Source organism: Bison bison, unplaced genomic scaffold (assembly GCF_000754665.1).
Source record: "Bison bison bison isolate TAMUID 2011002044 unplaced genomic scaffold, Bison_UMD1.0 scf7180017864519, whole genome shotgun sequence".
Classification (NCBI taxonomy): Eukaryota; Metazoa; Chordata; class Mammalia; order Artiodactyla; family Bovidae; genus Bison; species Bison bison.
Genome location: NW_011495072.1, coordinates 17047631 through 17099209, shown reverse-complemented (window position 1 = coordinate 17099209; position 51579 = coordinate 17047631). Strand labels below are relative to the sequence as shown.

The 51579-nt window shown below is 35.6% G+C and overlaps 1 protein-coding gene across 1 annotated transcript; it reads left to right on the top strand.

Annotated features, from left to right (window-relative positions):
• The first annotated feature begins 4628 nt into the window (after positions 1 to 4628).
• On the top strand, positions 4629 to 18755 carry LOC104981710 (alpha-amylase 2B). Its single transcript, XM_010830954.1, has 10 exons — positions 4629 to 4796; positions 5152 to 5298; positions 9913 to 10110; positions 10491 to 10721; positions 11504 to 11637; positions 12449 to 12571; positions 12666 to 12765; positions 16130 to 16248; positions 16691 to 16816; positions 18566 to 18755. The coding sequence occupies exons 1-10, from the start codon at positions 4629 to 4631 to the stop codon at positions 18753 to 18755; spliced, it is 1536 nt and encodes a 511-aa protein (XP_010829256.1).
• Positions 18756 to 51579: the final 32824 nt, after the last annotated feature.

Here is a 51579-nt window from a genome sequence, read left to right as displayed (position 1 = left end):
TCATGGCTTCTGGTCCCATCACTTCATGGGAAATAGATGGGGAAACATTGGAAACAGTGTCAGACTTTATTTTTTGGGGCTCCAAAATCACTGCAGATGGTGACTGCAGCCATGAAATTAAAAGACGCTTACTCCTTGGAAGGAAAGTTATGACCAACCTGGATAGCATATTCAAAAGCAGAGACATTGCTTTGCCAACAAAGGGCCCATCTAGTCAAGGCTATGGTTTTTCCTGTGGTCATGTATGGATGTGAGAGTTGGACTGTGAAGAAGGCTGAGTGCTGAAGAATTGATACTTTGAACTGTGGTGTTGGAGACTCTTAAGAGTCCCTTGGACTGCAAGGAGATCCAACCAGTTCATTCTAAAGGAGATCAGCCCTGGGTGTTCTTTGGAAGGAATAATGCTACAGCTGAAACTCTAATACTTTGGCCACCTCATGTGAAGAGTTGACTCATTGGAAAAGTCTCTCATGCTGGGAGGGATTGGGGGTAGGAGGAAAAGGGAATGACAGAGGATGAGATGGCTGGAATGCATCAATGACTCGATGGACGTGAGTTTGAGTGAACTCCAGTAGATGGTGATGGACAGGGAGGCCTGGCGTGCTGCGATTCATGGGGTTGCAAAGAGTCGGACACGACTGAGCGACTGAACTGAACTGAACTGATGAATCATTAGCATAGTTATTTTGTTATTTTTAGCTATTTACATGTGGATTTAATTAGTGTATATATAAACAAATTACCTTTAGGAGTAAGGGGAAAATTTGTTATTTTCTATTTAAGATGATTTTGTAGTCAAGTAGGCTACAAATTTGTTTTTTAATTTATCAGGAGAATCTCCTCACTCTGCCCTTTTTAAAATTAAAACATTATGTGAAATACCAAAAGAAAAATATAGTAATGAGGCTACTCTGTATGGAGTTGCAAAGGGATGTTTAGGGGCTGGATTGCCTGTCCTCACATTCTCCCTCCTTGTCCTTGGCAGCTTGAAAACATCTATAGGAGCATGATATGTTGCTTTTAAACTTAAGCACAGGAAGAACCCTTTAAAATATTATATTTTGATGTTTAATTTCAATATTTTACATGGGAAATTTTTTTGGAGAGGGTGTGTGTTAGTCACTCAGTCATGTCCAACTCTCTGCAACCCCATGGACTGTAGCCTGCCAGGCTCCTCAGTCCATGAAATTCTCCAGGCAAGAATACTGGAGTGGATTGCAATTTCCCTCTACAGGGGATCTTCCTGGCACAGGGATCAAACCTGGGTCTCCTGCATGCAAGCAAATGCTTTACCCTCTGAGCTACTGCTACTACTAAGTCACTTCAGTCATGTCCGACTATGTGCGACCCCATAGACGGTAGCCCACCAGGCTCCCCCATCCCTGGGATTCTCCAGGCAAGAACACTGGAGTGGGTTGCCATTTCCTTCTCCAATGCATGAAAGTGGAAAGTGAAAGTGAAGTTGCTCAGTCGTGTCCGACTCTTAGCGACCCCGTGGACTGCAGCCTACCAGGCTCCTCTGCCCATGGGATTTTCCAGGGTGGGAAATTCCAGGGATTTTCTGAGCTACTAGGGAAGCCCAAAGTGAAAGTGACTCAGTTGTGTCTGACTGTTTGCGACCCCATGGACTGCATAGTCCATGGAATTCTTCAGGCCAGAATACTGGAGTGGGTAGTTGTTCCCTTCTCCAGGGGATCTTCCCAATCCAGGGATTGAACCCAGGTCTCCCTCATTGCAGACAGACTCTTTATGAACTGAGCCACAAGGGAAGGCCATTTTTGAGAGGTTTAACAGTTAAATTTTTGTAAAGTCATTTATGAAATGTATGTATGTGTGCTCAGTCATGTCTAGGTCTTTGTAGCTCCATGGAGTCTGCCAGGCTCCTCTGTCCATGGGATTTCTCAAACAAGAATATTGGCGCAGTTGCCATTTCCTACTCCAGGGGATCTTCCAGACCCAGGGATCTAACCCTTGTCTCTTGCATATCAGCATTTGCATGTGGATTCTTTACCACTAGCTCCACCTGGGAAGTCTGTATTATGAAATAATCTGTAATATGTCAAAATCTTCTTACTATTTTTTATAGCACTATTTTTATACAGCAACGTATAATGTTGAAAATAAGTAGAATGTAACTCACAAATAGTATAAAAAGTTGAATAGTTTTCAGTTTTAATAATGCTGCATAATCAATAAACTCAAAATCTCAGGCAGTTAAAACAACAAATGCTTATATTTCTTGCTCTGAGGTCTGCAGGTTGAGATATCTCTGCTTCATGCTGCAGTTTACCTGGACTTGACTTCAGGCTGTCAATTAAAGTCACATCTGATCCATTTTCTTCAATCAGTGGCTACACAAGGTATATTCTTTTTATGGTTCAAGGCAGAAATAGAGGGACCAAGTCTAATCAGGAAAGGACACATAAAGCCTTTGCTTGCTTCAGTGTGAAAATATTCCATTGATTAAAGGAAGACATGTGGATCAGCCTAAGAGCTATATTTAGTGGCTTTGAGGATAATGTCATTTGCGTAAGAAAATATACTCTATATACTTTAATAGGAAGAATCTCAAAGTTATATGGAAAATACCTTCAGAATTTGTAATAATAATATAGGACAAAAATAACAAAGGCAAGTATATATATGAAATATCAAACAAAAACCAAACTCAGCTTTTATCATAGACACCAATGTATTAGCATACTTACATGTGCATGATACTTTCCATTACCATAATTCTGATTATATAGCTTCCATAGTTAGCAATGACTTTTAGTGATAATATCTTCTAGGATATTATACACATGAACCAGAAGATTTCAACATGTGAAATGTGATGAGTATTTATCCCTGTCAAGCATCTTCTCCTCCTTTATTGGTAACAGCACATAGCTTTCCTGTAATCACACAGAGACCATATTTCACCCATTCTGTTAAGGCATGAAAGTGAAAGTGTTAGTCACTCAGTCGTGTCTGACTCTTTGCGACCCCATAGACTGTAGCCCACCAGACTCCTCTGTCCATGGAATTCTCCAGGCAAGAATCCTGGAGTGGGTTGCCATTCCCTTCTCCAGGGGATCTTCTCGACCCAGGAATCAAAGCCAGGTCTCCTGAATCACAGGCAGATTCTTTATTGTCTGAGCCACCAGGGAAGCCCTGTCTGTTAATGCATAGTTAGCCTTATTTCTCACCTGCAGTGGTAGGCATATGATCTAGGATAGGACAATCAAGACAATCCATTTCCTTGTCACAATATTCTGTTCAGGGATGGGTTTATAAACCAAGTCAGAAACCAATTAAGAATCAGTCTTGAGTCTTTGGCTTAAACTGTTGAGAAAGAGGTGCTTATTTTTTTCCCTGAGTTTGCCAGACTGGTGGGAAGTAAACTTTGCATTTGAACAGTTTTGCCACTGTGCGGCAAAAGCCTGCCTGAGAATTAAGCCAAGAAAGACATAGAAATGCAGAGCCAAGAGATAGAGACAAAAAATGTCTTGAGGTTTTTTGAGTTTTTAATTCTAGTCCAAAGCTATCTGTATCCCTTACTTCCTAGTCACAAAACTAATATATTTTACTTGATTTTTTAAATCACTTCAAATCCAAAGCATTCCTGTTATTTCTTATGCTTCTTTTTGCTCTACAGTATCTCTCCAAAATTCTCTTTTCTGGACTCACTTGTCATATCACTTTGCTGGCATACATATAACCCCTCATTTTAAGGGTGTTCTACTCCATGTGATCTTAATTTTTCACTATATCCTAGACTCAAAATTAATTCATTTGTTATTTTCCCTGACAGTGCAAATTTGCTGAATAAAAATGGATTCTTTAACCAATATCTTTGTTTGCTCAGTTAGGTATTCATATCAACACTCTGGTCTCAGTGAAGATGTGTCCAAAGATTCACGTGTTTCATGCTATGTCTCAAGCTCTATCTATTTACTCCTGGAGTGAATAAGCCTAAAGATCTTATACTTGGTCAAACTTGAGTCCTGTGATGATGTCCTAATTGAAAAGAAGCCATAGAATTAACTTCTCTTTATTTAATCTCTTGATATATCTGATATTCTATGACTGTATGTATAATTAATATCTATTATTAACCTCACAATAAAATGTCATATTGAAACTTAATTTCTTAATGCAGAAACTTCAATAATCAAAAATTTTGGTTGGGGGTAAAACCAAAACTGAACTGAATATTTTGTTCATTTTGAAATTGAAACCCTGCAAATGTTTGCAATAGATAGTTAGGGAAATATTTTGACTGTGAGTTCAGGTGACTCTAATTGTTATTTTCCTTCTGTTAGTGAAGGACTTTAGATATAAGATCTAATCCTACTTAAATAATACATGATTACACACTTTATAAATATTTAATACCAGATGTTTAAAAGGTTAATATTCCCACGATAAGGAAAGCATTGTTATTAAAGCTCATTTAGATGGTATTCTTGGGAGATTTTATGGATGTTCTTCATCTGTTTAAATTATTATCAATATTTCTTTTCAGATTATGAATAAACAGTTTGTGCTCAAGTGTTTGCTCATTTAACATTTATTTTGTAATATATACTTCTTATAGGAATATAAATAGTTGCTGGAAAGAACACTGACAACTTCAAAGCAAAATGAAGTTTTTCCTGTTGCTTTCAGCAATTGGGTTCTGCTGGGCTCAGTATGACCCACACGTCAAATCTGGACGGACCTCCATTGTTCATCTGTTTGAGTGGCGCTGGGTCGATATTGCTCTTGAATGTGAGCGATACTTAGCTCCTAAAGGATTTGGAGGGGTTCAGGTGAGTATTGTTCATTGTATAAGTTGCAGAAATTGCTGTGCTGAGAATAAGTAGTAGTATCCTCTGTGTCTGAAAGCTGGGACAACATTTTACTTCACAATTAAAGTACTCTAAGTAAAACAGTTTTCTGAGGAAGAAAAAAATTTGAAATTGTCAGTGACTTTACGTTTTATTTCCAAGATAATTTTTTTCAGCAGGATATTTCCAATGCAATGTTAATATTTTCAAACAATTGTAAAGAAATGCAGTTACCAAAGATTCAGAAATAATTTTAGACTATTGATTAGTTTATAGACTATTCAGTGGTATAAAGTGAGTCATAAATTGATACTTATTAACATTGTTTTATTTGTAGGTCTCCCCACCCAGTGAAAATGCTGTGATTACTGACCCTTCACGACCTTGGTGGGAAAGATACCAACCAGTTAGTTACAAGTTATGTACAAGATCAGGAAATGAAAATGAATTCAAAGACATGGTGACTAGATGTAACAACGTTGGTGTAAGTGACTTAAAGTTTCCTTTAAACACATGATACAGAAAAATAATTTATCTCTCTTGTCTCTTGTTCCTTTTAAGAAGAACAATTTTCATGCATATAAAAGTTACCTCATGCTTTAGCTATAAATTAAAATGTAATTGTTACCTTATGTTTAATTATAACTATTTTTATATGTACCATTTATCCACTAAAGAAGATGTAATTAAAAGTTTAAGGCCACAGACTTCAACTAATGTAAGTTTAAGTTTTATTTTATAAAGCAGAACATCAACTTTCAACCTTTATGGCTGTACACATTTTGGGGGAACACTTTTCCAGTTAGCAATTAGAAGTTCCACTTACAACATTTGCTGTTTCTTCTATGTGAATTGTATGGCCATCCATAATTCTTGGATATTCCTTCCCGCAAGTACTATGATCGTCTGTAATTATTTTCTCTTTGATGAAGAGCATAATGAGAGGCAATTGTTGTTGTTCAGTCACTAAGTTTTGTCTGATTGTTTGTGACCCCAAGAACTGCAGCACACCATGCTTCTTTGTCCTTCACTATCTCCTGTAATTTGCTCAAGTTCATGTCCACTGAGTCAGTGGTGCTATCTAACCATCTCATCCTCTTCTGTCCTCTTCTTTTGCCTTCAATCTTCCCCACATCGTGGTCTTTTCCAGTGAGTCGGCTCTTCGTATCACATGACCAAAGTATTGGAGCTTCAGCTTCAGCATCAGTCCTTCCAGTGAATATTCAGGGTTGATTTCCTTTAGGATTGACTGCTTTGATCTCCGTGCAGTCCAAGGGACCGTCAAGAATCTTTTCCAGCACCACAGATTGAAAGCATCAGTGCTTTGGCACTCAGCCTTCTTTATGGTCCAACTCTCACATCCATACATGACTACTGAAAAAAAAACATAACTTTGACTATACTGACTTTTGTAAGCAAAGTGATGTCTTTGCTTTTTAATACACTGTCTAGATTTGTCACAGCTTTCCTTCCAAGCATTTTTTTTGGTCATTGATGCCTTACTGACAGGTGTCACCATCTCTTTTACAATGGAATGCACAAGGCAATATCTACAAACACCAAGGAAAGTTAAGTATTGCATCTCTATTTCATTTGGAAAAGAGAAGATTCCCAAATCAAGCTGGTTTTGATTCTTGAGAGGAAAGGTGGTAGAGATAATTCATGGCAACATATTGATGGACAAAATCCTCAGTAAGAATGCAGTATGGTTGTGTCTACTTTGAAAGAAAGGATTAGATGCTTCAAACTAAAGCGTCAGTTGCATGACTCTTAGGTGTTTGAATATGGCCATGTACCACACTGAGTTCTAATTTGCATGGGGTATGAGCAAGAAACTTAAATAGACAAGATAGTTTTACAGATCCTGTATACAAAATTTATTTGTTTGTTTTATCCATTCATGAAACTTAAAAAAAGTTAAATGTGAAGCCAAAACATACATTTTTCTTTAATATTAACTGTCTTTCCTGGTCCTCCTTCAAATCTGTTTACATTTGCTGTGTATGTAATGTTCTAGAACAAGTATATTGAGAGAAGATTGAATCCCAGGCAATGAGATAATTTTAGAGGAATAAGTGACCAGATACACAGTTTCTTTCTTTCTTTTTTTTAAAGCAGCCACACTAATATTTCTGGAGTGTTGCAGGGACCTCAGAACCAATCATTCATCAAAGAAGCATCTTTTAATTTCATTGTTGTAGTCACCATCCACAGTGATTTTGGAGCCCAAGAAAATAAAATCTGTCACTGCTTCTACTTTTTCCCTACTATTTGAAATGAAGTGATGAGACCAGATACCATGATCTTAGTTTTTTGAATGTTGAGATTTAAGCCAGCTTTTTCATGCTCCTCTTTCACTTTCATCAACAGGTTCTTTAGTTCCTTTTCACTTTCTGCCATTAGAGTGGTATCATCTGCATATCTGAGATTATTGATATTTCTCTAGGGATCCTTGAATACAGCTTTTGACTCATCCAGCCCAGTATTTCGCATGATATAATCTGCATAGATGTTGAATAAACAGAGTGACCATATACAGCCTTGTCTTACTCCATTCCCCATTTTGAACCATTCATTGGTTCCATGTAAGATTCTAACTGTTGCTTCTTGACCCGCACTTAGTTTTCTCAGAAGACAGGTTAGGTGGTCTGTTAGTCCCATCTCTCTAAGCATTTTCCACAGTTTGTTATGATCCACACAGTCAAAGGCTTTGGCATAGTCAATGAAGCAGATGTTTTTCTGAAATTTCCTTGCTTTCTCTGTGATCTAATGAGAGTTGGCAATTTTATCTCTGGTTTCTCTGCCTTTTCTAAAATCCAGGTTTTACATCTGGAAGTTCTTGGTTCACATACCGCTGAAGCCTAGCTTGAAGGATTTGAACATAACCTTGTTAGCATGTAAAATGAGAGCAATTGTACTGTAGTCTTAGCATTCTTTGGCACTGCTCTTCTTTAGGGTTGGGATGAAACTTGACCTTTTCCAGTCTTGTGTCCACTGCTGAGTTTTCAAAATTTGCTGACACATTGAGTGCAGCACTTTAATAGCATCATCTTTTAGGATTTTAAATAAATCAACTGCAATTTCAACACCTCCACTAGCTTTCTTTGTAGTAATACTTCTGAAAGCCCACTTGATTTCACACTCAGGGATGTCTGGCTCTAGGTGAGTGACCACACCATCCTGGTTATCTGGGTCATTAAGACCTTTTTATATATATATATATATAGTTTTTCTGTGTATTCTTGCCTCCTCTTCTTAATCTCTTCTGCCTCTGTTAAATCCTTACCATTTCTGTCCTTTGTCAAGCCCATCTGTGCATGAACTGTTTGCTTGGTATCTCCAGTTTTCTCGAAGAGTACTGTTTTCCTCTCCTTTTTTGCATTGTCCATTTTAGAAGGCCTTCTAATCTCCTTGCTGTTCTCTGGAACTCAGCATTCAGTTGGATATATCTTTCCCTTTCTCCCTTGCTTTTTGCTTCTTTTCTTTCCTCAACTATTTCTAAAGTCTGCTCAGACAGCTACGCTGCCTTCTTGCATCTTTTTGGTTTTTTTTGTTTTTCCCCTTTGGGATGGTTTTGGTCACTGCCTCCTAAACAATGATACAAACCTCTGTCCATAGTTCTTCAGGCATTCTGTCTATCAGATCTAATTCCTTGAATCTATTCATTACCTCTACTGTATAATCATAAGGAATTTGATTTAGGTCATACCTGAATGGCCAAGTAGTTTTTCCTACTTTTGTTAATTTAAGCATGAATTTTGCAATAAGGACCTCATGTCAGCCACAGTCAGCTCCAGGTCTTGTTTTTGCTGGCTATATGGAGCTTTTCCATCTTCAGTTACAACGAATCTATAGCCATCTTGCCTGGTACTCAGGATATCTCTTGACTTCCTACCTTTGCATTTTAATCCCATATGAAAATGATATCATTTTTTGGTGTTAGTTCTAGAAGGTCTTGTAGGTCTTTGTAGAACCTGTCAAGTTTAGGTCCTTCGGCTTCAGTGGCTGAGCCATAGACTAGATTACTGTGATGTTGAATTTTTTGCCTTGGAAACAAACTGAGATTATTCTGTTGTTTTTCAGATTGATCCAAGTCATGCATTTCAGACTCTTTTCTTGACTATGAGCGCTAGGGATTCCTGCCCACAGTAGTAGATGTAATGGTCATCTGAATTAAATTTGCACATTCCCGTCCATTTTAATTCACTGATGCCTTAGATGTTGATGTTTACTCTTGCTATCTCCTGCTTGACCACGTCCAGTTTACCTTGATTCATTGATCTAACTTTCCAGGTTCCTATGCAATATTGTGCTTTACAGCATCGGACCTTACTTTCACCACCAGACACATCCACAACTGAGCATCATTCCACTTTGGCACAGCTGCTGCATTCTTTTGGAGCAATTAGTAATTGCCCTCCACTCTTCCCAGTGGCATATTGGACACTTCTGACCTGGGGTCCTCATATTCCGGTGCTACATCTTTTTGCCTCTTTGTGTTGTTCATGGAGTTCTTGCAGCAAGAACACTGGAGTGGTTTTCCGTTCCCTCCTCCAGTGGGCCACATTTTGTTGGAACTTCTCACTATGACCCATCCATCTTGGGTGGCCCTTCATGACATCACTCATAGCTTCACTGAGTTACACAAGACCCTTTTTGCCACAACATGGCTGTGATCCATGAAGGAGATGAGAGACAATACCTACCTTTATTCTTCTGATCCTAAATAGATAGTAGAGTCTGGCTTCTTGTTTCTTAGGATGACCTATGGAAACTTCAAAAACTAATAATCTCTCTTGCCTCAACTGATTCCAGATACTCCAAAAAAAAAGTCTCTTTGTATTTTTTCACAGTTCTATTAGTTTGGGGTTCTCTTAATTTATTATATGTATAAGCATCTTCCAAGTGCCTAGAATGCTTATAGGGCTTCAATTCACAATGATTTCTTTTCACACTTGACTGTTTTCTTGTAAGATAAGTTATAAAATAACAAAGAAGTATTTTGGAATGTTATCAATGTGCTGTACAATCTAATTAATAATACTATAAATTTCTATCTCTCTGTAAGTCAAACTGAAATGGAAATTTTGCCTTTCAGGTCCGTATTTATGTGGATGCTGTAATTAATCATATGACTGGAAGTGGTGTGAGTGCGGGAACAGGCAGTACTTGTGGAAGTTATTTCAACCCTGGAAGTGAGGATTTTCCAGCAGTCCCATACTCTGGTTGGGATTTTAATGATGGAAAATGTAAAACTGGAAGTGGAGATATTGAGAGCTATAATGATGCTTATCAGGTAATTAGCAAAATATCTATCTACACCTTTTATTATCCATATGTAGCTCACTGATCTCCATTTTAAATGTTAGTTTAGAGTGTTTAGGAAAACAGCATTCCAAGTCTGACTTCAGAATCTCATATCAACATTCAAATAATTTTCCCCAATTTAATTTTTCAAAATGAAAAAACTCCTCTACTTTTTCTCCATTTTTTTCATTTTTACAATGAAAAATATTTCAAAGGTATGTCAGTACTAGAATGTCAATATCTCCAGAGACTGGTGCAAAGAAATCACTATTGAAATATCTGTTAGTGAATAAATGAATGAATAATTGAATGGATTCTCAAGTGAAGGTGATGTTTTATGTATCAATCACAAAATTTTTTTCTCCATAGGTCCGGGATTGTCGTCTCGTTAGTCTTCTTGATCTTGCACTGGAGAAAGATTATGTGCGCTCCACGATTGCTAACTATCTAAACCATCTCATTGACATTGGTGTAGCAGGGTTCCGAATTGATGCTTCTAAGCATATGTGGCCTGGAGACATAAAGGCAGTTTTGGATAAACTGCATAATCTAAACACAAAGTGGTTTCCTTCAGGAAGTAAACCTTTCATTTACCAGGAGGTATGTCAATATACACGTGTATCCATATAAAATATGACCATTTATTATTCTTAGAAAATAATTCCTCATCAATAACTCATCAGAAAATAAGTGACAGATTTTATTTAAAATGCAGTTTCTTTAGCTTAATGGCTGAATCATTTACATAGAAGAATGTTCCTTAACCTCCTTTTATTCAGAAGACAGTACATCTAACTCTATATCAAGAGGTTTGTTATCCAAATGACAAAAATTTATTTAGGCTGCAAAAATCTCCATGTCATGTATAATTTCCCCAGAGGCCGTGATAGAAGACAGATAATAATATAGTTGTCTTAAGACAGGATATCTGACTCTAAATTTTGGCTAGATCACCATTAGGTGTGTTTGGTTAGGCTGATTCATTAACCTCTCTGTGCAACAATTTTTTCAGAAGTTATCGAAAGGAATAATGATAATGGTTATATCTTTGTTTTCTTTGGAGATTTGAAGAGGTAATATTTATCAAGTAGCAAGAAATATTACCAGCTGGATATTAAGTGCTATACAAGTATGAACTAGTCTTATCATTTATGTGCAAGTCTAAATTAGGTCAGCATTCTCACAGGACAAGTTACTTTGTCATGTTACTTTTACTATTGTTGGATAGATATAGTCTAGCAAAGAAAAATGAGAATCTTGATATAAGGAAAACCATTTGGGGTATTTCATATAATATAAAATAGTATAAAGCTATTTTTTATATAAGTTTAACTTAGTTAAATTCTTATTTAAATTGTTGTTTTCTTCTTCATTTCTACAAGGTAATTGATCTGGGTGGTGAGGCAATTACAAGCAGTGAGTACTTTGGAAATGGCCGTGTGACAGAATTTAAATATGGTGCAAAACTAGGAACAGTTATTCGCAAGTGGAGTGGAGAGAAGATGGCTTACTTAAAGTAAATAAAATATGCTTTATCCTTTGAATTATTTCACAGATTTTTTTGTGATGATACCTCAACATGAGTTTTCTTCATAATGCCTTCTTATTTAGACAAATTTCAAGGATTCATTTACTAATAACAAGTGCTGTATATCCCCACATTCCAAGTGATCATCTTTATTATTTAGAATATCAATCACAAGGAAGCTTTTTAGGGACTCAACACCAATCTAGAGATTGTAATTTATACATTATATGACTGTACTAGATTTAATTAATGTTTGCACATAATTTGTGAAAGCCAGGTTCTTACTAAAGTGATTCTATAATTTATGAAGTTCCTACAATGTGGCCATTCTATAGACTTTACATATATTAGTTAATTTCAAATATTAAAATGTTTATAACAATATACTGTTGAAACTTAATCTAATTTGCAATTCTGTATAAAATGGTATGTATGTTGGCCCTTCTGAAGTCTATCTAAATTATAATACACTAAAACTTCTAATATAAATTTTATAGCAAAATTCTTATAACATGAATGTAATTCAAGTAATTTCTACATATATACATACATGGAATGTATTTGTAGATAATATATATATATATATAGTTTGTAATTTTCAAAAGCTCAGTTTATTCTACAATTAAAATAAATTAATTTTAAAAATTAAAAAATTTTAAAACCCTACAGAATAATCATTTAACTAGAGAGAGAATTTCATTGAAGAGTGCAATACTGAAAGAAATGCACATTTTGATTATTCTAAAGTTATTGTAAAAGAATACATATATATATTCTTAAGATTTTCTTTTTTTAATAGGAACTGGGGAGAAGGCTGGGGTTTCATGCCTTCTAACAGGGCACTTGTCTTTGTTGATAACCATGACAATCAGCGAGGGCATGGAGCTGGGGGAGCATCTATTCTTACATTCTGGGATGCTAGGTAAGAAACAAAGTTCCCCATTTTTAAACCTACCATTTTAATGATGTTAAAAATATTATTTTCTTTTATAATAAGATAATTTTGTGCCTTTTAGACTGTACAAAATGGGAGTCGGATTTATGCTCGCTCATCCCTATGGATTTACACGAGTAATGTCAAGCTACCGTTGGACAAGACATTTTGTGAATGGAAAAGTAAGTTTTGGTGTTGTACAAAATATCTTCTTCTCAAGAAAAAGAAGTTAATTTTGTTATAATTTCACATATTGCTATAACATTCACTATTTATTTTATCAAATATTTATTAAGTGAAAACCTGACACAGGGTTCTTGTAACAATGCAGTGGATATTTTTAAAAAATTAAAATGGCACAAAGACAGAAATATTGATCAATGGAATAAAATAGAAAGCCCAGAGATAAATCCACGCACATATGGACACCTTATCTTTGACAAAGGAGGCAAGAATATACAATGGATTAAAGACAATCTCTTTAACAAGTGGTGCTGGGAAAACTGGTCAACCACTTGTAAAAGAATGAAACTAGAACACTTTCTAACACCATACACAAAAATAAACTCAAAATGGATTAAAGATCTAAACGTAAGACCAGAAACTATAAAACTCCTAGAGGAGAACATAGGCAAAACACTCTCCGACATACATCACAGCAGGATCCTCTATGACCCACCTCCCAGAATATTGGACATAAAAGCAAAAATAAACAAATGGGACCTAATTAACCTTAAAAGCTTCTGCACATCAAAGGAAACTATTAGCAAGGTGAAAAGACAGCCTTCAGAATGGGAGAAAATAATAGCAAATGAAGCAACCGACAAACAACTAATCTCAAAAATATACAAGCAACTCCTACAGCTCAACTCCAGAAAAATAAACGACCCAATCAAAAAATGGGCCAAAGAACTAAATAGACATTTCTCCAAAAAAGACATACAGATGGCTAACAAACACATGAAAAGATGCTCAACATCACTCATTATCAGAGAAATGCAAATCAAAACCACTATGAGGTACCATTTCACACCAGTCAGAATGGCTGCGATCCAAAAGTCTACAAGCAATAAATGCTGGAGAGGGTGTGGAGAAAAGGGAACCCTTTTACACTGTTGGTGGGAATGCAAACTAGTACAGCCACTATGGAGAACAGTGTGGAGATTCCTTAAAAAACTGGAAATAGAACTGCCTTATGATCCAGCAATCCCACTGCTGGGCATACACACTGAGGAAACCAGAAGGGAAAGAGACACGTGTACCCCAATGTTCATCGCAGCACTGTTTATAATAGCCAAGACATGGAAGCAACCTAGATGTCCATCAGCAGATGAATGGATAAGAAAGCTGTGTACATATACACCATGGAGTATTACTCAGCCATTAAAAAGAATACATTTGAATCAGTTCTGATGAGGTGGATAAAACTGGAGCCTATTATACAGAGTGAAGTAAGCCAGAAGGAAAAACATAAATACAGTATACTAACGCATATATATGGAATTTAGAAAGATGGTAATGATAACCCTGTAAGCAAGACAGCAAAAGAGACAGAGATGTATAGAACAGTCTTTTGGACTCTGTGGGAGAGGGAGAGGGTGGGATGATTTGGGAGAATGGCATTGAATCATGTATAGTATCATATATGAAATGAATCGCCAGTCCAGGTTTGATGCATGATACAGGATACTTGGGGCTGGTGCACTGGGATGACCCAGAGGGATGGTATAGGGAGGGAGGAGGATGGGAGGTTCAGGATGGGGAACACGTGTATACCTGTGGTGGATTCAGGTTGATGTATGGCAAATCCAGTACAATATTGTAAAGTAATTAACCTCCAATTAAAATAAATAAATTTATATTAAAAAAATAAAACAAAGACCACAAAAAAATATATAAATAAAGCCAACCAGAAGAAAGAAGAGATGATGAATGGGAAGAAAATAAGTAACCTAATGGCATCCATTTATCCAAAATGTAACTCTATTCCCTATACTTTTCAGTTATGTGGACCAATAAGTCCATTTTAATGTAATAAATAAATAAAAGCAGACTTTAGATATAAAAAAATAAAAAATTAAAATGAATGATCTCTGTTGATAAAGAGTATGTAAGCTATTTCAAAGTATGAGAAATATACCCTCTTGCCCACCCACTTTAAAAAATACCACTTAAAAATAAGGATACAATGAATAAAATGTGTACTTGTAAGTACCTGCTTCATACAGTTGATATGAGGATTACAAATTAACACTTCAAGGAAATTTAAAACAGTACCTGCTCATGGTATAAGCAATATAAGTATTTGTTAAATACTTTTTTAAAGAAAGTTTTGTGGAATGCAAAGGCATTATCTAGTTGAGCCGAAGTTCAGTAGGGAAAGTATAGCAGGAAGGAAAATACATTAAAGAGAAATTTGCTAACTATTCTGAAAATGTTAAAAATCAGAAAAATGTGAGCAGTATGGTAAAGACATTAATCTAAGTAAATATTTTTAAAAGAAACTGAGAAATAAGAACTTAAGTTATTTGGAAAGTTAGTGGGAAGTTTCAAATCCAGCATCATACAGCAACTTCATACCTGACGTAGAAAATTCTCTTCACTCTGAACCAGATAGATATTCCTCTAGTTTCTAGTAGGTTCTTTACAAATTGAGAAGTCCACTACTACTTTGTACAACAACTCATTCTGTTCTTAGATAGCCTTAGATATCCTAAATATTTAGGATATTTCCCTTTATATTGAATCAATTTCTTATAATTTCCACTAATTAGTCTTATTTCTGATGGCAGGAGTTATGGCATATGTTCATTTCCCCCTTTCCCATAAAGTCTTCTCCATGACTTCTGCATGCTAACAACTCTTAGCTTGTCCATCATTTATCATACCATATGATTTAAGACAGATATTGATAACCTTCCTAGACATAATCTATTTTTTCCTATGATTACCTTGAAAGTACCAATTAGAAAAGCACAGTAATAAAATTTGGTCAATTTAGTGAAGAGTATTTTGATATTTTGATTAGAACTTTTATTGAAAAAAGATGAACGAAACAGTCATTTATTAGCAATTATCATGTATAAAGATTTTTACATACCTTATTTAATTTTTATAGTAACTTATAATATCATCATTTTACAGAAGAGGAAAATGAGGCATAGAAGTTATGTATATTAACTAAGTCTTTGAGCTAGTAGTAATGGAACCTATCTTTTAGTCCTGCATTTTATAACACTAAAGTCCTTGCCATTTCAATAACATCACACTGCCTATAGTGATATTAAGAAGTGATTACAATTCCTTGGAAAACAATGAGAGACTAAAAAAATCATACTCTTGTTTGAAATATGGCACTAGGGAATGAGAAGTTAGGGAGAAGATATACTTAGTAAAAATCCTGAACAAGTTGAATTCTAAGTGAAGCCACTACAAAAACACAAATAGGACAGATTGGGTTTGATGTCCTAAATAAGGACACATGTAATGTTAAAAATGTGAGCTTTTAAAATTGATTATTATTTTTTTTTTTTTTTACTAATTGAGGATGTTAATGATTGGATGGGGCCACCAAATAAAAATGGAGTAATTAAAGAAGTTACTATTAATCCAGATACTACTTGTGGCAATGACTGGGTCTGTGAACATCGATGGCGTCAAATAAGGTAGGAAACCTTATTTGGACACATTCTCTGATAATAAACTTTCTTAGCATTTTTAAAATGCCTTTATTTATTTACTGGTTTTTGACTGAGCTGGGTCTTTGTTGCTGTGCAGGCTTTTCTCTCCTTGTAGTGGGCCGGGCTCCTCTTTGTGGTGGTGTGGGAGTTTCTCGCTGAGGTGGCTTTTCTTGTTGTGGAGCATGGGCTTTAGGGGATTTGCAGGCTCAGTGGTTGCAGTTCCCAAGGTCTAGAACACAGGTCCAGCATTTGTGGCACATGGGCTTAGTTGCTCCGTGGCATGTGGGATCTTCCTGGATCAGGGATCAGACCCATTTCTCCTGCTTTGGTAGGCAGATACTCCACTACTGAGCCACCAGGGAAGTCCATTGTTTCGTTTTAAATTGTTGAAGTATCAACAGCATTTCACATGCTCTTTTGTTTTTAGGAACATGGTTATGTTCCGTAATGTAGTTGATGGTCAACCTTTTACAAACTGGTGGGACAATGGCAGCAACCAAGTAGCTTTTGGAAGAGGAAACAAAGGATTCATTGTCTTTAACAATGATGACAGGTAAGTAGATCAATTAGAAATAATATTTTATGCTAATATGTTCTTGGTTTATTCTTTTCCTGCTCATTTACTTTTTTCACATCTGAAAAATTCTTTAGATGGCAGATTAAGAAAACATAACGATTAGAAAAGGGTCAGAAGAAAAATGATGATGACTGATTTTCTTTTATCTCCTCTGTTTATAATGGTTTTCTTTTCTAAGTGGAGTCATTTTTTGTGCACTCTTCACATCATGGACAGATGTGATGCATGTGTACTGCTTACATATACACCTCACATAAAATATACACATGTTAGTCACTCAGTCATGTCTAACTCTTTGTGACCCCATGGACTGTAGCCCACCAGGCTCCTCTGTCCATTTAATTCTCCAGGCAAGAATACTGGAGTGGGTAGCCATTTCCTCCTCTAGGAGATCTTCCTGACCCAGGGGTTGGACCCAGGTTTCCTGCACTGCAGGCAGATTCTTTACTTTCTGAGCCACCAGAGAAGCCCCCAAAATATACAAAGTCGTTAATATAAAAGGTCACGAAATCCATAGAAAAATGTCTTATAAAACTTTTTAAATCAATAATGGAAAAATACTGCCTCAGATCTGAAATGTCTTTTTTCCTCTCTTTTTTTCACCTACTTTAGTACGTAGTTCTTTAGTCTTGTTTTGCACATTCCCATCTCTCTGTGACAAATAATACTTTTTAAAGCATATATATATTTATAATGAATATGTATATTATGGTCATTGATTCACCTCAGGGGACTTATTACTTTTAGTTCTGAGACATCTCGTTACTGGCTTTTCATTTGTGAGACTTATATTCTTTGCCTCCATTATACTGTTTCCCTCACATACGGAATTATAGCTCAGAAGGCATCTTTGCAAGCACTTGTAATGTTAGTCCAAACTAGATTCCACCCATGTTTAGCTCACTCTTTGCCCAAATGATATTTTACTGGCAAAAAATAATAATAACAAATAAAAAAGTATATACTTGTCTTCCCCAAGAATCCATTACTAGTCCTTTTTTTCCCTGTCTTTTGTCATATGTGTATGCGTGCAAGGTCCTGTCTGACTCTGCAACCCTATGGATGGTAGCATGCCAACCTTCTCTGTCCATGAGATTTTACAGGCAAGAATACCAGAGTGGATTGCCATTTTCTTGTCCAGGCGATCTTCCTGACCCAGGCCTCAAACCTGTGTCTCCCACATCTTCTGCACTGTGGGCAGATTCTTTATCAATTGAGCTATCAGGGAGAGGGAAGAAACATATTTATGAGACAGCATTATATTTTAAAATTATATATTTCTTTATAGAAATGCAAGATTATTTTTATCTCCAGCCCAAATTTATTTTAACCTCTTGAAAAAAGGAGATTTTTGAGGAAATAACCAAATTTAAGTTTTTGAAAATAATCAGTATTTTCTTAAGTTCAGATGAGGATACATTTAAAGTAATTTAAAATTATTTTCTCTAAGTGAAGCAGGTCATTCAAATCTTCACTGATACTCTTCAACTTTATTTTTTTGTATAATATTTACTATTGACTAGGAAATTTCTATATTTTCTATAAGAATTTTGTTGACCCTGAGAAAACCAACCACTGCAGAAATCTTTATGTTTGAATTTTATTTTCATTGAGACCTTGACTGCTTAAAGTTCTATAGCACACAGTTACACTATTTTAGAGAGTCTGTATTCTTGCTTTTAATTGTGTTAAATTCATATTAAATCTTAAATTTTATTTTTACAGTACACTATCTGCAACTTTGCAAACTGGTCTTCCTGCTGGTACATATTGTGATGTTATTTCTGGAGATAAAAGTGGTAACAGTTGTACAGGGATTCAAATCAGTGTTTCCAGTAATGGCAAAGCTCATTTTTCTATTAGTAACTCTGCTGAAGATCCATTTATTGCAATTCATGCTGATTCTAAATTATAAAATTTGAACTGAATTAAATACATACACCCAGAGAAATAAAATGTGTTTTGTTTCTTCTATGTATGTAATATATAACTTCTCATAATTCATTAATTTTTGGTAAAAGCTATAAAAAGTATTCAAACTGTAAAACTCAAAAAAGCGTAAAAACACATATACTTAATAATTGTAATTACAATCAACATTTTGTTACATTTTAGAACATTCTCTTTAAGCTATTTGTCAAAGGAATTTTTAAGAACTCAGAAAAGCATGATGAAAAATTTGTTTGTTACAGTTAATACCACTTGCCCAGCTACATATCTTTAATCCAGGTTTATATTTCTTACATAGGGTATTTCTAACAATTAGTTAAGGGTAGCTAATTTAATGATAGTTTGCATACAAAGTCATAATATTTGCATATTTTTTACAATATAAAAGGCCCTTTCATAGTTAATAAATTAAAAAATAAAAGAAAATTAAATTATGTAGTATATAATTCTTAATTATCTTGAGCTCACAGGAATCTTCTACTTTCTCTGTATTCATTTCTTTCTTTCTCTTTCCAATAGCTTTAGCATGATGATGTTGTATGACTTTTGTTCCATCTCTTAATCCCTAATATGGATGGATGTTTTCATAGGGCTCTCTTGACTCCCTATACTCAGTTTTACTTTTTTTTTTTTCCCCCTGATCCTTTAGCTGTTTATTCTTCTTCACTTGACTCTCAATGTGGGATTTATTAAGGCTCTTGGCTAGGTCATCTTATAACTCTCAGGTGTTTTATTTTCATAGTTGAATAAGAAAATAGAAGCCATAACTTGGAAATTCTCTCCTCTTTTTACTCACAAATCTACCTATACTTGGCCCTATCTTTCTCTTCTTTCCTCCTGTCATAATGAACAAAGTGCTTTTTACCAAAGTCTGCTCCCTCCATTTTTACCTTTTTGAGGACTTTACTGCTTAGATTATCTTTCTCTTCTGATTTAACAGTCTTTCTTTTATTGACATAATAGTCCACTCAGATTACGTATATCATATTAGAATCTTTCAACTAAAAAAAATTCATAACCTCAATTTTTCTCTTTCTAGTCGAACTTTGGAATTTTCATCACACAATCTCAACATCCTCAACACTAGTCATTTTTCATCTTCTTACTCTTCAGTTTCCATCGTCACTTCATTTAATCTGCTCGTCAACATAATAAAAAATATTTATGTTATTCATACAAAGTACTTCACTGTCCTCATCTTTTTCTATTTCACAATGCTACTCAATATGGAGAGACAGTCTCACATCCTCTCTTCCTTTGGTCTCTGTGATTCTATTCTTTGTTTTCCTTCTCTCACTAATTACTCTTTTTCAGATTTTGTTTTATTGACTTGGCTTCTGTTTGACCTAAAATCTCATTTGGATTGAATTTTCTTCTTTCTGTATCCTCTCTCTAAGTGACTGCAATTGTTTCCTTGGGTTTAAAACACACACTTTAGCATGGAGGCGTATATCTGCAAACCAGATCTTTTCTTGGGACTCAACTTTGTGTTACAACAGATGCTTCACATCTCTACTTCCGTATTTCACAGACATCTTATACCTGACATATCCAAAATGTGACCTTCAATTTTTGTCTTCGGCAAGGCTTTTGGTACTGCTGTGTTTCACCACTCACTTAGAAAGCTGAAGTATTTCTTTGATTTCCACTCCTCCCCTTTCTCTAAACTACTTGCCCTATCTCCTCACATAAAACTTAGCATCATCTATTAATTTTTATTTTCAAAATAGTGAAGCTAAAGAGGGAGATCCATGGGATACTAGTAGGAAATAGTTTGAATGAGTAGAAAGAGACTAACTACATACAAATACATTTCCTGTCAAAGCTTCCCTATTGGATTTGATATATTGATACCAGCAATGGCATTTCTAACTATATAGTCTATCACTATGAAAAATAATCATGTTACCATGAGGGAAATTCTAGAAACTATCATTTCTTATACTGATAGTAATACAGAATTCATTCATTTAGTTTTAGTTTGCATTTATGGTTTACTTCTCTCCTCCTACCTGACCCCATCTGTGTAGTTTAAATAAACTGAATTCTACTGTAGTTCACTAGCACATAAGTCTACAAATCTGTGAATCATTTCAGTTTGCATAAACATATATTTATCAGTCCTCATTCCAGGCTTCTATTGTCATGTGCTGAAATAACTGATTTTAAATGACAGCCAACATTCTGCTTACTATTTTTATATCAGTGGGGATGGAAATAATAGAACTATCCCTTGATAACTGTCATTCCAATAACACCTCAACCATACTATAAATTTTTAAACACTTTAAACCCTAACCCTAACCCTCAATCTCCCAGAAGTTAATGGTTATAATAATATTGCTGGCTTTGTAGAAGAAACTTCAGCTATAAAATGTTTTCCTGTATCATAATGAGCATGAACACATTTAAAAAATTAAAATAAAGACTTACATCCAGCAAAATTCTGCTTCAGTGAGAATAAACTTTAAAATTTTTCATTTGAGGAGGAAGAGCCTTATTTGGTATAAAGTATTTTCTGCCTTTTATTCTAAAATTACCAAATCAATGAAAAAATTTGTATCTATTTTTTTTTTTGGTCAAAAAAAACAGCCAAAAAGTAGAAGAAAAATAAAAAGGACTAATATCTAACTAGATTTTTTTCTGATATAGAGACTATTTTCTGTAAAATATAACTTTATTTTATAGAGGTTTAACTTTAGAGTTACTATATGGGAATGTTTTTAGTGTGCAGGCTTAAAGGTGTCCAATAAATAGTACATTTTCTCAGGTACTAGGGTGAAATTTACTGAAAAAGCAAACAGAAGTGTAAGGAAGATAGAAATCAAAATATTATTTTATTTAAAAGCTGTAATGTAAGAGAGGGCTTCCCTGATGACTAGGCAATAAAGAATCTACCTGCAATGTGTGAAACTGGGGTTTGATACTGGGGTCGGGAAGATACCCTGGAGAAGGAAAAGGTGGCTATACCCACTCTAGTATTCCTGCCTGAAGAGTTCCCTGGACCTCAGATAGTTTTTATGAGAGGGCAATTGGTAGTCTTAATAGTGAACCAAAGAATTAGATAGACATTTATACTCAACAGCCTGAACTGGAGCAGGGCTTCCCTTGGACAGGCAGAGCTTCTCCAGAAGAAAAATGCAGAGTATCTTTATCAACATATAAATCACTGCCAAGAGAAAGAGAAGCAGCTAGGCTACATGTGTCCAATATTTCCTTCCAAATTAATCAAAAACACTATCCACTCCTTTAGTGAGTGAAGTGGCAGAGAAGTCAAAGCATTCTGTAAATGTTTAGTTCAGTTCAGTTCAGTCGCTCAGTCGTGTCCGACTCTTTGCGACCCCATGAATTGCAGCACACCAGACCTCCCTGTCCAAAACCAACTCGCGGAGTTCACTCAGACTCACGTCCATCGAGTCAGTGATGCCATCCAGCCATCTCATCCTCTGTCGTCCCCTTCTCCTCCTGCCCTCAATCCCTCTCCAAGCAGAGTCTTTTCCAATGAGTCAACTCTTCGCATGAGGTGGCCAAAGTACTGGAGTTTCAGCTTTAGCATCATTCCTTCCAAAGAAATCCCAGGGCTGATCTCCTTTAGAATGGACTGGTTGAATCTCCTTGCAGTCCAAGGGACTCTCAAAAGTCTTCTCCAACACCACAGTTCAAAAGCATCAATTATTCGGTGCTCAGCTTTCTTCACAGTCCAACTCTCACATCCATACATGACCACTGGAAAAACCATAGCCTTGACTAGACAGACCTTTGTTGGAAAAGTAATGTCTCTGCTTTTCAATATGCTATCTAGGTTGGTCATAACTTTCCTTCCCAGGAGTAAGCGTCTTTTAATTTCATGGCTGCAGTCACCATCTGCAGTGATTTTGGAGCCAAAAAAAATAAAGCCTGATGCTGTGTCCACTGTTTCCCCATCTATTTCCCATGAAGTGATGGGACCAGATGCCATGATCTTCGTTTTCTGTATGTTGAGCTTTAAGCCAACTTTTTCAGTCTCCATTTTCACTTTCATCAAGAGGCTTTTTAGTTCCTCTTAACTTTCTGCCATAAGGATGGTGTCATCTGCATATCTGAGGTTATTGATATTTCTTCTGGCAATCTTGATTCTAGCTTGTGCTTTTTCTAGCCCAGCGTTTCTCATGATGTACTCTACATATAAGTTAAATAAGCAGGGTGACAATATACAGCTTTGACATACTCCTTTTCCTTTGGAACCAGTCTGTTGTTCCATGTCCAGTTCTAACTGTTGCTTCCTGGCCTAAGCAGAAGATATTAAGAAGAGGTAGCAGGAATACACAGAAGAACTATACAAAAAAAGATCTTCACAACCAAGATAATCACGATGGTGTGATCACTGACCTAGAGCCAGACATCCTGGAATGTGAAGTGGTCCTTAGAAAGCATCACTATGAACAAAGCTAGTGGAGGTGATGGAATTCCAGTGGAGCTATTTCAAATCCTGAAAGATGATGCTGTGAAAGTGCTGCACTCAATATGCCAGCAAATTTGGAAAACTCAGCAGTGGCCACAGGACTGGAAAAGGTCAGTTTTCATTCCAATCCCAAAGAAAGGCAAGGCCAAAGAATGCTCAGACTACCACACAATTGCACTCATCTCACACGCTAGTAAAGTAATGCTCAAAATTCTCCAAGCCAGGCTTCAGCAATACGTGAACCGTGAACTTCCAGATGTTCAAGATGGTTTTAGAAAAGGCAGAGGAACCAGAGATCAAATTGCCAATGTCCGCTGGATCATGGAAAAAGCAAGAGAGTTCCAGAAAAATGTCTATTTCTGCTTTATTGACTATGCCAAAGCCCTTGACTGTGTGAATCACAAAAAACTGTGGAAAATTCTGTAAATGTAGTTATTTCTTAAAAAAAGAAAAAAAAAATGAGTAAGGAAAAATATCTCTTTCGTGGTCCTTGGTGTTTCAGGAGGGTAATAAGTATGTTGTGTTAAAATCAATAATTTTAAAGAAGAAAAAGAACATGAAAAAATAAAGACCCTCAATTACCATTTCTTTCTATATATTTTGACTATTCCTTGCTAGTGACATTTTAATAAATGTTAAGAGCTCTAATAGTTCATATGCTTTGGAACCCCTGGAATTCCTATCCATGGCCCATGATTGTCTTTGCTTTTCTCTCCCTTTTGGAAATTTCCTGGTGCTGCTGCTGCTAAGCTGCTTCAGTTGTGTATGACTCTGTGCGACCCCATAGATGGCAGCCCACCAGGCTCCCCCATCCCTGGGATTCTCCAGGCAAGAATACTGGAGTGGGTTGCCATTTCCTTCTCCAGTGCATGAAAGTGAAAAGTCAAAGTGAACTTGCTCAGTCGTGTCCAACTCTTCACGACCCCATGGACTGCAGCCTACCAGGCTCCTCCGTCCATGGGATTTTCCAGGCAAGAGTACTGGAGTGGGGTGCCATTGCCTTCTCCGTCAGAACCTTCCTAACCCATATGCAGTATTTGATCAGGGTGATATTACAAGAATAGCATCCCATGATTTTACAATTTTACTCTCCCAAGTTCTTCCATTAAAACTCTTTTATTCCTTTTTGTTAACTGATCTCAAAAAGTAACATATCTGTCATTCAAAGGAGATATAATTTCATTTTTCCTTCATGTGTGCTAAGTCATTTCAGTCATGTCCGACTCTTTACAACCCTGTGGACTGTAGTCTACCAGGCTCCTCTGTCTATGGGATTCTCTAGGCAAGAATAGTAAAGTGGGTTGCCGTACCCTCCTCCAGAGGACCTTCCCAACCCAGGGATCGAACCCATGTCTCATGTCTCCTGCACTGGCAGGCAGTTTCTTTACTATTAGTGCCACCTGGGAAACCCACAACTTCATTATAGTAAGTGTAAAAGAGGGTTTACTGGGAAATGTTACAAACAGATATAATGCCTCAGAGCTTTCATTATTCCACAGAGAATGGTGCTTTAGCTAGCACATGTGGACTGGGTGCCCACTGAAAGTGCTTCAGTAGACAGAGACTGCCATTCCCACAAATGACACAAATATGAGGAGGGAACAACAAATATCTGGCTTTCTTAGAAAAGATGGCTTATGAATTCAGCCTCTGGTATTACCTGTTCTTCCACTGAGCTCACTCAGACCCGTGGAGTCAATCTCAGTGACCTACCAAAAGACAAGATGAAATGAGTCTTCAAAGAGGTTCAAATTTATCCCTTTTATTGCCTCAAAAATTTATAGATGTTAATGGCTTACTATCATTTATATTAATTGAATTCTTTTAATAGTTGTTTTAAAATTTCCTGGAAATAATGTGTTAACGCAGAGGTGTGACTGTACTGGTAATAATATCATATTGGGAAAGACATGTAAGTAGACTCTGAGCAGTCTTCCAATCACTGAATATCAGTTACTGCCTATTCTATGATTTTCCACTTAAGACTAAAGAATTTTCTGAGTGACAGAATCTGTACTAATAATTTCTACTTACACATCTGCTGAAAAGTTGCATGGGACTATGTTTATTTTCTATTTAGCAGTAATATTCCACAGGTGTAAACTCTTATAAGTGTAAAATTATAGAATATCTCATCTCCTCTTTTAAGAGTACCCTTTACATGAAACTTGGATCTTTTAAGTTGACAACATTTAACATGGGACATATTCTATCTATCTAACATGGGACATATTCTGGTAATGGGCTTCCATTGTGGCTCAGCTGGTAAAGAATCTGCCTGCAATGTGGGAGACCTGTGTTTGATCCCTGGGTTGGGAAGATCCAAAGGCTACCCACTCCAGTATTCTGGCCTAGAGAATTCCATGGACTGTATAGTCCATGGGGTTGCAAAGAGATAGACACAACGGAGTGACTTTTATCTATCTATCTAACATGGAACATATTCTGGTAATGGCATGGTTAAAGGGTGATAGGAAAGACCCTTTTTATAATGTGATTACTTGGGCTGAAGAGAAAAAGGATATTTCCTTTATAATGTGTAATTTAGCATAATATTTATTTTTAGCTATTTATATGTAGGTTTAATTTATGTATACATAAATTACTCTTTGGAGAAGGAAATGGCAACCCACTCCAGTGTTCTTGCCTGGAGAATCCCATGGATGGAGAAGCCTGGTAGGCTGCAGTCCATGGGGTCGCACAGAGTCGGACACGACTAAAGCGACTTGGCAGCAAATTACTCTTAGGTGTAAAGAGGAAATTTGTAATTTTCTTGGGAAGATGACTATGTGGTCAAAAGTTACAAATTTGTTTTTTTAACTTATCTCCTTTCCCTGCCACTCTTAAAATTGCAATCTTATGTGGAATATCAATGTGTAAAAATATCATAATGAGGCTTCTCTCTTGGAGTTACAGTGGGATTTTGGGGGGCTGGATTGCCTGTCCTCACATTCTCCCTCCTTGTCCAGCATATCTTGAAAAGATCCATAGGAGCATAATATGTTGCTTTTAAATTTAAGTATAGGAAGAAATCTTAAAATGCTGTATTTTTATGTTTAATTTCAAAGCCTCATTTGAGAAATGTTTTGGGATGTTTAATAAAAGTTAAATTGTTTTAAAGAATATTATGAAATAATCTGTAATATGTCAAAATTTCTTACTACTTTCTTACTTTAACAGTATGATTTTATGATATATTATGCTGAAAATTAGTGAAATGTAACTCACAAGCAGTATAAACATTGCATATTTATTCTTTTAGCTGCGAAAATGCTGCATAATCATGGACCTCAAAGTCTCAGGAATTTAGAACAACAAATGTTGATTTTTCTTGCAGGTTACTTGACAGCTGTGAATTATGCTACAGTTTACTTGTAGGGCTTGACTTCAGGCTGTGAGTTGAAGTGATGTCTGATCCATTTTCTTCAATCAGTGGTTACTCAACGTATGTTATTTTCATGGTGCAAAGCAGAAATACAGGGACCAAGTCTAATCATGAAAGAACACGTAAAGTCTTTGCTTGCTTCAGTCTGAAAATATTCCATTGGTTAAAGGAAAATGTATGTATAAGCCCAAGAGTTCTGTTAGTGGCTTTGAGTAAGAAGTATTACCAACTGAGTGAGAAACTATACTTTATGTGCTTTATTAGAAGGCATTGCAAAGTCATATGACAAAAGACATGGGTGTATATTTCTAAACATTGAAAAACTACAGAATTTAAAATATTAACCCAAATAAAAAATATTAAAGGCAAGTACAAGCAAACACCAAACTCAGATTTCATCCTGGATATTTCAGGACAAATATGGTATACTAAATTAGCAATGTATAGGACAACATACATGTACATGCACACTTTCCACTACCATAATTCTCAGATTATATGGTTTCCTTCATAATTAATTATTACAATTAGCAATAACTTTTAATGAAAATATCTTCTAAGATATTATCCACATGATTAGGAGATTTCAACATGTGCATGTGATGAATATTTATTGTTTATCCCTGTAAAGCATCTCTTCCTTTATTGATAACAGTACATAGCTTTTCTGTTAATGACACGCAGAGAGATCATGTTTCATCCATGCTGTAAGGCACAATTAGCCTTATTTCTCACCTGCAGAGGTAGCATGTGATCTGTGCTGAAACAATCAGGGCATTCCATTCCCTTGTCATAATGTTTGGTTCAGGGCTGGGTTTACAACCAAATCAGACCAATCGAGGGTTCAGTCTTGAGTCTTTGGCTTAACCTGTTGGGAAAGAGATGCTTAATTTTTTCTCTGAGTTTGCCAGTTGGGTGGAAAGTAAGTTTTGAACACACTGCGTTCAAAAGCTTTGCCACTGGGTGGGGTAAACCTGTCTGAGAATTAAGCCAAGACATTGGAATGCAGAGCCAAGAGATAGAGACAGGAAACGTCTTGAGGTTTTCTGAGCTTTTAATTCCAGTCCAAAGCTATCTGTATCCCTTACTTCCCAGTCATCAAGGTAACAAATTTTTCTTGATCGTTTTTGTCATTCAAAATCCAAGCATTCATACTAATACCTATGCTTCTTTTGGCTCTTGCAGTCTCTCCCAAATTCTTTCTGGACTTGCCATATCACTTTGCTGGCACACACATGACCCCTCATTTCAAGGGTCATCAACTTCCATGAAATTTTAATATATCACCATATCATGAACTCACAATCAAATCATTTGTTATTTTTCCTGAAAGTGCAGATTCGGTGAATATAATGGGTTCTTTAACCTGTATCTTTGTTTCCTCAGTTAACTCCCCGGGCTCAGTGGAGATGTGTCCCAAGACTTATGTGTTTCATGGTATGTCTGAAACTCTGACTACACTTATTTACTGTGACACTGACAGCTTGCCCTCGAATTCTTATAGATTTTCTATCTGGAAGATGTGATGCCATATCTCAAACATGATTGCATTCTTCTGAACTGTATGGGAACTTGCCACTTTCCTCCTTTACATTATGGTTTCTTAGAGGCCTTTTAAGCTACCATGTGAAATTAACTTCTGACTAATATAGGCCACCAGTCCTTTCTCTGCTGCTAGTAATTCTCCTTGTGAAAAGACCATGTTGTTTAAGCTACACTTCCAGGTCAAAGCCATTTTTAAGTTCTTGATGTGCCAAAGTCTTGTTTTATTTGGGAAGAATCTCTTTCCTGCAACACTATGTTGTCTTAAGTCTCAAATCAGTGTTGCCTCTAAATTCAAATATATCTCGAAGAATTTCAGTTTATATGCATATTTTTCTTACCCAGGCTTTAGCAATCAAACTGTGGGAACTTGACCAAAAACCAGCTGAGAGACAGAAGCATTATAGTACTCAGACTCACTCCTTTCCTTTAACTGTTTGATCAAGTTTTGCCTTTATCTCATTATGAGTTATTTTTTCAATATTTCCTAATTTTAGGGGAAAGAGAGAGGTCTTATCTCTCTCAGTTCTTTTTTATGGTTGACTTTTATCTATATTACAGCTTCTGATAATGTTGCATATCCTACCACAAGACATTTCTGATTGGGTATACTGGACTCATGGATTTTTATGGACATTAAATTTATAGGCTGAATTCCAAGATACAAGTCCATAATCTTCTCTTATTCTTAGAACAACGAATATATACTGCAGATTGAGATCATAGAAATTTAACAGCAAAATAGAATGGAACATACCCTGTAGCCAAGCAGAAACACTTTAGTATTCTCAATGGTTCCATTATTCAGTGTTAGAAATTATATAGGAGAAGGCAATGGCAACCCACTCCAGTACTCTTGCCTGGAAAATCCCGTGGACAGAGTAGACTGGTAGGCTGCAGTCCATGGGGTCACTAGGAGTCACTCACGACTGAGTGACTTCACTTTCACTTTTCACCTTCATGCATTAGAGAAGGAAATGGCAACCTACTCCAGTGTTCTAGCCTGGAGAATCCCAGGGCCAGGGGAGCCTGGTGGGCTGCCATCTATGGGGTCATACAGAGTCAGACACCACTGAAGTGACTTAGCAGCAGCAGCAGCCGCAGAAGAATTATTTCAACCATCCCATCTATTCTTTGTCTCCTTATTTTACTGTCTGGAATTGTCACTTTGGACTTACTCTGGCACCTAACACTGCTCCAAGCCCCCTACCCTGCCTACATATGGATAATTCTACTGAGAATTGACTTGTTCCTTCACTTAGTTACCCTTATGTATTTACAAGGTTAGCAGTACAATTTAGATGCATCAATGCTTATATTTTGAAATATGCTTTACTTCAGTACTATGATTATTATTAGCATTTAGTAACTGTTCTTATCTGAACCCAAAGTCTTTCACAGTGACACTGCTTTGTATGATAGAACCTATTAGTTTCCAGCGTTTTATTGCTGTGAAATCCTGTAAAAGATGAAATAAGTCTGGAAGAATATTCAGGTACAACACTGTCACTGAGAGGCTTGCTCGGATAATCTGTGGTGTAGTAGGAGACTGAATGACTCTAAAGATCTTATATCTGGTCAGATTTGGGGCCTGGGATGGTGTCCTAATGGAATAGAAGCCAAAGAATTACCTTCTATATATTTAGTGTCTTGATATAGTTATATTCTATGATTGTACATATTATTAATATCTATTAACCTGAGAATAAAATGTCATATTGAAATTGAAGAGGGATGTTGGGATTTTGTTAAAGGTAATTGCTTGGTACAGATGCAGTGAAATATAAAATGGAACCTCTGTTTCCTGATAGTACATTTTATAAGAATCAGATGTTACTTTAGGAATTCTGCACCATTTATCTTAGGAACTTATATTCTATGAATGTTAATACTCCCTATAATTTAATTTGACTGAGATATATCTTTTTATTGCCAATTGTTATTTTGCTGAAGGTTTGCTATTCCCCTTTTAATAGAGAATAACTTGTTGTCTTTTAATTCATTTAAAAAAATCTTTAGATTTCTTAGAAATAAATGAGATGGTGCTTATGAAGAAAGTGCCAATATTTTAATTGATATATACTAATTAATTGGAAAATGTGTCAATAAAATATATTGTTTAAATATTTTCATCACATTACTGGCATAAGTACAGTGCATACCCACTTGAATACTTAACTACCACCAGCAAGGTAGGATGATAATTATGAGGGGTAAAGAGATAAGGTATGGCTTTTGCTCTGGAAGACCTCTCATTTAGTAGAACTGTTAATTCTCTATACCCTCAGAAAGTTTTGCATCTGATTCTCTTGTTAATTCAAAGTATAAAAGGCTAATTAAAATATGGAAAAAAGAAGAACCATATAGTAGAATACAATATTTTCAGTGTGTCCTTGAAATTAATTAAGTTCCTTATTGCTACATATATAATTTAACACTGTAGCTACTGATTTAAAATATCTGACAATGAATCTTAGTTTTTTTTTTCCCTTTATTAACTGTTATGTTTACCAGTGTCAATTATATACTTTCAAAATCCAAAACAAGTATCACAAAATTTGACAACTTGGTTTTCAAAAACTTTTTGCATATTTTCTAAGTTTATATAGGGTCTTTGTTAATTCTAAATTTTTTAAAATGGATTCTTTCAAAGAACATGAAAACCATGAGTTTGAAGCAATTTGTTTTAGGAAACTTCTTCAAATCATAGAAGTTATAGTTATAGCAGTATAAGTTCTTTAAAAATTTTTCATTATCTTACATTTGAAGATCACAGAATAAAGTTATTTCTACTCCAAGCCCCTCCTTAATGAAATGAGAAAGTAATAAGAGCAAAAGCTATAGGGAATAATCCCCTTCATCTCTAATAAAACTGAGATTTCCAGCCCAAATAATAAACTATAATGTCTAGCATAAAAATTTCAGTAGAGTGGAATTTGGACTTATCTATGCAGATGGTGACTGCAGCCATGAAATTAAAAGATGCTTGCTCCTTGGAAGGAAAGTTATGATCAACCTAGATAGCATATTCAAAAGCAGAGACGTTACTTTGCCAACAAAGGTCCATCTAGTCAAGGCTATGGTTTTTCCTGTGGTCATGTATGGATGTGAGAGTTGGACTGTGAAGAAAGCTGAGTGCCAAAGAATTGATGCTTTTGAACTGTGGTGTTGGAGAAGACTCTTGAGAATCCCTTGGACTGCAAGGAGATTCAACCAGTCCATTCTAAAGGAGATCAGCCCTGGGTGTTCTTTGGAAGGACTGATGCTGAAGCTGAAACTCCAATACTTTGGCCACCTCATGCAAAGAGTTGACTCATTGGAAAAGACTCTGATGCTGGGAGGGATTGGAGGCAGGAGGAGAAGGGGACGACAGAGGATGAGATGGTTGGATGGCATCACCGACTCAATGGACATGGGTTTGGGCGAACTCCGGGAGTTGGTGATGGACAGGGAGGCCTGGCGTGCTGTGATTCATGGGGTCGCAAAGAGTCGGACATGACTGAGTGAATGAACTGAACTGATTAACAATAACTCTGAAAGCTTGAACACAGTAGAAAAATCTCTTTCAAATCCTTAGGAAAATGATGTACAACTTAGAATTTTGTGGCTATCCATACCATCACCTGTTTTGTGGGAGAGAATAGATATTTGGGCTTTCCTGGTGGCTCAGACAGTAAAGAATCTGCCTGCAATACAGGACACACAGGTTTGATCCCTGGGTCAGAAGATCCCCTGAGTAAGGAAATGGCAACCCACTTCAGTATTCTTGCCTGGAGAATTCCAGGAACAGAGGAGCCTGGCAGGCTATAGTACATGGGTCACAAAGAGTTGGATACGACAGAGTGACTAACACTTCTACTTTCATTGATATTTGTATTATGTAAAAAAATCTAAAAATATCTAAATGCCATATGCTTTTTTTTTTCATAGAAATGAGGAGTTAAACCCAGAAAGAGGAAAATAAGTTTTTTGAAATAGAGAGAATCCAATATAGAAGAGAGACTAAGGGAATTCTTAATATAATAACAAGAAATTTCCAAGAGTGTAGGGCTCAAGCAGAGTCCAGAAAATATGATATAAGTTCATTAGTGGGATTTTTGTGAGGAAAGTATTTTTAGAAAAATAAAATAAAATTAAAGTGTTTGACCTTGTGAATAATTTGAAAAGCATTGATTGATAAGCATTTTAGAGAACTGTTAGAAGTTTTGGAAGACATAATCAGGTATTTGAAGAATGCCACAGAAATGAATTAAAACCAGAAAGAAGATAGGTGTTTGAAGAATACCAGGCAGATAAAATAAATTAAAAATAACTTTTGGAAAAGTAAAAACTCTTGTCTAAGAAAGGTAATGGAATGTTGTCATAGTACTTGGCTCAGAATGAAAAATGTTTACATAGACATAATATTAATAACAGTAAATTTGGGTTTTGTTAATGAAACCATATTGGGAAGATGGGAAACAGAAAATGTGCATATGAGAGGGATGTATTATAGTGGTAAATTTGGAAATCAATACAATGTATTCAACACAGAGAAGGAGAGAGACAAGATAGACTGAAACTTTTTTCCTAGAAAAAAATAAATCTTACTTTTTACTTCACATGCATTTCTAAACATTAATGGTCACTTGAATTAGAGTGCCAAGCCAAAATCAGTGCTAGATTCAAACTTAGTAGTCACTAATTACTGAAACCATTTACAACTAACAATCCTTTTTAATAATAGTTTTTAAAAAGAAACAGAAAAAATACTAATTTTTCTTCTAATGTGAGGAATTATAACAAAGTTCTGAGTTTTGTATTATGATAATTCACTGTGGCTTCCTTGGTGGCTCAGAGGGTAAAGCATGTACCTGCAATGTGGGAGACCCAGGTTCAATCCCTGGGTCGGGAAGATCCCCTGGAGAAGGCAATGGCAGCCCACTCCAGTACTCTTGCCTGGAAAATCCCATGTACGGAGAAGCCTGGCAGGCTACAGTCCATGGGGTTTCCAAAGAGTTGGACACGTCTGAGCAACTTCACTTTCACTTTCAATTCAATGTTTTTCTTTTTGAAAATATAAATACAAGTTTTCTCCTTCTTTTTTTTTTTTTCTATTTTCTGTTCCTGAAGCCACGAACACATATGTAATTTGCCTGATCCATCTCAGGTTAAAACCTAGGCAGTTCTGCTTTGGTCTACGTGAGAAAACACATTGTACAGCTTGACCAACATGGCAGACAGAGTTGGATAATGAGTGTTAGAGATTTGCACTATGGCACTTTGAAGAACAGGCACTCCTAGAAAAAGCAGACTTGATGGGCTTAATCTTTAGGAATGAGCTGTGTCCAGGCAGAAATTCTGTGTTAGGGTTTATCGGTTCCATGTTTTTTATTTCCTTTGGACTATGGGGAAAATCAGGTTCACTATCTTGAATTTCTCCTTTTGTATGTTCGGCTCTAATCTTTCCCAACCTTCAGAGATGACTGACATATACTCAGGAGAGTAAAAGTTCAGGACATTTAGAATCATCTTTATAAGGATTTTGTGTTCTCTCTCTCTCACATGTCTCAAATAATATCTTACATCATCTCGTATTTGAAGTAGAAGTAGGTGCACAAGCCAATATGGAGATATTCGTGTACGACTTAGACCATTCTGCAAGCCTAGGATTACTCTGAAATCTAGTTTAGGTGCAAATTAAAGTATGTCCGATATTATCATATATAGCTTTTATTATGTTGAGGTATATTCCTTCTATTCCTGCTTTCTGGAGAGTTTTTTTTTTTTATCATAAATGGATGCCTCCAATTAAAATAAATAAATTTATATTAAAAAAAAAGTATGTCCAAGAAGGTGCTGTTGTTCTGTATTTTCTATCTTTCACCAAATTAATTGTAGTCATATTACATTTTGGAATGGGTTTGTATCATTTAATTCATCCTTGTTAGATTATTAAAGTCAAATCTGTATTTTAATACATGTTTTAAACTTTAAAAATTATGGGTTTAGTTTGAGAAAAAAAAGATTTATGTTGAGAGTATTGGCTGGTCACAGAGTTAAATCATCTGTGCTATCTGAATGCTTTATGTGCTGCTAGGTCAGGTACGTTTGTGTTCTTATTGCCATCAAGTTCAATCATTGCTTGTTACCTAGAAAAATACTGACATATTGCCAATTAAGGTGAATCTTCCTATTATCCCTGTCCTAGATTTTGTTGCTTAAAGATGAATACTGTGCAAGTATGAACCAGTATGTTAGGGACAGTTAACAAAGCTAAGAAAATGTGTTCAATATATTGGGAAAGTGAGCCCATTTACAGGTCAGGAAAGGCTGCACTCTATTCCAGAGATTTTGGAGGAAAAAGTTTAAATGAGGCACTGGCAAGGATTCTAATGGGGGAAGGGGGAATATCTTGGGCATTTAGGAAAATGTTTTCAAAATTTATTACTGCATTAGTAGTATTTAATCTATTTTAATAAATAAGTATTTAATAAAATAAACATTTGTCTATTTTATAAATATATGTAATATATTTATAAATATTTTAATAAAATACGTGTTTTATCTATTTTAATAAATATGTAATTTGACAAAAGCTCATAAAATGTTAGGAGGAAAAATCTTCTTAATTATTCAAGTACTTATTTACATCTAAGCATACCTTAAGTCTTTAGCACCAAACATGCTGACACAAAATAGGGTTTAATGAATTATGTGATGAGTAATTGAAAAAATGTAGTTCTTCATTTGATACTAACATTCAACCTCTGAAAAATAATCTACATAGAAATAGATATAGAAAGTAAAAAAATATTGATCACTGTGAATAAAGAATCAATTTTCACATCCCTAATAGTGTGAAAGGTTTTAGCTGAGACAGATTTGGGTCTGAATTCAATAACTGCTACTTTGTCGTGTGTCTGTGGGCAATTTACATAACCTTTCTGCATGCACCTTTGTGTTCCTAGGCAGTAGTGATAAATAACACCTAGCACCTAACTCACAGGGAAGTTACAGAAACAGCATGTATATAAATAGGGCACAGTGCCTGACACATTGAATAGGCAATAAATTATAGTTATTATCCAATAAACCTTATATTGACTAGAAAGAGTAAGTGAATAATGCATTTGCATAAATTGAGTAGATACAAGCAATTTAATTTAATTGCTTCCATGGAGTTTCTACTTAAACATTTCCAAGTGCTTTGTTTTATAAAATTAAATTTGCCTATAATCTGAATTAAAAATTCAAATACTATAAATCAAAGTTGACTTTACAACACTGATTAATTTACTAATTGTATTACTGTGGCATTTTGAACTACACTTTGAAAGAGCAGTAAATTACAAGCATGCATAATTGCTTTTCTAATGTAAAGTCACAAAGAATATCTGCTCCATGAGTGGTTACTATCAATTTCAATAGTCAAAGTAAAATATAAATTTAAGATCTTCTTGTTAAGTAATTTGAGTATTTACCATTTGAATAAATGCAAAAATTCTTTTAATAGTTTACCTAAATAATGATTGCATTTGTTTGGAATATTAGTGCAGCATGGAGTGATGGAAAGAATGCCAGCATGAGAAATCAGAGGCTCTAGTTGAACGATGGCTCTGATACTATCAGTATGATCCTGGGAAAGATATTTTCCTCTACATGTCTCAGGATACTGGACAAGATGATATTTAAGATACTTGAAAGGGACTGCCATCCATGGAGCCACTTTAAGCTAAGAAATAAATTCCTAAATTGTAGAAGTTGAGTTCAGTTCAATTCAGTCACTCAGTCGTGTCTGATTCTTTGCGACCCCATGAACTGCAGCACGCCAGGCCTTCGTGTCCCATCACCAACTCCCAGAGTTCACCCAAACCCATGTCCATTGAGTCGGTGATGCCATCCAGCCATCTCATCCTCTGTCATCCCCTTCTCCTCCTGCCCTCAATCTTTCCCAGCATCAGGGTCTTCTCAAATGAGTCAGCGCTTCGCATGAGGTGGCCAAAGTATTGGAGTTTCAGCTTAAACATCAGTCCCACCAGTGAACGCCCAGGACTGATCTCCTTTAGGATGGACTGGTTGGATCTTCTTGCAGTCCAAGGGACTGTCAAGAGTCTTCTCCAACACCACAGTTCAAAAGCATCAATTCTTCGGCATTCAGCTTTCTTTATAGTCCAACTCTCACATCCATACATGACCACTGGAAAAACCATAGCCTTGACTAGATGGACCTTTGCTGACAAAGTAATGTCTCTACTTTTCTAGGTTGGTCATAACTTGGCTTCCAAGGAGTAAGTGTCTTTTAATTTCATGGCTGCGATCACCATCTACAGTAATTTTGGAGCCCAGAAAAATAAAGTCTGACACTGTTTCCACTGTTTCCCCATCTATTTCCATTGAAGTGATGGACTGGATGCCATGATCTTAGTTTTCTGAATGTTGAGCTTTAGGACAACTTTTTCACTCTCCTCTTTCACTTTCATCAAGAGGCTCTTTAGTTCTTCTTTACTTTCTGCCATAAGGGTGGTGTCATCTGCATATCTGAGGTTATCTATATTTCTCCCAGAAATCTTGATTCCAGCTTGTGCTTCCTCCCGCCCAGCATTTCTCATGATGTACTCTGCATATAAGTAAAATAAGCAGGGTGAGAATATACAGCCTTGACGTACTCCTTTTCCTATTTGGAACCAGTTTGTTGTTCCATGTCCAGTTCTAACTGTTGCAGACAATTATTAGAAAGTGAGAATATATTATTTTAGTATCTGGCATCTGATATATCACATAGATGAAAATCTTCGTCTTTAATAAGATATGAAAACCATTGGCAGAAAGAGTGAGATTCTGAGACAAGACCTCAAGAGGATAAACATGGTTTTCTAGGGCTTTACTAGAATTAATGGGATTTTTTTTCCCCCAGGAAAAGATATAAAATCAGGGATTGAAGATGGAAAAGAGTTAGAAGCCAGTAAAGCTTTATAAGATGACCATGAGGACATAAACTCATTCTCTCCCTACCATACATCAACAGAAATCTTGACAGCAGAAAACTTTAGGATTCCAAAGTGAGTGAGCATGGGTAATTTATAAAGTCTTAGGTAGCTCTCAAAGGGCAATAAAACCCTAGATGATATCCGGCCCATATTTTGAGAACCTAACCAGGATCATGTAAACTAAAGCTTTGAAACCCCACTGTGTCTTAAATTAAATCACCACTCTCAAACTGAGCCAGCAATAACAAAGTATTTGGTACGTGAATAGAGTAGAATTGTGTTGATCCTTAAACAATTAAATAATTACACCATTTAAGTAAATTAATACCTCTGTCACCTAATATAGTTCATTTTTTCTTGAGTGTGGTAAAACTCTTGATTTACTTTTTTCTTTTTAGCAAATTTTAAGTATACAATACAGTATTATTAACCATAGCCACCATGCTATACATTACAGCCCCAGAATTTATTCATCTTATAATCGGAAAAGTATACCAACACCTTCTCATTTGCCCCATCCCCACCACCAGCTAGATCCCGGGAACCATATTCTCTTAGCTTCTATGAGTTCCACCTTAAAAAACAAAAAAAAAGATTCCACATACAGGCGAGATCACACAGTTTTGTTTCTGTTTGTATGGTTTATTTCAATTAGTATAACGTCCTCCAGTTTCATTCATGTTATCACAAATGGCCCAATTTCATTATTTATTGCTGAATAGTAGTTCATTATATATAGATATATCATCTTTTCTTATCAATTCATCCATGAGGAACACTTAAGTTATTTCTATATCTTGGCTGTAGTAAGTATGCTGCAATGAACATAAAAGTGTAGACATCAATTCAAGATACTGACTTTATTTCTTTCAGATATATACACAGCAGGATACCTAGATCATATGTGTGTGCTTAGTTTCTCAGTCATGTCCAACTGTTTGTGGCATCATGGACTGTAGCCCTCCAGGCTCCTCTGTCCATGGGGATTCTCCAGGCAAGAATACTGAAGTGGGTTGCCAGGCCCTCCTCCAGGGCATCTTCCCAACCCAGGGATTGAACCCAGGTCTCCTGCATTGCAGGCAGATTCTTTACTGTCTGAGCCACTGGGGAAGCCCAGATCATATGGTAATTCTATTTTTAATTTTTTGAGGCACTTCATACTGTTTTCCATAATGGCTATACCAATTTACATTTTTAACAGCAATGTACAGGGTTTCCTTTTCTCCACATCCTTGTGAATATTTGCTATTTCTTGTTTTTTGATAGCAGACATTATGAAGGGTCTGATGTGATATCTCATTATGGTTTTGTTTGGCATTTCCCTGAGGATGAAATATGAACAACTATCATATACGTATGCATCATTTGTATGTGTTTTTTTGGAAAAATATTTATTCAGGTTCCTTGCTCATCTTAAATTGTTATGTGTGTGTGTGTATATATATCTATATATCTCATATATCTACATATCAGATATGTATGGATATGGACACATATATGGTCAATGATCATTGACAATCCTTTCACTGTCCATCTGAAACTATCACAACTTTGTTAATTGGCTAATTTCCAATATAAAGTAAAAAGCTTAAAAAAAAAAAATACTGCAAGACATGAGAGGAAGCTCCTAGGCAGTGCTTCTGTGGAGAATCTTCAAGAAGTCAAAGGGAAAACCTGGAACAATTAAGTTAAAATTTGTTCAGCTTTGGTAACTCAGTCAGGTGTTATTATGTAAAAGTATAGTGATTTGACTAGAAATCTAGTTTTTAATTAAGTGTTATTCTTTATTGTAAGAGATAATCTTTACTATCGTCAGTACACAAGTGAAGTCCACACAGTCTCAATTTATGTTGCATAAAGATATTTGTGTGTATATACTGGGGAACTGATGATCAGAATTATTTAATGCATGATGAGTTCAGTTTAGTTCAGTAGCTCAGTCGTGTCCTATATTCTGTGACCCCATGGACTGCAGTATTCCAGGCTTCCCTATCTATCACAAACTCCCAGAGTTTACTCAAACTCATGTCCATTGAGTCAGTGATGCCATCCAACCATCTCATCCTCTCTCATCCCCTTCTCCTCCTGCCTTCAATCTTTCCCAGTATCAGGGTCTTTTCCAATGAGTCAGTTCTTCTCATCAGATGGCCAAAAAATTAGAGCTTCAGCATTAGTCCTTCCAATGAATATTCAGGACTGATTTCCTTTAGGATTGACTAGTTTGATCTCCTTGCAGTCCAAGGGACTCTCAAGAGTCTTCTCCAACACTACAGTTCAAAGCATCAGTTCTTTGGCACTCAACTTTCTTTATGGTCCAACTCTCATAGCCATACATGACTACTAGAAAAACCGAAACTTTGACTAGACAGACCTTTGCTGGCAAAGTAATGTCTCTGATTTTTAATATACTGTCTAGGTTGGTCATAACTTTTCTTCCAAGGAGCAAGTATCTTTTAATTTCATGACTGAAGTCACCATCTGCAGTGATTTTGGAGCCCCCAAAAATAAAGTCTGTCATGTTTCCATTGTTTCCCATCTATTTGCCATGAAGTGATGGGACCAGATGCCATGATCTTCATTTTTTGAATGTTGAGATTTAAGCCAACTTTTTTACTCTCCACTTTCACTTTCGTCAAAAGGCTCTTTAGTTCTTCTTCACTGTCTGCCATAACAGTGGTGTCATCTGCATATCTGAGGTTATTGATGTTTCTCCTGGCAATCTTGATTCTTGTGCTTCATCCAGCCCAGCATTTTGCATGATGTACTCTTCATAAAAGTTAAATAAGCAGGGTGACAATATACAGCCTTGATGTACTCCTTTCCCAATTTGGAACCAGTGTGTTGTTTCATGTCGAGTTTCAGCTGTTGCTTCTTGACCTGCATACAGATTTCTCAGGAGGTAGGTAATGTGGTCTAGTATTTCCATCTCTTCAAGAGTTTTCCACAGTTTGTTGTAATCTACACATCAAAGGCTTTCGTTTAGTCAATAAAGCAGAAATAGATGTTTTTTTCTGGAACTCTCTTGCTTTTTCAATGATCCAATGGACATCTGCAACTTGATCTCTGGTTTTTCTAAATCCAGCTCGAACATCTGGAAGTTTTCAGTTCACACACTGTTGAAGCCTGGCTTGGAGAATTTTGAGCATTACTTTGCTAGCATGTGAAATAAGTGCAATGATGTGGTATTTTAACACTCTTTGGCATTGCCTTTCTTTGGGATTGGAATGAAAACTGACCTTTTCCAGTCCTGTGGCCACTGCTGAGTTTTCCTAATTTGCAGTCATATTGAGTGCAGCACTTTCACAGCATCGTCTTTCAGGATTTGGAATAGCTCAATTGGAATTCCATCACCTCCACTAGCTTTGTTCATAGTGATGCTTTCTAAGATCCACTTGACTTTACATTCCAGGATGTCTGGCCCTAGGTGAGTGATCACACCATTGTGATTATCTGGGTCATGGAGATCTTTTATGTACAGTTCTTCTGTATGTTCTTGCCACCTCTTCTTAATATCTTCTGCTTCTGTTAGGTCCATACCATTTCTGTCCTTTATTGAGCCCATCTTTGCATGATATATTCCCTTGGTATCTCTAATTTTCTTGAAGAGAGCTCTAGTCTTTCCCAGTCAGCTCCCAGTCTTGTTTTCATGATGGTAGAGAGCTTCTCCATCTTAGGCTAAATTGTCTTAAAAATCTGTTAATTTTTTATCCCCTCTACAATAAAAAAGAAACAATGGTGATATAGAGCAACCATAATACAAAAGAAAAAATGACAGCAGTAAGTCCCCACCTGTCAAAAATCACCTTAAAGGTAAATGGATCATATTTGGAAATCAAAAGACCCAAAGTAGCTGGATAGATTGAAAAACACACCCCAACATATGCTGCCTCTATGAGACACAATTTATCACTAAAGACAAACATAGGCTAAAAGTGAAGGGATGGAAGATAATATTCCAAACAAATAACAGCTGAAAGAAAGTTAGTGTAGCTATACTCATATCAGACAAAATACACTTCTAATCAAAAAAAGGTAATAAGAGACAATATGGACAGTATAAAAAAACAAAGGGGATGATTCATCAAGAGATATATAACAATAATTAATATATGTACCTAAGACAGAAGTACAAATATATAAGAAAAGTATTAACAGACCTAAGAGAGAAATTGATGGTAATACAATGATAGTAGAGGACTTTAACACCCTACTTACATCATTGAACAGATCATCCAGACAGAGCTTAACAAGCAAACAGCTTTAAATGAAACATTAGACTAGATGGATTTGAAAGATTTATACAGAACATTCCATTCAAATTCAGCAGAGTACACATTTTCTGGAGTTCACATGGAACTTTCTCAAGGACAGACTATATGTTGGGACACAAAACAAGTCTCAATAAATTTAACAAAACTGAAATCATATAAACATCATTTCCTATGAAAATGGAATGAAATTAGAAATTAACTATAAGAAGAAAACTAGAAAAATCATAAATATGTGGATACTGAACATGATAATGAATAAACTTTGGATCCATGAAAATAAAATCAAGGGGGAAATCAGAAATTGCCTGAAGACAAATGAAAATATGACATACCAAAATTAATGGAATACAGAAAAAGTAGTATTTAGAGGGAAGTTTTATATCAATGCATGCCTTCTTCAAGAAGTAAGAAAAATCTCAAATAAACAATCTAACCCTACACCTAAAGGAACTAGAAAAAAAAGAACAATGAAGCCCAGAGTTAATAGAAGGAAGGAAGTAACAAAGATCAAATAATAAGTAGTTGATATTGAGACTAAAAAAATAGAAATCAAAGAAGTGAAGACCTGGTTCTTTGAAGATAAACAAACCCAACACACTGTTAGCTAGACTCAATAAGAAAAAAAGAGAGAAGGCTCTGATAAATAAAATCAGCAAATAGACAACCTAGAAGAAGTGGACATATTCTTAGAACCATACAATCTTCCAAGACTGAAGTGGGAAGAAATAGAGGCTCAGTGATGAAAAATCTGCCAACCATGCAGGAGACTCAAGTTTGATACCTAGTTCAGGAAGATTCCCTGGAGAAGGGAATAGCTAGTCACTTTAGCATTGTTTCCTGGAAAATTCCATGGGCAGAGGGGCCTGACAGGCTACAGTCCAAGGGGTTGCAAAGAGCCAGGCACAACTGAGTGACAAATTAAGTCACACCAAGCTACAAGAGACTCTGAATAGACCAATCACTAGTTCAGAGATTGAAATAATAATCAAAAAGCTGCCCCAAAACAAAATTCTGGGGCCAGATGACTTCAGAATTGAATTCTACCAAATACTCAAAGAAGATCAAATGCTTATTTTTCTCAAACCATTGCAAAAATTAAGAGAAGGAAATACCTCCTAACTTGTTTTGCAAGGCCAACAATACCCAGACAATATAAAAAAGAGAAAACTACAGGCCAATATCTCTGTTGAAAATGGATGTAAAAATTTTCAACAAAATATTAGTAAAATGAATTTGACAATACATTAAAAGAATCAAACTCCATGGTCAACTGGGATTCATTCCAAGGATGCAAATATAGTTACACCACATTGACAAAATGAAGGATGAAAATAATATGGTCAGATAAAAAGTATATATGTATAAAACATTTGACAGATTCAACACCTATTTCTGATATTAAAAAAACACTTAATAATGTGGGTATAGGAGGGATACTTCAAAATAATAAAGGGCATGTATGAGTAACCCAGAGTTAGCATCACAGTCAATGGTGAAAAACAGAATACTACCCCTCTAAGATTAGAAACAAGACAAGGATGCCCGCTATCACCACTGCTATTCAACATAGTATTGGAAATCCTAATCAAAGTGATTAAGCAAGAAAAAGAAATAAAAGACATGCAAGCTGAAAAGAAAGAAGCAAAATTGTCACTATTTGCAGATGAAATGATTTAATATGTAGAAAACCCTAAGGACTTTACCAAAAAGTATTCTAAATGATAAATGAATACAGTAAAGTGGCAGGATAAAAAATAATATACACAATCTGTTGTATTTATATATGATGAAAATGAGATAGTAGAAAGAGAAATCTAGAGACAATCCCATTTACAACCACAACAAAAATGTCTAGGAATCAATTTAACCAAGGAAATGAAAAACTTAAACACTGAAAACTAAAGACATTGTTGAAATAAATCGAAAAAGACACAAATACATGGAAAGATATTCTGTGCTCATGAATTGAAAAAGAAAATATATGAACAAAGAAATCAACAACAATCATGTAAATACAGAGAGAGTTAGGGTGGAGTGTGAAATGCGTAAGTGGGACCAACTGTATGTTGACGGATGGAAAATCAATTTTCAGTGGTGACCATATTGGAGGGTATATATATGTATGTAGAAATATAATGTTATGCATATGAAACTTTATATATAAACCAATGTTACCTCAATGAGAATGGCATATAACATACTAAAACACAGGATACAGCAAAAGCAATTATCAGGGAAAAGTATAGTAATAATTGCCTACATTAAGAAAGAATAAATATAGCAAATAAACAATTTAGCCTCATGCCTCAAGGAACTGGAAAAGGAGGAAAAACTCAACTCAAAGTAGGAAGAAGGAATAAAATAATAAAGATTAGAACAAAAATAAATGACATATAGACTAGAAAAAGAATAAAAAGATCAATGAAACAAAGCTGGGTTTTTGAAAAGATAAACAAAATTCACAAGCTTTTATCTAAAATAACTAAGAAAAAGGAGAGAATACAAATAAAAGCAGAAATAAAAGAAGAGTTTACAACTGATACCATAACATAAAAAGGATCACAAAAGACTGCTATGAACAATTATATGCCAAGAAATTAGATAACCTAGAAGAAAGTAATACATTTCTAGAAACATACAATCTATCAAGACTGGATAAAAAATAAATAGAAAATCTAAGCTCAGGATCAGATGACTTAACTGGTGAACTCCACTAAACACTAAAAGAAGTATGTCTTTCTCAAACTCTTTCCAAAAAAATAAAAGAAGAAGGAATACTTTTGAGCTCATTTTATGAGGCAAGTGTTACTCTGATAGTGATGTTTGTAAGATGAAAAAGAGTGGAATGCTTACAGTATGAAAGTGAAGGATAGATATAGAAAAATTATAGGCCACAGCATTAGAAATTAGACATGCTCCCAGAGAAACTAGTGTTTGTGTTTCTGTCACCAATTACATGACATCTGATTAGGCAAATGCTCACTGTTAAATGTTTGGTAATATATGAGCAAGAAGAAGAGAATATCACTTTATTAGTGTTGGTTCTGGAGAGTCTATTATGTTTTCTATGTATTTACTATATCTATAACAAGGTACTATTGTGAAAAAGAAAAGAGAAGAAAGTGTGTTTTTAGGGAGGAAGATAATTTTGATGAGGTTGGGAAACTAGTCAGGATGTTGCTAGTGAAAGATAGGGGGAGAAACTGAATACAGGCAGTATTGTGAATATAGAAATTAAGAAAATAGTCCTTTTAGTGTTCAGGAAGTAGAATTAAGAATGTTTCCTGATTAAGATAATACAGATGGTGAAGAAGAATGATTTAAGAATAGTCTCTAAAATTTCTTATTTACTTTAGAAGATAGGTGGTGCTATCACTAAAACAGAGAACATGGTGAATATGAATGGAGAACTGGAGAAGAGTTGAAAAAAGAAAAAGAATAAAGAATTGGAGATGAATGAAATGGGATAAAGATGATAATTCAGATTTGAACACATGAGGTTCTAGGTAGTTTTGTTCAGTGCACAACTGAACATACAGATTCAGGCTTTATTAGAAAAATATTTGCTATATGTTGTGAAGTCTTCCTCAAATGGTAGTTGAGGCCTCATGTGGAGTTCTTCTTATATTTATAAAGTGAAAAGAGATGAAATGAAGGTAAGAAAAAGAATAAAATAGCAATGGAAAAGATGGGAATGGAAACAGTGAAAGTTTGGAAGAAGAAATTTTAAGAAGGATGAGAAATCAGTATGGAGAACTAGGTCTTGGTGTAATAAAAACAAAAGAACTAAAATAGGAAAAAGAGTCACAGGAAACATACAGGGGCAGAAGTGTTGGATAGACAACTGGTTACCTTGCCATTGATGACCTTTGTAGTATCCTTAAAGTGAAGTCGCTCAGTCATGTCCAACTCCTTGCAACCCCATGGACTGTAGCCTACCAGGCTCCTCCCTCCATGGGATTCTCCAGGCAAGAGTACTGGAGTGCGTTGCCATTTCCTTCTCCAGGGGATCTTCCCAACCCAGGGATCGAACTCAGGTCTCCCTCATTCCAGGCAGATGCTTTAACCTCTGAGCCACCAGGGAAGCCTGTAGTATCCTTAGAATGGTGCAACTGGAAACCTCCTCTCTGAGAATCATGTGGGGAGGATAAACAATTTCAAATAACCATGTTTATAAATCTAAGGCTTAAATTTAATCAGAATATAAAAGCATTTTGAATAAAATATACATAATGTGGTCATTATACAGTGTACATGATATTGTAAAAGAAATGTATGTTTACAAGGAGATTAGTGTTTGAAGGCAAGGTAATTTTTATATATTTTAATTTAATTGTGAAAATTTTTGATGGTACTCTAGCATTTAGATTTTTTAAAATTAATTTTTATTGGAATACAGTTGTTTTACAATGTTGTGGCTTTTAGATCTTAAGCTTTGCAGAATTGCCAGCTGAATTGAAATAGATAGCTTAGGTTCTCTGATTTTCCTTTAAATGTTCAACAAACTATCACAAGGAAATGGTTCTGCATGGTTTATAACAACTTTAAGAGATTTGCTGCTGTGCCATGAATACATCCAATTACAATAAATATGACTTTCAAAATTTCTGCCAAGAGAATTCACTAGTCATAGCAAATACTCTTTTTCAGCAACGCAAAAGATGACTTTACATGTGAACATCACCAAATGGTCAATACAGAAATCAAACTAATTACATTCTTTGTAGCCAAAGATGGAGAAGCTGTATGCAGTCAGCAAAAACAAGACCTGGAGCTAACTGTGACTCAGATCATCAGCTTCTCATAGCAAAATTCAGGCTTAAACTAAAGAAGACCAGGAAAAACACTAAGCTGGCCAGGTCTGACTTGAATCAAATCCCTTGTGAATTCATGGTAGAGATAGCAAACAAACTCAAGGGACCAGATCTAGATAACAGTGTGCCTGAAGAACTATGGACACATGTCCATAATGTTGTAAAGGAGATAGTGAACAAAACCATCCCAAAGAAAAAGAAAAGCAAGAAGTCAAAGTGGCCATCTGAGGAGGCTTTACGAATAGCAGAAGAACAAAGAGAAGCAAAAAGCAAGGGAGAGAGGGAAAAGTACATCCAGTTAAATGTAGAGTTTCAAAGAATAGCTAGAAGAGACAAGAAGGCCTTCTTCAGTAAACAGTGTTTAATAATAGAAGAAAACAACAAAAGGGGAAAGACTAGAGATTTCTTCAGGAAAATTGGACATGTCAAGGGAGCATTCTGCCCAAAGTTGGGCACAGTAAAGGATAAAAATGGTAGAGATATAGGAGATGCTGATGAGATCAAGAAGAGATGGAAGGAATACCCAGAAAAACTGTATAAAAAATATCTTAATGAACCAGATTACTACGATGGTGTATAGTTACCCAGAGCCAGACATTCGGGAGTGTGAAGTTAAGTGAGCATTAAGAAGCACTGCTGTTAATAAAACTAGTGGATGCAATGAAATTCCAGCAGAACTATTCAAATCCCTAAAGGATTTGGGATACCATCAAGGTTTTTCATTCATTATGTCAGCAAATCTGGAAGACCCGCCAGTGGCTACAGGATCGGAAAAGATCAATGTTCATCCCAATTCCCAAGAAGGGTAGTTGCACTCATCTCCCATGCTAGTAAGGTCGTGCTTAAAATCCAGCATGCTAGGCTTCATATTTATGTGAACCAAGAACTTCCAGATGTTCAAACTGGGTTTAGAAAAGAGGAACTAGAGATCAAATTGCCAGCATTCACTGGATTATAGAGAAAGCAAGAGAATTTCAGAAAAACATCTCTTTGTTTCATCAACTATGCTAAAGCCTTTGACTGTGTGGATCATGACAAACTGTGGAAAGCTCTTAAACAGATGGAAATACCAAACCATCTTAGCTGTCTCCTGAGAAATCTATATGGGGGTCAAGAAGCAACAGTTAGAACTCTGTATAGAACAACTTAGTGGTTCAAGAACGAGAAAGGAGTATGACAAGGCTGTCTGCTGTCATTCTGTTTGTTTAACCTATACACTGAGCACATCATGAGAAATGCTGGGCTGGATGAGTTACAAGCTGGAATCAAGATAGGTGGCAGAAACATCAACAACCTCAGACATGCAGATGATACCATTCGTGGCAGAAAGTGGAGAGGAACTAAAGAGCCTCTTGACGAGGGTGAAGGAGGAAAGTGAAAGAGCCAGCTTGGCATCTGGCTCCATTACTGCATGGCATATAGAAGGAGAAAAGGTGGAAGTAGTGACAGATTTCCTCTTCTTGGACTCCAAAATCACTGCAGATGGTGACTGCAGCCATGAAATCAGAAGACGATTGCTTCTTCACAGGAAAGCAATGGCAAACCCAGACAATGTGTTGAAAAGCAGAGACATTACTCTGCAGACAAAGGTCCATATAGTCAAGGTTATGGTCTGCCCAGTGGTCACATACAGTTGTGAGAGCTGGGCCGTAAAGAAAGCAGAACACCAAAGAACTGATGTCTTTGAACTGTGGTGCTGGAGAAGACTCCTGAAAGTCCCTCAGACAGCAAAATCAAACCAGTCAATCTTGAAGGAAATAAACCCTGAATATTCACTGGTAGGACTGATGCTGAAGTTCAAGTATTTTGGCCATCTATTACAGCCAACTCATTGGAAAAGTCCTTGATGCTGGGAAACATCGAGGGCAGAAGGAAAAGAGGGCATCAGCAGATGAGACAGCTGGATGGTATCACTGATGCAATGAACCTGAACTTGGGCAAACTCTGGAAGATGGTGAGTGACAAGGAGGCTTGGCTTGCTGCAGTCCCTGGGGTCACAAAGAGTCGGACATGACTGGGTGACTGAACAACAACAACAATGACTTTCAAAATTTCTTGTTTGCTATTACCTGGACACATTAGTGGTTAGTGTAGATGGAAGTGGTTTGCCTAGATATAGATGGCTAATATGGGCTTCCCTGGTGGCTCAGCAGTAAAGAATCTGCCTGCAATGCAGAAGACTCTCTGCAATGCAGAAGACTTGGGTTCAATCCCTGTGTTAGAATGATCCCCTGGAGAAGGAAATGGCAACCCAATCTATTCTTGCCTGAGAATTCCCATGGACAGTGGAGCCTGGAAGGCTGCAGTCCATGTGATCTTAAAAGAGTCAGATGCAACTTAGAAACTAAACCAGATGGCTAATATAGATTGATATATTCAAATAAACTGAACACACACAGAAAGAAAATAAATTGTAGCTATTTGTTACAAGTAGAACTGAATTAAAAAGAGAGTTAAGTTTTCAGGGTTGAATTTATTTCACAGCAAGATATTTTTATTAAAGGGTAGAGTGGTCAATTAGAGTTCTCAATATTGTCTATTGAATTTTAGATGATTTCAGTACAGTGAAGACTGTGGCTAGTTCTTGTCTTCCTCACACCAGTCAACAGTATAGTGATTTAATCTTTGTCTACATTATCTAATTTGGTAATCAGAAAAAGCAGTCAATAAGAATAAAGGATAGGAAAATTGGTCAAAAAACTTTTTAAAATATCAAACTCCTTAGAAATCAAACATATTGTTCTCTATGATCCCATGGAGGCTTAACAATAATAAATATTCATTAGATTAATTTTAAAATTCTTTCATCAATTCTCTTAATCCTAATATATTTCAAAATTCTTGGCGTCCTTTTATTACCCTGGTGGTGTTGTAGTCACTAAATCATGTCTGACTCTTGTGACCCCATGGACTGTAGCCAGCCAGGCTCCTATGTTCATGGGGATTCTCCAGGCAAGAATACTGGAGTGGGTTGCCATTTCCTTCTCCAGGGGATCTTCCCAACCCAGAAATCAAACCTGGGTCTCCTGCATTGCAGGCAGATTCTTTACCGCCTGAGCTATGAGGGAAGCCTGTAGTATGAAATTTAGCATTAACCCAGAGGATAACTGGGACTTTTCCTCTAAATAATTCTTTTACAGCAAATAGATATTTTTCAGATGTTCAGCTGCTTTGTAATTCATGTCTAATTGTAATTTTAAAATAATTTAAGAGAATATTTCTTCCCTAAAGACTGCTAAAATATAACCCCTTCTCTAAATCCACTGGTATTTTAACACAAACAATTAAAGAGTAATTGTGTTTTTCCCTTAGGCTAGATTAAGTAGAAATGAGAAAGATTCAAAAAGAAATTCCTCACTACATAGCTTGTAAAAAAAACAGAAAAAATTTCCCCTGGAAATTTGAACGTTGATGAACCACTTTTCCTCTTGACCATAAAAGACAATTATGAGCCATAAGCAGGAAATATATAGAGATACAAACTGGGGAGAGATGAAGAATGAGTATGAAGGATAAAAAATTAGGGCTCTTCAAAATCATTTCAATGTAGATTTCCCCATAATTTGTCAGTTTTTTAAAATTTGTTTTCATTTATAACAGAAAATATATTTATTTAATATCTAGTTCTATTTCTGTCAATATAAAACTTCAAATGTGAATGGACAATGTATAAAATTTTAAAAATTAAGGTTAAAATAAAACTACAGCTTATTTTTAATGTGTTTTAAAGGAAGAATTGGAGAAATATTTACTTAGCACTTCAAAATTAACAAAGATTTTACATTTCTATTTCAAAATTTAACCATGAGCAATCAGATGTGTCACATGTAATCCTAATATTTTTTTTAGCATAAAAATCATACCAAATGTAGCAACAGAAAGAGAAAAAACTGAACAAAAACAATACAACTGTATTCTTTACTCTTGAATATTTTTTTTTGCATGACCAGTTACATAAAAGAATATGGTGTCATATATATTACCTATGATTGAGTCAAATTAACATATCCAATGTAAGATTGGATAAGTAAATGAAATTAAAATGAATAATTCTGAGCATATTTATAATGCTAATAACATTGGTATATAAAATACTATGTAGTAATGATCATAGCATAAATAAACTTTAATTATTAGTTACTTTTCTATGAAAAGTATTATTATGAATCAGGGAATAGGAGGAATTGATATAGGCAGAGTTAAATGATGAGAGTGAGTCTCAAATACATCTGAGTTATACCAATGCTCGAATCTATCTGGTTAAGTCAATGCTCTGTTTACACATTGCTGACCATCTGCTTTGTCACCTAAAGTGATCCTGTTATGAAATGGAATCCAAAGAGATCTTATCTTCTGTTACCTCTGCATGTCAACACAATTTTAACCAGCTAAAAAAGGTAAATATTCATCACCAACAACCAGCTTAACTTTTAGAATATGTTAATGAAATTATATTTTAGATCCATGACAGCATATTAAACACCTTTTATAATTAAAAGTAGTGATTCATAAACTTGTTTCAACCTCTGCCAGAAAATGAAAGCTACTTTCTAAGTAACATAGTAAATATGTTGTTAAATAATGACTAGTAAGTAAGCTCTAAAACTGAGAATGTGGTGGGAAAGCATGTGAATCTGTGCATGTATTTATATTTATATAAATATAATATATGTATACTGAATATATATACAAATTACAGAGAGAAATGGTAAGGTTAAAGTATTCAAATAAAACACTTTTTTTGTAAGGTAGCAATGACATGTGGAGAGAACCCAAAAAATCAAGGGAAGAGAACAAATTTAACTTCTATGCAAGAATAAGTGTCTTTCAATATGGGCAAAAAGTCTGCACCTTTTCAGTAGATTAGCCTAAGGGAAAAACACACTTCTCTTTAATTTTCTATATTAAAATATCAGTGGATTCAGAGATGATGTCATATTTATAGCAGTCTTTAGGGGGGAAATATCCTCTTAGATTATTTTAAAATTATAATTGAATATGAATTACAAAACTACTGAATGTCTAAAACATATCTATTTGCTGTAAAATAATTATTTAGTGGATAAGACCCAGTTATCTGGGGGAGAGGAAGGAGACTCATGAGGGAGGGGATAAATACATAATTATGACTGATTCTTGTTATATGGTAAAAAACAATACAACATGTAAAGCTATTTTCCTCCAATTATAAAAGACATAGTTATCTTTCAGATTAATGCTAAATTTAATTTGCCAGTCCATAAAATGACTCCAAGAATTTTGAAATATATTAGGATTAAGAGTATTGATGAAAGAATCTAAAAAAATAATTGAATGGCTATTTATCATTGCTAAGCCTTACAGGATCACAGAGAACAAGAAAATGTT

What these genes read in the sequence shown, in the direction of transcription:
- LOC104981710 (XM_010830954.1), top strand. Translation starts at nt 4,629, where the DNA reads ATGAAGTTTTTCCTGTTGCTTTCAGCAATTGGGTTCTGCTGGGCTCAG. An exon ending in CTAGATGTAACAACGTTGGT is followed by an intron (nt 5,299 to 9,912) that starts GTAAGTGACTTA and finishes TTTGCCTTTCAG; the next exon opens with GTCCGTATTTATGTGGATGC. An exon ending in GTCTTTAACAATGATGACAG is followed by an intron (nt 16,817 to 18,565) that starts GTAAGTAGATCA and finishes TTATTTTTACAG; the next exon opens with TACACTATCTGCAACTTTGC.